We start from the raw sequence: 72,089 nt of genomic DNA on the forward strand, positions 1-72,089 counted from the left end.
TGGGTTCTCCAGCAGCCCCACCTAAGAGTAAGGTGGATTGATGTTCAGTCCATTTCCATTTTAAATAAACATCTGGGGGACCATGACAGTAAAGTTAAAATGAGTTGTCAGTCATTTTGTCTTGACTGGACAACCAGGAGAGCTAACTGGGAAAAATGACCCAGATGTGTCAAATATTGCAGTAAGGAATTAACTGCTGTCCTATTGGTTTGTTACACGTTTGATTATTTTATATTTTATTAGCGATTAACGGAATTCAATGTGTTTGAAATAAACTGATTCAGGTTCTGTTTGGAGGTTTTTGATGGAGAAGTTAAATGTTACAGCGATGAGAGCCGATGTTAATTTCTACACACAGAAAACATGCTTCTCTTCCATCGATGTGTGTTTAATTATATGGTATTAAAGCATTTTGTGATGATAATGCTTTGATGTATCCCCAATTTTGATTTGGGGGATAAATCAAAGTTTTTGTAAATGTCATTGACGAAGAACTAAGAAGAGAATGAAGAAGTGACAAAGGCAGACACTAATCTGTTGCTTTTATTACATGTTTTATGTCGGCCTTTGCAGTGCATTTGCAGTCTGTTAAACTGCAACACTACCTGGAGTGTTTTCACACACACTCGCACACTCCATATATCGTTTCCTGGGCTCTGTGCCATGCTCCTCATCATGTTTGTCTAGCCTAATCGTCCAGTTGCCGCCTCCTCCCTGCATTAACTTTGTTAGAACAGGGACACCTCGTTAATGACAGTGCTAATTGAATGAAATGGACATACTAACGAGCATAAAACCTCCCACTCACATTTTGCTAATTAACAGCACACTGGCTTAATTACAACAGTAGAAACACATGCAGCGCTGCCTCGTTACTGTTAATTGCAGCGGCTAACAGGGATTTATGGTAATTGGCTGAAGAAGCGTTGTTAACGAGAGGCTGAATTAGCCAGACACACGGAGACAAGAGGAGAGCAGAGATGTGCCGGAGCACAGAACTCGGAGCTGACTCTTCTTCTTGTAATATTGCTTCACCTCTATTGATTTGATTAAACAATATAAAATCATCGTTTCCTCTCCAAAGGCCAGGTTGAGATTACGACAGCCTCCTCCTGCTGACATGGTGCCACACTAAAACTCAGCTTAAAACTACCAAAACACAACTTTCATCATTAGAACAAGCAAGCAGTCTACTCTTTCTCTTCATTTCCTCTGCACCAGTATTCTCATTATTGGTCCTATTTACTAAGCTTAAAAAGGGAACATGTACCAAACCCACCCAGCTCTAGAAACACCTAGGAGAACACGACATAATTACTTCCTGAAAATACTTTTAAAGTATTTGCACCTTTACTGATATCTTCTGTTTTTCATTTTTGTCACAGTTACATGTTTTAGATCAAACAAAATTTAATATCACACAAAGATCACCTGAGTAAATGCAAAACGTTTTCAAATTAGAAACGTTGCCCATGCCAGTCAGCCCATAAAAAAGTTTTAGAAAATTCAGAAATTCAGAGCCAATTCAGACTACAATCTACAATCCTAACAGCAAGTTCTAATAAAACAAAACTTCTGGTGCCAGAATTCCAAAGTAACTCATAAAAACACTGTTTTTAGAAATGCTTCACACCAAACACACTTGGTGTGAAGCAGTATGGCAGAAGGTAGGCAGTAAGTACTGTGGCCCAACAGAACCCAATATAAATAACCATTTATCACACATGTCTTATGGAGGCTTAAGCAATGAAATACTGGGCCTTTGCTGGCGTTTTTCTTAAAGCAAAGATGACACATCCATCCAAACGGTTGAATTAACAATCTAAAGATTCAAACTCAGATTCTGACCCAGGAGACAACATGTCGTTACTGACTAATTGGAAGTTATCAGGTTGGCTTGGTTCGGCTCGAAGGTTGTGGAGATTTGAACTCTTATCTTTGGTCTCCTTCCACTGACAGAAACATGGATTTAATGTTCTAAGTTCTAAGTTCCCTGCTAGGTTCTTTTTATAAAGTTTCTATTTCAACACAACCATGAAAATCACGTTTATCTGATCTAATGATATTATTGTGAGAGGAGTATAAGGTAACTGGCTGATAACTTTTCTTCTCTTTGGGTTGGACATTTCAAGTGTGTTTTTGGACATTAAGCAACAAAATCCCACCTTTATCATGATATTCCTAGAATAATAAACCTTATTAATCTCCAACTTTGTTTATTTCTGTATTAAAACAGCAGCTCTCACTGCCATCTATTTCTCTTTCCTCCTCCCATCTTTATTCCTTAATTTGCTCCTCATCCTCCTCCAGCTTGGTCCCCTCCTCTTCTGCATATTCACTGACTTTTATTCTCCTCCCTCTGATGAACTGATTATGGTTATGTGTTCAGTTGAGGAGTGCTCAGCCAGACACGGCTTAGATTGGTATGCATGTATTATTATACGCTGTCAGTCTGTGCAAGAGGGCGCGTGTGGGTGTGTGTGTGTGTGTGTGTGTGTGTGTGTGTGTGTGTGTGTGTGCTAGCAAATTTCTTACAGCTCATTGGTTGTATATGTCGGAATGTCAGTTAGTCATTGGTTAAAAGATCTGGTTAGCATTCATAATGGCCTCTTATTATAGCCTACGCTCTATGAATACAGATAGAAGTGGTTAAGGTGACAGGGTTTCTAAGTGTTACACAGTGTGTGTGTGGGGGGGGGGGGGTGCGGGTGTGTGTGTGTGTGTGGTGGGGGTGAGGAGGTGCAGAGAGACAGACAGTAAAGGACTGCAGTAAAGTGATAAAAATTTTGCAAATTACAGGAAAAAATTAATGTGTATCCCACTTCAAATAGATGAACATAGAGAACAGCGCCACCTATTGGTGGTTCAGTGTTTGTGGACATGTCTGTGGAAAATTCACTTCAGAATATCTGAAGTATTCTAAAGAAAATGCAGCTTGTGAAGGTCGGACCTATTCGCCATGTTCCTTGAAAAACTATTGGCTGGTGTGTACAAAGCAGCCAATCCAGGATCACCTTTCATTTTCCTTAGCCCTGATTGGCTGTAAAAGTGGGCATAAGGAACACTGTAGACGCTAGGTTCTGTGGTAGTGCCAAAGCCGTTCCCACTGTGTTTCTTAATGCATATTAAGGTATAATTGGAGTTTGACCTAAAGTAGAAAGTGATAACCATAGAGAGCCTCAAGTATATGTGGATGTTAGGGTTTGCAGGTGGCTGTCATCCTAAACTCCAGCCAATACTGAGGGTCCTCTGTGGTTATTATAACGGGGTCCAGGATTTAACTGTCAGGATGAGTTAAATTTATCACCATGGAATCAGCTGTGGAATGTTTTGGTCTCAGTGGTCTTTGGAACAATCTAAACCTTAATCTTCACACACTGAGGGTGACTCCATTTTGGAAAAGTCCGAACCTCAGTGAAACCAAAGCACTATCAGGCTGAGTCAGGACGTCACATAGCAGACAGACAGGATGACAGACATATTAACAGCCTCTGTTCATATGAAATTTATTAGATTAGTTCCCCATATGAGCAAGTTCTGTACTGATGTGGGATTAACAGGGCCCTCCATCTGCATTTTGATCTTTTTTACTAGTAGTTACATTGTTACAACTTTTTGATTTGACCTTTTTGTCCCGATTTCCCGTTCCAGCAGTCTGAAGGATGCTTTGATTATCGGGATGACTCTAACGATGACCTAAAGAGACGTTCCTTCCTGTGTGTGGTGTGTTAAGAGTCATCAGGTTTGGTTCAGGTTTGGAAGGTCTTTGGACCTCAAAGCAGGGATATTCAAAATGTTTACATTTCTTGGCATGCAGCTTCTATGCACCACAAATCTGGAACAAACTTCCACAAAACTGTAAAACAGTTGAAGGATTGAGTTCCTTTAAATCCAGACTAAAACCCTTTGATTAGTAGAAAGTGGAACATTGATCAACATATTTGATGTGTATTGATGATTTTCATGGTGCCATTTGATCAAATGTAATGCTTCTTGCTTGTTTCACAACTGGTGACTTTATGATGTTTTATGCTGTAAGGAACTTTGAACTGCCTTGTTGCTGAAATGTTCCATTCAAATAAACTGGACTTGGTCCAATATCCCAGTGTGTGTGGTGTTCCCCAAAGACAAACGAGAACACACCCTGTTGACCTTTAGCCAATCAGAAAGTGAGATTACGGAACCCCAGGGTTCCGTAATCTCACTTTCCAATCTCACTATCCAACATGTGCAGAGGACAAACCAAAGGCCAAGGAGCACCAGACGGTCCAGTGGGCAAACTATCCATCGCTTCTTCCCAGTCGGCCATGTTTGTTTACTCTGAACTCACATTTGGCCTTGAGAGGTTTTGCGAGATTTTCCGTCTGGCATTTGTATGTTGGTGAGTGAAATCAGTTGTGTGTGTGGTGTGTGGCTCCTGCCATGTGGCTGAACACCACACACACTGAACGACCAAACCCGTTGTACCTCAACATGCTGCCATCATGTGTGAAGTAGCAATATGTCTCTCAGGTTTGAAAGTCTCTCGGTTGGCAACTTTAAAACCTTTCCATGTGAACCAGGCATTAGTCAGGAAATTCAAACAGTTTCTGTTTCATTTTGATCCTTTTCATTAGTTGTCAAACTGTTGGGACTTTTTAAAAGCTGTCGCTGCATCATTTCAGATCTGCATCTCTGGTGTAAAGTAGAAGCACTCAGTCTTCGCTGGGCCGACCAAGCCCTTAGAACCAGACTGCTGTAATTATGGACAATTGGATCATTCTAGAAAAACTGAGCTTTCTAATTACTGGCTTCAGGACCAAGTGATGGCGTACAGTGCGCCATCACTTGGAGATGTTGCTGTTCTTTTTTGTTGCTGTATGAAAGAGTGTGCGCTGTGTTCATATGCAAATGAGCATACGTGCGTGTGTGTGTGTGTGTTGCGTTGTGACAGGGACTAATGTCTAAATCAGCCAGACTCCATCGCCCTGTCGCCCTGCTCCCCTACAAATGTCACCTGTTCCCGGCCAGTGATTTGCATAATGCAAAGCTTCTCAGTTGTAACGGTCCGATTAGCGGCGGGGAGCGCAGGACCATTCCTGACGCACCAAGCCGTTAACGTCTGCTTTTTGCCTCGAACAACTGTGATTAACTTAAATGGGGGAGCGGCGCTGACAGAGGAGGAGAGGGGACGGGGAAGAAGAAAAGAAAGAGGGAGGAACTGACCTGAAAATGTTTGCACTCTGGTTGGATTAATTACAGAGAGACAGGTCGGCTGCAGGTGACGGAGCCAAGTGACGGCCCGGTGGGAGCGGAGAGGGAAGAAAGGAAGATGGAGAGGGCCAGGACGACATGTTGGAGGAATTCTAGGACAACCTTCTCCTCTCGCAGCCTGCGCTGTTAGTTTACTCTCCCTCTGGCCTTTTGTTGTGAGGACATTTCATTTCAGCTGTGATTTAAAGTCTGGATAAAACACACAGTACCTTGCAAAAGTATTCAGACCCTTTGGACCGATTCAAATGTTCTCACATCACAGCCAGAAACTTTATCAGAATTTTATTTGACGAACTGGGATGAAGTAGTTCATAATACTGAAGACGAAGGGATTGATGACTTTCAGTATTTATTTATTTATTTTTTATAAATTCATGTCTGAAAAGCTTTGCTTGCAATAATATTTGCCCCCTCCCTCTGAGTTAGTACTTTGTAGGACCACCTTCCACTGCAGATGGAGCTATGTCTTTTTGGGGCATGTCTCCACCTGCTTTGTACATCGAGGATTATTTCTTGTCAGACGCTGTGATTGGAAGCTGCACCTGGCCTGGCGTTCTGATTGGCTGTGAGAAGAACATCACCTGCCATCCTCTAATCATTCTTCCTCTTCTGCTATTAAATTGTACTTTTCATTAACATAGAAAAATAATCCTTCTGTTTCCGCTTGTGTCTCTGCTCCATCTTCTCTAACCTCCAGTCGGTCGTGGCAGAGGGCCGCTGGTACTGAGCCAGGTTCTGCTTCTGCTGGTGGTTTCTTCCTGTTAACGTGGAGTTTGCTGTAAAGTCAATAACTCAGTGCCAGCGATTGTCCAGGAGGAGTGAACGCTACAAGTCAATCTGCTGAGGGTATTTGTTGTGAACTTGCGCTATATAAATAAACCCAGTTAAATTGAATCTAATGACTGACGTTTTGCAGAAACAGAAGTCCAGTTGGACTAGGGGAAGCCGGAGCAGCTACCTTGAAGGGTTTTCTCAGGTTCTTATTTGGATTTAGGTCTGGACTTTGACTGGACCAGTCTAGAAACAATAAATATGCTTTAATTCAAACAGAATATGTTTTGTTTAGGATTATTAGCTGCTGCTATCATTTGTCAACTTGTCTGACATCCTGTATAGTTTCGTGCAAAACTAATTTTTAGAGAATGCCAATATGAGCCGGCCTGTCAACACAGATTCTACACCTACTGGAAAATATCTGACAGAAACTGACTGCACTGGATTTTATTTGAAAGTATGGAATTAAACCAACTGATGCCACACTTTTGAGCTTTATTAGTGAATAAAGCTAATCAAGCCTTTTCCATTAGCCTTATTGGAAAACCTTCATTTTCTTTCTGCTCCACAATTACAAAATCTCATTAATGTACATTGAAGTACATTATTTATTGAAGTGCAATAAACAGGGAGTGCTACGTACTGATATGAACTGTATCATCAACATTAGCTGCACAATATAAATAGTGAATTTAAGTATAAAAGAAAGATAACAAGAGTCATAAAAATAAGTGGAATTTCTCAACAAAAACATACAAATGCACAATTAGTCTTAAAGTACTCGTTTTGTCCGTGTCCCATATGCTCCTTATGTTTGCTTTCTTTATGCATAGTTGTTACTTGTGATTTTTTTCTCTCTTTTTTTTATCCCTTTGCCTCAGTGTGACAGATGAGGCAGAGATGAGACGATGTGTTGCACCTCACTTCTCTTTCTAATGTCTCTGGCTGATGGGAAACCATGTGGAAAACTAAGGACTATTAATGCCACAAACAAATCTCTCCCAAAACGGAAGCTCTTTTACATGTTTTAGTGCTTGGGCAGGCTGAGGACTTAATGACATGGAGAGAGGGTGGAGAGGGAGACGGAGGAAGACCGGCACGATGTAGATGGATGGGGACAATGGGAAGCTAAAAGAGGAGGAGGTGATCACTTTAAAGAATAGAAACAATGATCTGGAAGATTGCAAGGATGGAGGCTCTTAAAAGCAAGAGAGAAATAATGAGTTTAGCTTGACAGGAATAGGGTGATATTAGAAGCGTGCATATTGCTGAAGCATTCACACACTCTGGAACACATTTGGCCTTTCTTATGTTTTGCCTTCCGATCGATCAAAAGTCAGATGAAATGTTCTATCAGACCAATTCACACACTGTGTGTGTGTGTGAAAGTTCCTAAAGCAAAGTGTGCAGCTGCTGAGGGTTGCATGGACTGGTGCTAGAAACCACATGAACATGTTGGTGTTTTAGTGTAGACCTTTCTGTCCATGGCTGAAGAGACGACGGTGCATCAAACTGAACCAAGTGGAATGTTAAATCTGGGTGGGATTATAATTTATTGTCATTTTGAAATAAGTTTGTTGGTTAAAAAAGGAAACTTCCAGGGAAAAATTTAATTATTTTTTTTAGTGGTAGATCTTGAAAAGATTTTTAATTGAATTAATTGCAGGGTCTGTTATTAATTAATCAAAGCTGAATATATTTTATTTGAACTATATATCGACCAAATGAGCTAAAATTTGCAATTCAAAAACCCCTTTTGCTGCTAAATTATTGAATAAATACACACATGAGTTCAACAGCAAAGATATTTAAACTCTGTCTGCATCCTCTCATGCTGCAGACAATCTGCTGAAAATCCTGATTTCTTCTTCAGCAATGCTGAAACCTATGATGGAGGTACAGAATTCAAATCCAATATTTTTAGCTAAATTATTCTAAGCATATGGAAACATCCCAGAGTAAATGCAGGAGGGATGAACCCATTTGTCCAGAACTTCCTTAAAGGTTCCACCATGTTTAAGCATTAGTCTGGTGACGCTAAAAAACCCTGTAACATAAATTTGGAAAATCTGAAGATTTTATGTCAAGCAATGCTGGTAATGAGCTACATGATACAATGTCTTTTACTGATGTCATTATGACTGAAAAAAACCCAACAAAAAACGTTTGTATTAACCCCTTAACTGGGGGCGAAAAAGGCAGAGTATACAAACAAACTAGATTTGTCCCATGGATGGGATAGCGCCAGTTAAAGGGTTAAAATCTGGTGACAAACAATGGGTGAAGAAGTTGGGCAGACTTTGCTTTTTCCAAACAAGCAAGTTCAGTGAAGTAAGATGTTTCCAGTTTTAATTAGGATCCAATTTAGTATCGTTTCTGTTGATTCTCTGTGGACATAATGGCTCAATAATCCTTTTTAACCTTCACAGAACCACCGTCTATAATATGTAGATTCATTTGGACCCGGTTAGTGTGGCACGCGGGCCTTCAGAGGATGATTGACGACACGATTCCAGATATCTCTCAGCACACAGCAATGACTTCACACCACAGGAGCATTCCCCAGACCCATTCCAGTCTAATTCCTTTTCATCTGTTTCAGAAGTTAAAAGCTATTCCAGTTATTAACCTGCACCACCTCAGATAGCCCCAGTCAAACAGCCCAAGTCTTAACTAAGCCTCTGGTGATAGTATCACAGTGTCGGAGTGGGAAAGAAGCGCTCTCCCATTAGATGTCCAGTTAGATAAATAGGCCATAATGGGCTGCTGGGGGTGTGTTTGGTCGTTTGGCCTGACGCTCCCATCAGATGTGATCTCCGGGTCGCTTGCCATGAATCAAGCCGCGCTGCGACGTCATTGGTCATCCTGACAGCTGAACAAAGCCCAGTAACTGTGAAGGGACAGGCGCTGCTAATGGAGCCAGATTAGGATGGGTGTGCTTTGTAACTCATGCTGGCACTGCAGGAGTTGCTCAGTTAAATGTGTGGCCGGCCGGCGACTTCCTCATGAGGCCGCTGAGCAAGGCAGCGTGTGCCAGCGGCGCCGTGGCACCGCGCCTGCTCCAGCCGCCCAGCAGCACAGCTCTCTGAGGTTTTAGGGGGGTTTTATGGAGTGTGAATGTGTGAGACCAGAGCCTGGTGATGTTCTAGTGGTGGGACTGATAAGAGCCTGATAAAGCTTTAAGGCTAATGGTTTCCACTAATGAGAAAACTGGCTGTGATTATGACAAATAGGTGGAGAGCAGCAGGCTAAGCAGCGACACACAGCAGCTATTGTTAGGCAACCGAGCCGCACCATCTCATTACTCCGTCTCCTGATAGACGTTCTCCTTCCCCATCCTGTACTCTTCCTTCTCTCCGTCCATATAAGCTCCCTCTGCCTCAGAGATCTTCCTCTCCATCTAAAATCAGGCCTGCTGCTCCCACACTGGCCGGCATTGTTTACTTCTGGTTTCCCTTTTTCTCTCCCAATTTGTTTGTTAAAAGCCTCCAGATTATAAAATGCTCTTTGTGTGTGCTCATAGTGATACAGAAGCAGCTGCATGTCCATTACAAATGTGCATACAACTTTGTCAATGTTGCCCTGGTGTCAAAAAATATATAATTTCACAATTAAAATCGCAGTAAGTAAGTTTGTTCACAGAATGTCATTAAAAAGCATGATCCTCCAACTACTTCCTGTCGTCTTTCACCAGTTTTAACATCTGGTTGTTGATCATGTGACTCAAGTGATGTGAAAAAAGTGTTTTGATTGAGGTCATGTGAAACGAACCAATTTGATGCGGCCAAAAAATAAAACATTCATCCTAGTGGCAAACTTTATCGAAAACATGGGATTTTTCGAAATTGGCGTGTTTTCATTGTGCACATTTATTTCGAAATGTCAAATTGCTCAATTATTATGGAAATGCAGCAATTTTTTTCTGTGTGTGGAGGATAATGATCATCTCAACGCTAACCATTGTCAAGAAAATCCGAGCTCATCCCACTTCCCCATGCTGGAGATTTTAGTTTAACAGTAATAATAAATAAAGTTATCTTTAAAATGAATCACTCAAGTGATATCAAGGCCCAACAGTAGACTTAAGTGTCAATAAAATAAATCTAGTTGTGTGTGTTGTTTTTGTCTCATGCAAACTTTGCTTTAATTCTACTTTTTTCTATCTAATCATAAGAAATCATAGTCAGTCAGAGAGAGTCATTAAACAGGAAAAGCAGGTTTCCTGGAAAAAGAGGAAGTTTCCAGCCTGCAGATTTATAAAAATAGCTGAGACTATTCCTTAGTTTAAAGGTAAAGTTTTAAAAAATTAAATCTAAACATTTTGAGTAATTTGATAAGATTCAAAGTAAAATACTTATATTAATATTGGTTTACTTGTAATAATACTTACACTTATATTTGTGGGAACTACAAGAAAAACAAGTAACTGTAACTTTAGTAGTAAATAATTAGAATCATGTATTATTCTTGGTTTCTTTTCAGAAAAACATCTGTAATAACTCACATTAAGATCATAATAAGAGTAACTAATAAGTTATGGTTATAAAATCATAAATGAATGATAGATCAGAGAAGCTGAAGAAAATAAATGTGATATAAGTTATGGTTATAAAATTATAAATGAATGCTAAATCAGAGAAGCTAAAGAAAATAAATGTGATATAAATGTGATTTTGACATTGAACTTGAAATGGTGTAAAAGGTTGTAAAACTGCAATTAAACATCACTGATATGTTGGAGGTAGATGGTAGGTGAAAGGTGACAGGAAGGGAAAAAGGGGAACTAACAGGAGAGCAGAGATGATCAGCACCTTATATGGAAACAGGAGGTTGAGCAGCCCTGAGACATTGGCACAGACATCATGACATGATGTCTCTTAAGACAGTGACGGATATGAGATCATCTGTCTAAGCAGACAGATAAACCCTATATAAGGTGGGTGCAAAAGAGGAACCTTTCGTTGGATCCTCCGGGCAGCTTCGAGCCAAGATCGAGATGGACAAAGAACTCTGCAGCTGAAGAAGAGCCGGGGCCACGGAGCCGGAGACTGTCCTGCACATGGAGACCAACCCGTCTGGCCCACAATCTGTGGCTTCGAATCGCACTTCTCTCATCGGCTGGGTTCAGACCCCAAAGACAAAGATGAAGACAAAGACAAGGAAGAAGAACTGGTGCCTTTTTTCCTGCCAGCACCAAGTCCTGTGTGACCTCAGCATCCATGCGGAGAGGAGGCTCATCAGACCTGCGGAGATCCTGGCCTTCGCCGATCAACATCTTCCTCCTGCTGCCACACCTTCTTCATCATCAAGCCAGGTCTGGGGTTCGAAACGCCAAACTCCGTCCGTCTCTCTCAAAGGTCCCTTTTTTAGTACTCAGTATCAGCAGTAGGGAAAGATAGACTAGATGATTGATTTTACTTATTTGATTATTTCTGCTACTGAATTAAGCTGTACTGACCCTTGCAAAAATGCCTTACTAATAAAATATTTAGCATAAAGAAAATCTAAAAGATGTTGTGGACATTCAGTTAATGAGTCGCCTTAAAGTTCTTTGATGGTTGTAAAATAGCTGTGATGTTTGATTCTGGAGAGGAAAAAGTGGAAAATGTTTTTAGGTTGCTGGTAGCCCATATTTAAAACCTCATCCTTGGGACTTGCCCGAGTTACTAAAACCTACCTGGTTCAATAACAAATGCAAGTTGTAAAATAGAGAACGAGCGACCGTTAACAGGTGTGCTCTGTGAAACTAGTTGGCTGTAGGCTGCTCAGTCTGGCTAATTCACAGGGGGAAGAAGGGTGGGACACCTGGATGTAGGCCGTCAGATAACCAGGCGAATCGTTTCTCAAAACCAGCTTAAACAGAGTTTACTTCAGTTCTGGACAGGGTAAATCCCAGCAGATTTAGGAAACTCAACGGACCCGTTAGACGGAGAGCTGGTAGCACATCTCCCCTCTCAGAAGAGGAAGTACGAGAGTGAGAGAGTAGAGACAGAAAGGAGGGGGGGGGTGTTGCGCAACAACAAGTGGCGCCCAACGTGGGGCCCAGTCCAACGGAGTAGGAGGGCCCTATGGCCAAGTTAGTAAAAACAGATGTGAGGATCTGAATAGCTCACTTGGCTTGTTAACTCTTAAGGAATAGAGTTAATGGTGACTGATAAGGCCGTCAGTCACAACCCTTGCAGTAACTGTATGGCATACAGGTGAGGGAAGGCTTCTACTGAGGATAAATGACCGGATCCAGACAGTGAAGCTAGTAGCCAACATAGTCTAGACCCATCCCTGCTCGAAGGCTAAAGAGAGGCTTTGGGGGATAGACAACTCGAACCGACAGAGAGACGGAGTGATGGATGATCACTTCGAGGAGGAAAATCTGGGGAAGAAACCGGAGGAAGCCGGCCGTCCAGATCGTTTGGAAAATGAGGAGACCTCAACAGAACTGCATCAGCTTTCTGCACAGCTACTGTGACTCAGACCTGAAGCAAGTGGGGAAGTTGGTTCCAAGAATGAGGAACTGAAACATCAACCCGAGACAAAGGAAAGTTGGCTCAGTCTTGCTGGAGAGAAAAGTATCATCAACTGACGATGGATGAGGAAGCACACCGCGTCCTCCACTGCAGCCATCAAGAAGACATCCGGCAACAGAGGAACAAACACCAGCAGCTGACATCATCACACAGACGCAGACATGGTTAAAGACATCCTGCTGGACCTGGAGCTTGAAATTGGGCCAGCACAACCCACCAGTAAGAAACGACCGTAAGAGACATCTGAGAAGCCAGAACAACCGGAATGGACAATCTACACCGATGGATCCAGAAAGGGGTCCGACCAGTCGGCATACTGGGGATTTATTCTGAAGCAAGACGGCAAAGAGAGATGCCGTCAGAAAGGAAAAGCTCTCGGTAGTGCTCAAGCCGGAGAAGTAACGGCAGTACTGGAAGGATTGCTGGAGCTGGTGAAAAGGAAAATCAAGAGTGCCAGGTTAGTAACTGACAGTTACTACTGTGCTCAGGCCCTTAGAGAGGACTTGGCCATTTGGGAAGAAAATGGTTTCGAGACTGCAAAGGGCAAGCCCGTGGCACACAAAGATTTGTGGAAAAAGATTGCTGAGCTAAAAATGCAGTTGGAGATAGAAGTCGAGCATCAAAGAGCACACACGCATGAGGGAGCTCATTGGCGTGGGAATGATGAAGTGGACTGTTATGTCCAACAAAGGAAGATCGTCTTTGTCTGTACCGAGAAGTGGGACAGTACTCCCAGAGGACGGGAGGTCCCAGAAGAGTACGTGGTCGAGGTCGTGCGGAGCGTGCATGAGGCCCTTGGACATGCAGGCGTGCGACCTACCCGTAAGGAGCTGGAGGAGCAAGATCTTTGGATCCCAGTGAAACAAGTCCAACGCGTGCTGAGGGACTGTGAAGTGTGTGGTCAATACAACGCAGGTCGCCGAGGGCAGCGGATGGAAGGTTTGTTCATCAAGAGCACAGTCCCATGGGGTTCAGTCTGCATGGATGTAGCAGAGCCAATGGGGACAACAGGAAAGAGAGGTGAGACGTACCTCTTGGTGCTGATGGACACAGTGACAACTGCTAGAAGAGCAGGTCTTCCCCTGCAGAGGAACTCCGTTCACGTCACAGAAAGCAGGGAGGCGAAGACACTTCTCCTTTTTGCTTAGAGAAGGAAAAGGGAAGTTGCAGCTTGAAGTGTCACTGAAAGCAGGGCAGAGAGTTTGGATTAAAGCTCAAGATCGGCCTGCAACTACGGTGATCAAGCTGAGATTCAACGCCCGAAATTTTGTAAAGTAAGTACTGAACTTCAACACAGTACTACTGATGAAGAAAGGGGTCCATGAGGAAGCAGTGCTCAAGCCAGTTCTTAGCTACAGCAAACCAGAACATTACGAGAAGATGGCCAGAGAATCAAGCACCATGCCATCCTACAGTAGACTGGCCACTATTACAGGAAGGTTGCCGTTCAAAGAACAACTTCAAGGCTTTGGACTGGGAGGGCCGTGAAGAAATTGGATTATGCTAAAGAAGAACTCCTGTCACAACCTGATGGATTAAAATGGAAAAGGATCATGATTACGGATAAAGCGTCATGATGCTTATGCTTTTTGCTTTGCTCTGCTGAACAGCCAGAAAAGTTTTTTTTTTTTTTGAGGCCTTCTGTCTCAGCCCATCTTCCCTAAAGAACAATTCCACATCCTGAAGAACCGACAGTTCATCCAGCGAAGGTTCCTGTAGAAGAATCAGAGCGATCCAAGTTTTCTTCGACATTCATCACCTCATGGGGGAAATCAAAACTCCATGGAGGGGGTGTCAAGAGAAGTGGAGTTTTGATGACTACACCGAGCCCTCTGTGAAAACTGAGGATGAAGAATCTGCATCTTCACATCCCAGACGAACCTCTTCTCTTTCTAGTGGATGAGGACGGCGAACTGCAGGAGGGTGATGGACTCCCAGCATGTGAAAGGTCTGACCTCGTGGAGGGGGTGTCAAGAAAATCCGAGCTCATCCCACTTCCCCATGCTGGAGATTTTAGTTTAACAGTAATAATAAATAAAGTTATCTTTAAAATGAATCACTCAAGTGACATCAAGGCCCAACAGTAGACTTAAGTGTCAATAAAATAAATCTAGTTGTGTGTGTTGTTTTTGTCTCATGCAAACTTTGCTTTAATTCTACTTTTTTCTATCTAATCATAAGAAATCATAGTCAGTCAGAGAGATTCATGAAACAAGAAAAGCAGGTTTCCTGGAAAAAGAGGAAGTTTCCAGCCTGCAGATTTATAAAAATAGCTGAGACTATTCCTTAGTTTAAAGGTAAAGTTTTAAAAAATTAAATCTAAACATTTTGAGTAATTTGATAAGATTCAAAGTAAAATACTTATATTAATATTGGTTTACTTGTAATAATACTTACACTTATATTTGTGAGAACACCTACAAGAAAAACAAGTAACTGTAACTTTAGTAGTAAATAATTAGAATCATGTATTATTCTTGGTTTCTTTTCAGAAAAACATCTGTAATAACTCACATTAAGATTATAATAAGAGTAACTAATAAGTTATGGTTATAAAATCATAAATGAATGATAGATCAGAGAAGCTGAAGAAAATAAATGTGATATAAGTTATGGTTATAAAATTATAAATGAATGCTAAATCAGAGAAGCTAAAGAAAATAAATGTGATATAAATGTGATTTTGACATTGAACTTGAAATGGTGTAAAAGGTTGTAAAACTGCAATTAAACATCACTGATATGTTGGAGGTAGATGGTAGGTGAAAGGTGACAGGAAGGGAAAAAGGAGAACTAACAGGAGAGCAGAGATGATCAGCACCTTATATGGAAACAGGAGGTTGAGCAACCCTGAGACATTGGCACAGACATCATGACATGATGTCTCTTAAGACAGTGACGGATATGAGATCATCTGTCTAAGCAGACAGATAAACCCTATATAAGGTGGGTGCAAAAGAGGAACCTTTCGTTGGATCCTCCGGGCAGCTTCGAGCCAAGATCGAGATGGACAAAGAACTCTGCAGCTGAAGAAGAGCCGGGGCCACGGAGCCGGAGACTGTCCTGCACATGGAGACCAACCCGTCTGGCCCACAATCTGTGGCTTCGAATCGCACTTCTCTCATCGGCTGGGTTCTGACCCCAAAGACAAAGATGAAGACAAAGACAAGGAAGAAGAACTGGTGCCTTTTTTCCTGCCAGCACCAAGTCCTGTGTGACCTCAGCATCCATGCGGAGAGGAGGCTCATCAGACCTGCGGAGATCCTGGCCTTCATCGATCAACATCTTCCTCCTGCTGCCACACCTTCTTCATCATCAAGCCAGGTCTGGGGTTCGAAACGCCAAACTCCGTCCGTCTCTCTCAAAGGTCCCTTTTTTAGTACTCAGTATCAGCAGTAGGGAAAGATAGACTAGATGATTGATTTTACTTATTTGATTATTTCTGCTACTGAATTAAGCTGTACTGACCCTTGCAAAAATGCCTTACTAATAAAATATTTAGCATAAAGAAAATCTAAAAGATGTTGTGGACATTCAGTTAATGAGTCGCCTTAAAGTTCTTTGATGGTTGTAAAATAGCTGTGATGTTTGATTCTGGAGAGGAAAAAGTGGAAAATGTTTTTAGGTTGCTGGTAGCCCATATTTAAAACAACATCCTTGGGACTCGCCCGAGTTACTAAAACCTACCTGGTTCAATAACAAATGCAAGTTGTAAAATAGAGAACGAGCGACCGTTAACAGGTGTGCTCTGTGAAACTAGTTGGCTGTAGGCTGCTCAGTCTGGCTAATTCACAGGGGGAAGAAGGGTGGGACACCTGGATGTAGGCCGTCAGATAACCAGGCGAATCGTTTCTCGAAACCAGCTTAAACAGAGTTTACTTCAGTTCTGGACAGGGTAAATCCCAGCAGATTTAGGAAACTCAACGGACCCGTTAGACGGAGAGCTGGTAGCACATCTCCCCTCTCAGAAGAGGAAGTACGAGAGTGAGAGAGTAGAGACAGAAAGGAGGGGGGGGGTGTTGCGCAACAACACCATGCAGCTGCAGCACAGATGCTAATGCTAATGTCTAAAATAGCTCCATGAATGATCAGGAGTTCCTGAGTTGAAAGGTGGGTGGATAGAAAAAACACTTTTCTCTGATGGTTCAATAACCTAAATGGCAGATTAAATCAATAACTATCTTTGTTGTTGAACTCATATTTAGCAGCAGGAAGGGGTTTTGGGATTGAGAATGTTGCTTATTTTATATTTTTGATATATGTTCTTTTAATTAAAATGTGATTAATTTTGATTAATTAATAACATACGCTGCAATTAACTTTTTATCAAGTTAGACAACATATATTAAGGAAGAGAAAAAATGAGGTAAGGAAATATTTTAGATTTTTTTTGGATGAATTGATTCACAAAATTTGCTTTGATGATGATGATGTTTGATGAAAGCTTAATGCATTAACTAAACTTTATCTGCTCAAATAAAAATAGTCTATCTTGGTTTCTTTTTTGTTTGAAAAACATTGTTTAACAAATAAATGAAGTATTTTCATAACAGCAGTCTTAGAAAATGAATTAATTGAGATATAAAAACAGAGGTGAAAATGGCTGCCCTAGTAATAAAGCTTTAGTTTTGTAATTAGCAAATGAAAATGTTAGAGAAAAACAAAAGTATCTTCAGTCAGTGGCTTCTTCAAGCCCACTGTGATCCAGACTGCTATAGGAGATTCTTCCTGACCACACCCACCAGCCTTTACAATATTTATTTTCTTCTTCAGATCAATTAAGAATTTTTAAATTGAATCAGCTGGGGTTTTTTTGGGTTTTTGAACTCCTCCACTGCCCCAAGTGGAGGAGTTCAAGTATCTCGAGATCTTGTTCACGATTGAGGGAAGAAGGGAGCTGGAGATCGACAGGCGGATTGGCGCAGCGTCTGCTGTCAAGCGGGCGCTGTACCGGTCCGTCGTGGTGAAGAGAGAGCTGAGCCAAAAAGCGAAGCTTTTGATTTACCGGTCGATCTACGTTCCCACCCTCATCTATGGTCATGAGCTTTGGGTCATGACCGAAAGAACGAGATCGCGGATACAAGCGGCCGAAATGGGTTTTCTCCGTAGGGTGGCTGGGCTCTCCCTTAGAGATAGGGTGAGAAGTTCAGTCATCCGGGAGGGACTCAGAGTAGAGCCGCTGCTCCTTCACAGCGAGAGGCGCCAGTTGAGGTGGCTCGGGCATCTGGTCAAGATGCCTCCTGGACCCCTCCCTGCTGAGGTGTTCCGGGCACGTCCCACCGGGAGGAGGCCCCAGGGAAGACCCAGGACACGCTGGAGAGACTATGTCTCTCGGCTGGCCTGGAGACCAGGCCTGGCCTGGCCACTTGTTCCAGCTCCCCGGAGGAGCTGGAACAAGTGGCTGAGAAGAGGGAAGTCTGGGCCTCCCTTCTGAAGATGATACCCCCGCGACACAACCCTGGATAAAGAGGAAGAAAATGGATGGATGGATCATGTCAGGCCATGTTTTTGATTTTTCCCTATCTCTGAAATAATCATTTCAATAATCATAATTGAGTTTGCAGTGCATTAATACAGTTTAATTAATTGCGGTTGCACTCTATCAATATTTCTGAACTTCCTCTCCTCCCTTTAAATCTTTCCAACCTTCTCTCCCTCCATCATCCCTTTCTTTTACTCCTTTCTTCAGCCTCCGGTTTCACCCTTCCTTCTACCACCTCCTACCTCCTCCTTTAAGACCATCTCTCTCCTACAACCCCACACACACACACACGATTGTGTGTGTGGGGTTGAGCGGGTTGAGCCCTCCCCAACCCGCCCCTCTCCAAACTCATTTCAGCATGAGATTATAAATGGAGCCTTGGGAAAATGTGATAAATCAATTAATCATTTGTAGCTGTGTAGCTTAATGAGTGAACTGAGGTGTCATAATTAGTTCTTCGCGTATCAATCATTAAAGTGCAAGTTTGCTGATAAACAGGCAGCTGATGAGAACAGAGACATGGCTGAGCGTCTCCCCCGGTTACTGCAGGGAAATCAGACGATAAGAGCGCTAAATGTCCATTAATGAGCTGCAGCTTACTGCTTTCTTTTCTGCTAAACTGCGTCTATATGTGAAAGCTGTGGTTTTGATTGGTAAAACATGTAAGCCACAACCAGAGTTGGGTTTTGAACTCTCATCAATACCTGTGTTATTGTTTTTATTGCTGCTGTATTTGTTCAAGTTCATCTTAGGCTTTGAATCAGGTTTGATTTTCTTTTTCAAATGATGTAGTTAACCTACCTGGATCCTCTAGATATACACTTTATTGCATCATGGTATATACATATAAATAAGGTTTAAAAGAAAAATAATTTCCATTTTAGTATTCAACTATTGGAGCAATATTATGCATTGGTTCAATATTGTCTGTTTTACGAGCTTAAAATAGATAACCTCTAACTTTGAGAAGTAAAAAAAATTGCATGCGAGTTGCATGTCTGTAAACAGCAGGTGTCCATGAAATATTTTTTAGTTTTGAATTAAATATGTACCATAATACTTTTTGATTGCAGTGCCTGTAACACAGAGGCTTAAAAAATGTCCAGTAACCAACAAGGAGAAGTTGTTGATTGAAATCTTCATCTTCATCTTCCTCCTGTGAATTAAAACCCTGTAAGTTGTCTTCTTCAGTGTCGGAATAAAACAGCCTCACACACACAATTCCTTTGTTTCCCTTTTGCTGCTGCTCTCAATGTCACTTTTGTCTCTTTCGCCAATTCACTCGTGAGTTTCCTCTTCATCATGCGTCAGTCCAGCCTCTCTGTACCTGTTGAAGTCATACTAGCCACATCGCAGTGTTCAACGTGTGTGAAAAAAAGTGGCAACTTATAGCCTGGAAACTACTGTGTTCTCAATACGGAGCTGAAAATCATTCATCCTGCACCACCTCCACCACACCAGGATCCTGTCTGTGGTCTTCAGTTTGGCTTCAGCACCATCAACCCAGACATTCTCCACCAGAACCTCACCCAGCTCACAGCGCCGGCCTCCACCTGTCAGTGGGTCACCACCATCCTGACTGACCGGCAGCAGCAGGTGAGGCTGGGGAGCGTCTTGTCCCATCAGCACTGGAGCAGCTCAGGGTTGTGTTCTCGCCCCACTCCTCTTTTCCCTCTACAGAAATGACTGATCCTCAGCGGACCATCTGTGAAACTCCTGATGTTCAGAGGTGACGCCACTGCTACTGACCTGAGCCAGGACTATGGTGAGTCTTCATACAGACAGGAGGTGGATGTGATGTGGAAATGGACTTGCCGGGAACCCTCCGCCCCCTCCACACACACACGCCCACATACACACGCCGCCTCACCTCAGTGTCTGCTACTCTAAAGCCTCCCTAAATGACAGAACTCCTCCCGTTCCTGAAAGCAAAGCCTTGCTACAAACTGGTGAATACTAATTATCAAGGATCTCGTTCTTTCTGTCACTATGATGACAGGAGAGGAACAGAACATGTCTATAACTCATAAACAAGACTCAATATGTTTTCATTTTCTTTTTTTTTTCGCTCCTGACCCATAGGGAGAACTTTTCTCATCTGGGTCACTGCACACTCGCAGTAGAACTGACTGGTTGTTTGTATGAAGCAGAGGTTGTAGTTGGGGAAGTGAGAACAAGACGACTCAGCAAAATGTGGAAACAATCTATAAAAAAAACAAACCTTCTGGTGTTCTGTTGGTTTAATTTAATCCTGTGTAGCAGTGAGATGGGTCAGTTCAGAGTATGTGTCTATGCTGTAGCCTCCTTTATTGGTGCTTAAAGAAAGCGTCGCAGCAGAGGTAAAATGAATGAACTGCTTATTACAGGCCTCACTGCCAGGAGTTAAGCTAACTCATGCATATATAACACTTAAATTTGGAAGAGGGTGTGCCTGTGTGCACGTCAAATAATGGAAAGGTCAGGAAGGAGGTCGCAAGCTCATAATTCTGTGTGGCTGTGTGTGTGTGTGTGTGTAAGTGTGTGTTTCTGTCTATAAGAAGTACTAATGGTCTTTCTAGCATGGAAAATGCCCCAGTGAGCAGCCTAACTTATTGAAATCACAACCTCAGCGCTGGAAAACCATTACCACACTCATTTGCATAAAGACTCTTTCAAATAAGCTTCTGAAGGCTGGGACACGCCTCCACCTCCTGCCCCAAATGAGCCTGTGTGTGTGTGTGTGTGTCCAATACTCCTTTAAGGCTCCTGTTAGGTTGACAAAAAGTTAAGCCTAACACCGATGTCGCCTCCTATCAATATCCAGCAGCCTGGCCCCTCTCAGACCAATCACGGTGATGTATGTTCGGGGTGTGTCTTCGTCAGGACTAACGCAGGCAGACGGTGCCACACACAACCTATTTACACACACGTACGCACACGGGGATAGTAACAAGCCATTAACGAAGCCTTAATTGATGAGCTCGTTAAGATCTGTTATTAGAGAAATTGATTTCAAATAGCCACTTTAATCTGCTGGCCAGAGAGAAACAGACCACAATGCAAATTGAAGCTGCTAAAGTACATAATGGAGCAAGTAATTCATAGATTTCACTTTCACTAATTAATAATTGGAGATTGGAGGGTGTAGGAAGTGTGTGTGTGTGAGCCTGTGCATGTGCTGGCTGACAGTGTTAATGTGGCTCTATTGTATATCTTCTGTTATTAATTAATGAGCTTTATTCTCATTAAACCTATAACTTATTAATGATGTGAGTGTATTCACATCTGTAGGTTTGGTTATTCAATCAGTAACTATCAACACTTTGGCTTTAAAATGAAACAAGTAGAGTCTGTAAAATCAGACTACAGCTGTATGCCTACAGTTTCTGCATTTCTCTGAAGGTTGGTTTATAATTCTTACATGCATTATGTTACAGTTCTTGATTTGCTTTGATAACATGACAAAAGGGTGAGTCCAAATGAGACCACTGATTCCTAAATCAGGCCACTGTGGAATTTATCCCTCCTGTGAGTTTAACACACATTATTACACATACATATTTCATCTGTTCATTGTTCAGAAGGGAGACCCAGAAAGCTCTCCTCCCAGGTGGATCCTGTCAAAGTTTTAAAAAGTCTCCATGTTTGTTCTGGTCAAGAGACACAGGCTGTCTGATTCCTCTCCAGATGTCCATCAACACAGCTGATACAGGTCAAGCAAAATCCAGTCCATGTCTGGAAGCCCTGATCTACCATCCAGGCCTGAGTTTTGTACCATATTTGTCAAATAAAACAAATATGGTTCCTTAAATGGATACTCTATTATCTACGACTGAAAACAACTGATGTTGCTTTGATTTTTCACCTGTATTTGAGTAATTTATGTTAACCATTTGGGGGGTTTTCTAAAGCCAATGAGCAGTTAGCAGCAGTTAACATTTGTATAAGTAAACGCAGCTGAAATGGACATTAAAAATGATAACAGTTAAAAGTGTATAAAAAACATAGCAAAAATACTCATGAAATACTGTATATTATTACATTCCTCTAAAATACATGTTAAAACATACACAGTAAAACAAATTCTCTAAAAAAACAAAAAATGTCCTGGTAATTTTCTGCCAGTACATTTTCTGCTTTTTTAACAGAATTTCCGTCAGACTTTTCTCGTAATTAATTAAACAGTTTTTCATGTTAAAGTTAACATTCCTGTTAATCCAAAACTGAATTTTTCCATATTTTTACAGTACATCTCCTGTATATTTACAAACATTTCTATTTAAAAACTTGTACATTTCCAAATATTTTTGTCACCCACATGGTTGAAGTCTGTATTATATATTACATAGTAATTATACTGTAAACTATATTAAAGATAATGTATTTAATATATTCTTAACCTACTTTCGAAACAAATTAAATTGAAAAGAAATTTATTTATAGACCACAGAATATTTAGTGTAAAAATTGCTCATGCAAACGGATCTAAAAAATTAAACCATGCTACAAACAATTTATTTGCAGGTTTTATTTTGCAATTTTAGTCCTCACACGTTGAAATATCATCTCGTATTTATAAATTACATTTCCTATTATATATTTCAGAGCCAAACATATTCTTGTTTGGCTCAGAAGATAATGTATATCTAATTTGTTATGGCATTTTACTATACAAAATGTTTTCATCAAATAGATTTAAAGCAGTATTGAGTCTAGATTTAAAGTCAAATCAGTAATTTCATTAAGTCATTACTAAAATGTGAAACATACAACAATTTGCTTTGCAACATTATAATCACAGTTGTAGTCAAAGACCAACATACTTTGGAATAAATGCCCAACAGTCAACCACTATTTTATTTAAAAAAAAAAGGTATAAATACTTTGCTGAAAACTGAATGCTACATAAACATAGCTTAATGCCAACAACTTTGGAAGACACTGGATTTGTGAGTGTGTGTTCTCATTACCTTTAGTCGTAAACATGGAACAGTCTGCAGCACTGTTCTATAAGACGACTTGTCACATTTAAACTTTAAAAGGCTCAAATTTTCCATGGACTTTCAGTCATTCAGTTCATTAAAGAACTTGAGCCATCAGGATGGAATGGGAAGCTGTCTCCCCGCCATCTTAGCCGTTGATGCCTTGTTCGTAGTTTAAGCACAGAAAGACTCTGAAAAGGAATGGATTCTTGAGTTTAACACAGAGACAGTTCATGTTATGAACTTGCATTTTACAAAATGTAATTTTCCAAATTACATTACTGCAGCACATTACCTTTCTCATCAACTTCTCACCAGTTGCAAATAGCTCTAAGTTTGACAAGCCTTAACTTTGAGTAACTTGGAGGAATTCTGATGGATCTAACAAGATATACAGTAGAAGTGCAACAATTGCAGTTTTCTAGCCAATCTTTAAAAAGTCTAACTTGCCAATTCTGATTTTTTTGTCTGAAATGTTGTTAAATTTAGCAAGAAAGTCGCTGTGTTGGCAGTGGGTGACTATTGTTAATAACATACACAAATAGACACATATCTTCTTGAGAAAATAAAAAATCTTTAAGAAAGTTTTTATTTTTCCATATTCTGTGAATGATATCATGACTAGGCCTTATTTATATTATTCTATCGATATAAAACTTATACCAGCAGTTCATAGAACAAGTGTGATTATGTAGAAAATTTGCTATGCTGATTTGAGATGTCTGGTATGCTGATGATGCCATGGATAAGAGTCATTATAAACAGACGCTTGATCAGTGATTGGCTGTGACAGGGCATGGTCCAATGGCAGATGAACGCGATGTTGCGATTGGATGATGCAGGTGAGGATGGAGAGTCTTCCAGTTTGAATTTACGCCAAGGCTTCATCTGTTAGAGCAGCATAACAGAACTCAAAACACTAATAAATGTCTGAAGAAATCAATCAATCAATCAATCAAATTTTATTTGTATAGCACATTTCAGCAGCAAGACATTTCAAAGTGCTTTACATCATTACAAACACAGAAACACAATGCAATATAGAATCAATCATTAAGTCAAGTTACATCAATAAATTTGTAATTGATTACATTTCAAATGCAATTCTAAACAGGTGGGTTTTCAGTTGAGATTTAAAAGAAGTCAGTGTTTCAGCTGTTTTACAGTTTTCTGGAAGTTTGTTCCAAATTTGTGGTGCATAGATGCTGAAAGCTGCTTCTCCTCGTTTGGTTCTGGTTCTGGGGATGCAGAGCAGACCAGAACCAGAACCTGAGAGGTCTGGAAGGTTGATACAATAAATAAATAAGAAACAACCTGTTGACTAAAGAAAATCAATTCGAAGAATAAATAAATTTTGACAAACTTGACATCTGTAATGTTGTTAAAATAAAACACTTCTACATGTTTTATTTTATAAACACACACACACACATACACCTGTTTGTCTCACTATCTTTGCAGATAATTGCACTATCAATTATCTTTCCAATAATTGGAAATAATTGATTTCTAATTATTTCTACAGTGAAACCCTAACCCTAACCAAAACTCAATTCACACCAAGGTCCTAAATCTTTCCCCTAACCCCAAAAACAGCTTTTCTTCTTTGGTCCCCACAAGGAGCAGTGGGTCCCCACAATGTAAAATGTGCCAGGAAAATGGTCCCCACAATGCATCAAATACACTCACACACACAGATACAGTGTATAATTCCAGTATTAGTGGTGGTTTTAGCCAGAGTGGGGCAGGTACTTAACACTGAAAGGACTGAAATCACTTCCCAGGGGAGCTTTTACACAATGTGGGAGTATGAGTGTGTGTGTATGTGTGAGATAGGAGCTATTGTCAGCGGCCTAGCTTTCTGATTTCTGTGTGTGGTTTAAGCTGGAGGAAGTGCGTTAGCGGCTGTGTGGCGGCGGCGGCAGCTCGAACACCCCTGCGTTGATTTAATGTGGGGAATTGGCTGCGGGTGTATTGAATCAGACCGGGGCCCATATTGTTCGGCTGCAGGGTATTACACGTTTAGCAGCAAGTGATCTGGCTTCAGTTATAACGCTGCTCGCACAGAGAAGCAGCTCTTATCAGCCACTGGGAGCCCAGTCTCTGCCACATTCACAAACCTCCAATACACTTTAATTGAATTTCTTTTTAGAGACAGAGAGGCTCAGACGGCTCATGGCATTCAATTTACCACCTCCCCTGTCAACGTTTAGACCCCTCACCCCGTTTTCCTCCCCCTAGAAAAAGGAGGCGCCTCTGCGCTACAAAAGGAAACTTGCAAATGCCATATTTATCTGTTCTCTCTCTCTCTCTCTTCCTGCGCTCTCCAACCCATGTCAGTTATTATATCATTTCAATGAATACTCGCCAGGAAATGGGCTTATCTCAGTGGCAAAATATCTATTTCTTTCAGGCGTTGATTTAGTGTGTTTAAAGCCCTCGCTGAGGACAGACAGACTGTCAACTCGCTGCAGCAGTAAAGCAACGATGCTATCGGCCACAAGCTGAAGTACTGATGAATGGAAAGACAGCTAGGGAGGATGAAGGGAGGGAAAGGGGAATGTAAAAGAGAGGAACATAGAGGAAGGGGGGGAGGAAGGAGGAAATGAATAGGTACACGTTTTAAAAGGAGAATGAAGATTGAGAGGAGGAGATGTAGGATCTAGAAGTCAGGTTCTCACTTCCTGTTCTGTGTGGAGACAACAGAGGCCATGTAGTCTGTACTCAAATATTGATGTTGTGATAAAGCAGATCTATAAAAGTGTTCCTGAATCCAGGTAATCCTCCTAACAGTCAAAACTTTTTTCTGAAATGAAAAAAGTCATTCCAGACATCACCAGAATTTGACAAAAAGCTTTTCGGGTCAGTTGGGCCCGTGGCCGCACAGACAAAACTTTGACCCAGAGTAGAGTCTGTCTCTCAGAACCAGGGCTGGAAAACACCGAGGCACCGATCCTCTCACTCACATTCACTCAGTTCTCTGTTCTTGCTTTGCTGTCACCGTCTGCTGCATGTCAGCATCTGATCCACAAAGCAAGTGGAACCAATGACAGGCCAGTGCACACATGCCCTCAAGTGCAGGAGGTGTGATCAGTTTGCACTGAGGGGGCGTGGCTTGGACTGTTTTGGGGCTTGTATTGTTTAGCTTTGAACTAAAATAGTCAAAGTAGAATGTCAATATGTAAATGTTTGGGGGGGTTTTCTAGAGATTTAATTTAGTCCAGAGGGCATATAAAAAGTGTAAATTCTTTCTCTCACCCTTAATTAGCAGTGATCTGGGCTGTAATATTTAACGTGTTAACTAAATATTTAACTTCAAACTACATAGCTTTAGCTTTCCAACTTGCTAAGTAAATATTTATTGTGAAACTGTGACATTTAGAAAGTAATTAATAACTGAAAAAATGAACCCCCTTTTTTTTCTTCTAGCTGACTAAATAACACAAATTATCGCTATTAATTTTTGACTGTGTAATTTTACAAATGGCATATTAAAACAATGTGATGAAGAAATTCATCACATATAAGCTTTAGAGAATTATTATTATTATTATTATTATTATTATTATTATTATTATTATCGCAGCCTTATCAGAAGCAGAGATGAATGATTCAGTCTCTGTGTTTCCAGTTCTGTTCAGTTCTGAAACAGTTTGAATTGACAATAACTGTTTAGTGCCACAGTGGCGCAGTTGGTAGCACTGTTGCCTTGCAGCAAGAAGGTCCTGGGTTCGATTCCCGGCCGGGGTCTTTCTGCATGGAGTTTGCATGTTCTCCCTGTGCATGCGTGGGTTCTCTCCGGGTACTCCGGCTTCCTCCCACAGTCCAAAAACATGACTGTCAGGTCAATTGGTTTCTCTAAATTCTCCCTAGGTGTGAGTGTGTGTGTGCATGGTTGTTTGTCCTGTGTGTCTCTGTGTTGCCCTGCGACAGACTGGCGACCTGTCCAGGGTGTACCCCGCCTCTCGCCCGGAACGTAGCTGGAGATGGGCACCAGCACCTCCCGACCCCATTAGGGACAAGGGTGAACAGAAAATGGATGGATGGATGGATGTTTAGTGCCATAAAGATGCGGAGCGTTCGTCGACGGTGATTCAGAGGTTTTATCACCATGAAGATCTAAGCCAGGACCAAACATGGCTGTTCTACCTCACATGGACCGAGCTGCAGTCAGGTTTCAGTGGGCAGCCTGGATCTGGCAGTACATATACACAACACACACACGCTCATGCCCTCACGTGTGTATTGTGCTCACATGTGTGTGAGCCGGTGACATTCCTGGCCAGAGACCCTGAAGTCTAACATGGTTTAACAATGTCACGGTGTCGGACCCCGCACTGCACAGCGTATTCACGGTGACACACGCGCAGGCGCCCTCTGCTGATGTGTGCACACAGGGTTATGGAGTAGAGCAGCTATTTTTCTTCTGCACTGACTGGCCGAGTGGCCCTGAGACATATACCCACACAGCCACAGAAACACACTAATACACTGCCCACATATACACACATATATTCAGCCATCTCATCTGGGCAGTATAATTCCATTTGTCTGGTCCAGCAAGCAGTTGGCCAACTCCATGAATTATTACAATCCCATAAGGCATCTGGGGTGCCGCAGCACTGGGAGGCCTATCGGGGTGTGTGTGTGTGTGTGGCCTCCATCTACCATTTAAGCTACCATGGAAGATGAAATAGTAACACACTCCTGGACACAGCCATATACACACACTCTTCCTCTGTCCCTTATCAGAGTGTGTGTATCTTCTATCTTCAAATAATGTTTTGTCTCTTTCCTTTGTGCTATCATGCTGCTACAAATGGAAAAACGGCATCTCATTCCTCTCTCTGGGGTTTTTTTAGCAGCTCATTTTTTTAGCCAGGGTCATATGTAAGTGTGTGTGTGTGTAGTAGTAGTGTTGGGTGGCACAGACAGACAGATAGATGGCTATTTCTCTCCCTCTCTGACCATGTTGAACATTGCCTAGAAAGATCATCGGAGCAAAAAATGGATTTCATTTCAGCCTGTATTACAGGATTTAAAGTACAGCAGGTCTTCTGTAATCTGAAAGCCCTTTGTATTATTCTGCACTGATTGAAGCAGAGTTTTGAAGTGGAGGGAGAATTCTTTTCATAATACGGAGTGAAATGGAGCTAGTGCAGCAATACAAAGAGAGTTTTTCTAAGTGTGCAGCTGCTTTGCTGAAAGAAAGATGGCTTTTTAAAGTGATTTGCAGAGAGTTGTTCAACAGAGTGCAAAGCCACAGAGATATAGCAGTATGTTCAGTCCATTGGGCCAACACTCTGCTAGTGTCACACAGGATTAAAAGATCAATTGAAACATTTTCAGTCAGTGTGGGTGACTTTGTGTGGTCACCCTGGGGTCCTTCACACTCAGCAGGATCCTCATCCCCGCTGACGAAGTGGTTCATTCAGAATGCCTGTGTAGAAGTTTCAAAATCTGTGAAGGTTTTTTTAAGCAGTACGAGGCTCTACTGCTACTGGAACCTAAGTTTAGAAAGATTCCTCGTCAGATTGAACATGCATTTAAAACGTTGTTGTATGAACCAAGAATGATAGCTTGGTCAAGAGTAACAAAAAGTAATGAGAAAATTAGAAGGATATAAAATTAAAGTCTTATTGCCTGATCTTTTTTTTATTTTTAAATAAATTAGAACCAGGACTTTAACTCATTAATTTTAATAATGTGGAATTTAATATGCCAAAATTGTTTAACACAATTAATGACTTTTTTTTTTTTAACATACAAAAAGTTTGAGCCAGAACTTGTGTATTTGCACATTTCTGATACGGTACGGTAAATATGATGCACAAACAACATCCGCTAACAACAGCGAAGGACAACGAAGATGATTCTCTTGACCCACTGGGGATTCAATATTCTTTAAAAGATGATCCTAGAAAAGACTGCTAGCTATCATCAAAGCTTTTCAAGCCTAAAATAGAACATCAATGCTAAACATGTAGCAGCAGCACAGAAAACCCCAGCGCTAATGTTAGCATCCACATTTCCAATGAGGTTTCATGACTGATCAGGAGTTCCTGAAACTCTGGAAAGATAAATGGATAGAAAAACACTTTGCTCCATTCTGATGGTTGAATAAACTAAGCAACAGATTAAAAACAAAGAATTTCTTGTATATTACTTTTACACGTTTATGTATATTCATTCAATTATTTAGCAGCAAAAAGGGATTTTGAATTGAAAAATTTTCTTATTTTGTCCATATGTAGTATTCAGTTAAAATGCGATTAATAACAGACCCAGCAATTAAATTTACTCAAGTCCCACAACTAAAATATACACAAGAATTAGTTAAACATGTTTAGCTGCCTAACAGATGCTAAACTAAGCAGAAAGATATATAGAAAGATTTATGAATGATGGCCACTAGCAATATGGGTTGAATTATAATTGAACAAGTTTTCTGGTTTTATATATGAAGGAAATAATATTGTAGGGCTCTGAGGCTAATTTACAATCCGTTAGTACTTCAAACTCAGTAAAATAGAATAAAATAACACCAGATATGGCTACTGGGAAAGTCCTACCTCTACTGTGAATCTATAGTTCAATTCACGACAGAAGTTCTCTCGAGGGACTTTACAAAAAAAGTTATTTCAGTTCTGTCACACATATATTCCAGTTTATCCTACTTAGCAAATATTTATCAAACATTTATTTGTCTCTTCTAACACTGAAAGAATTAATAAGCTGCGATTTCTGTGTATTAGACTGATATGATGAAAAAAGATTTCAGGATTTTTACTTCCACTGAACACAAGTTGTGTAAAGACTCTTTCCAGGCAGAAGGAATGGTGGGAGAGGGATGCATGACTGGGGGGTGAAGAGAGGTTGGAGCCACCGAACACGTTCTTCTTCATGAACAATAACCTTACATGGGATCTGTTGGCTGCTTTCTTTAATTGTGCTGGATGAACTATAAGGAAGGAAAAAAAGAACTGTGATTTTTCTCATCTTTGGCTTATTGAGTTGATGTCATAGCGAGAGGATCAATGAATTACATCATAACTGGCAATCCAGATTTGCTGAATTCCTCTTTAGCTAATCTCTTGAGAATTAGTGTTTTAGCTTAGTTGCTATAACACCCTGAATCAGCAAATTAACACATTTAATCTAGACAAATATTCCACATATTGTTGGATTCACTGAAAATTGGATTACGCAAAAATTAGATGTGAAATCCAACTGAAAGCCTCTCTTCGCCTCTCTTTTTGGGTGTCACACCTTCACCTGGAGCAGCCTCCATCCCCCTGTGGTCAGCTGTGATCTCTGTCTTTTACTGTTTCTGGAAACTAACTGATGATCATGTTTCAGATGCTGATACTAAGTGATCATGTGCTGACAGTCCCCGGTTCTGCTTTTATTCAGGGGGAAATCAATTAGGTAGTAGTAATTATTGCTATTAAAAAATGCCTTCATCAGTAGTCATATGAAGATGTATTTCCTAATGATAGATTAAAGAGAAGCTGGATGTGTGGCTTTCCATGGCGCTGTGGTTGAAGCATCCTCGATGCGACTGACCCAAATTTGACTCCTGGTCTCGGTTCCTTTGTCACATGTCTATCCCCATTTTGTCAGATTACTGTGAAATACTGTATATGCCGCTAGTGCCTAAAAAGGTATTTTAAAAATAGCAGAAACATCAAGAAGCTTTGGACAAAAGTTGGACTTTTGTCCAAAGCTTCCTGGTGTCTTTGAGGTTTAAAGAAATGAACTTTGAATATCTGATTTTCCAAGGCTTGGTTAGTTGAAATTAAACAAAAGTTTAGGTTATGGTTTTTATCCGGCAATGCTTTTATCAATTTCATCTTACCTTTTCATATTGTCACCTTCCAAAAATAATGGCCAAAATCATTTTTTGCCAAAAGTGAAATTTTTTATTTTGCCTAAATCATCTTTTGGAAATGAAAAAAGAACAATTTTTATTTATTTTTTGCATGTCAAAAATTAATCCTGGCAAAAAGTGTGGAAAAGTGACAATAATGGCTCATCCATTTGTGTATTGCTTAATGCTCATCCTCCTCCAGCTGTCCCTCCTCTCCTGATTACTCCACCTGTGTATTTACTTCACTAACCTCCTTAGTTTCTAATGAATTCCAATTTACTTTTTAAAACAAATTATTGAATAGAACGCTCATATGACTGTGTCCTGTTAAAAGTTGAGAAATGAAATTTACTAAATAAGTCTAGTTTACACAGGGAACAGATAATTAGATAAATGAATCATGTCAGATTCTGAGGGACGCCAACCCATAATGTTGCCCTGGGGAACAAAATGGTTCTGACTCAGACAGGAAGCTGCTGCTTCAGTTTGTTGAATGTTCATGTGGTTCCTAACTTTTGGAAAACCAAAATGAAACCGTATAAAATGCATGTGGGGAGGCAATCTTAATTTCGGTTTGTCTACAGTAAAACTTTGATGTGAAAAAATAACGGGAAAAGCTTATAGCTGTGAGGTAGAGTCAGGGAACAAACACATATTGACTCATATTATGAATTAGAAAGACAGATTGTTCTTTAGAAAAATGTCCCTAAAATCCTGTTCTTCTATTTTAGCTGCTCTCTAAATGCAGTAAATTAAACAGTGAAATGATGTCTTTGCTTCCGAGCAACCCAGACCTATAAATGTTTGAATGGAGCATTAACTGTTAATTGAGCTTAATAAGTCCAGTTCAGGAATGAGTTAATGAGCAACTCTTTAACCAGTGGAGGAAATGGGAAGAGAGAGTTAGGTGAAGACTCTGAGAGATATAAAACAAATTAAGGACAGATTATTTTAAAAAAGGAGCAGTGAATGGAAAGAGCTTGATGATAACGATCATTAAGTTTTTATACCATTAGATGATGGTGGCTCATTTTCACCATATACACCCCCTTATTATAGCCAACTGATTAGCTGCTGTGGACAAAATTAAGGCCAAAGTTGAACAGAATATTAGACCAAAAGGACTGTTTCAGTTTGAGCTGAGAGAATTGAGCTAAGAGTTAATGTTGTGTTGGATACAGTTGTGACTTCATCTGCTGCAAAAAGCTGAGCTATTTGTTTTTGTAGATCCTCAGTCATGGATATGACAATTATAAGTTCGTAATGCTGCGACAGACTGGCGACCTGTCCACACACGCACACCCCACACACACACCCCAACACACATGCACACACATCCCACACACACACCCCACCCCCACACCCCGACACACACATGCCCCCCCCCCCCCCCCCCCCCTCCCCCCCCACACACACACACATCACTCACAGGTGTTTGGATCCAGGTGTTGACAGATGCTCTCTATATTAGACAGCGATTGCCACTAAATGCATCTTGTATTAATTAGTAGTAGTAAGAAGGTTGTCGCTATGGTTTCTTAGTTCTGTTCTGGCCCACTTCCAGAGTTTTTTCAAACTTTTTGACTCACCTCTCTCCCTTTCTATTTTTTTCCCTTAAAAAATAAAAAATTATTCACATCTTTAAAGTTCTGTGTGTCTTCTGAGGCCTCTGATGCAGATTCCACATATGCAGGGCACACTTTTAGAACATTTTTTTTCAAGCTTGTACGTTTTTGCCCCCATTTCACAGTTATGCATGACTTTGTGTTTCACTGCCAAATAAACTCCCAGTAAAACCCAAAGACGTTTTAAGGTTGCAATGTGACAAAACGGAAACAAGTAAAGGGCTGCCTTTAACTTAGATGTATTTCTATCTTTTCTGTTTTCTTCCCTCACTGTTTTCACTCACGTTTCTTTCTTTCCAACCTCTCCCCATCTCATCCCAAGGCCCCCCATTGACTTTTAGTCTCATCCTCTCGTTCCTTTCATCTTCACTCTTTCATTCGTCCTGTTTCCCATCCTGTTCCACCCCGCCGTCTCCCTCCTTCACTTCTATCTGACTCCATCTCCTCCCTTTCTCCTTCTCTGTCTCTTATCTCTTTTTACTCTCCCCCTTCCTCTCTCTCCCGTTTTCCCACTCCTCTGTCCTAATAGCGCAGTGACAGCGGCAGTGTTTCTAATCAGAGGTGAGGAGAGCGAATGAGCAGCCGTCCGATCCTCTCTGCTCTCTCATCAATCGGCTCTAACTGAATGGGAGCAAATCTCAGCCGGGACAAAATTAATATGTAGCAGATCTGCGGTGCGGTCGCCTACCCCAGAATTGGAAATGGCCTCTGCGCTGCCTGACCCGTATCCCTCCTCCGGTGTGTGTGCGAGCACGTGTGTGTCAGGAGGTTGTGGCGGCAGATTATTGGAGAGACAATTGGCTGTACGGCAGTAATCAGAGGAACACTGAGGTGTGTCTATCTTATGACTGCTCCCTGACAACCCTACACACACATGCACACGCACACACCCCAAGATACCTTCCCACCCACCACCACCACCATCCAATTCAATCAGACAGTCCATCCGCCCTGCAGAGCAATGTGGCACTGCCCCCGTGCATGACAGTATCAATTCAATTACCCAGGAAATGGATCCATATTCAGCCCATATAAACTCATACACAGAGCCAGGAGGGGCTGCTGCTGCCACCGAGACAAAGAAATGCGCATTTACCCTGTAATAACTTTCATTTGGGCCGGCTTTGAAAACCATTCTCAGCCAGGCATTTGTCGCTGTCACATCGCGTTATCCACAAATCAGGTTTACAAAATATCAATTCAATTTCTGGCGTAGCGCGAAATGCTACGAGAAGAGTAGGAAAAAAAGAGAGAGAGAGAAATCCTCACACACACACGCACACACACGCACACAGACATGGAGCAGGAGCTGCTGAGGGGCCCCTTGTGGTTCAGGCAGAATTCCAGTCAGAACTAATCAAAAACAGAGCAGACCATGCTAATCTCTTCAATTTCATCCTGCAGTCTGTTGTCTTTCTCCAGGTTACAGGTACACGCCAGCAGCCATGTTTGTGTGCGCACCCAAACTCAGTTGGTGTGAAAAAACCACACACACACACTCAGTCACAAACAATGCAGATTTAAAACTACTCATAACGCACACGTGTTGCTCATCTAACAGGGCTGAATGAGGGTTCTAGTTGCTCCATTTGTTTACGCCGCGTGTGGAAGAGGTGATGGTTTGGCAGGATTGTGAGCAAAGGGAGCATCTGTGTGTGTCTTGTGGAAGAGGAGTCGTTTTGTGGAGCTAATTGATCCTGAGGACGTTTCTTCAAAGAACCAGGGAGGAGTAGAAACAGTTTGGCTCCTTGCTGCGTTGAAATAAATCTAATTGCATAACGGACAGCAGTTTTACTGTGGCCCTTTCCTCTGATTTTCAATTATCAGAAGAATTACTGAAAGCAACAAACTGCACACTTGAGAGAACCATGCTGTATTTGTGTTTGTGTGTGTGTGTGTGTGTGTGTGTGTGTGTGTGTGTGTATGTGTGTTTCTTTTCTTATGCCATGTGATCAACTGGACAGAAGCTGACAGAAACGTAAGGGATATAAACTTTTTATATAAAGTATTTTCTGATGGATACCGGCAACCTTCTTTCAGAGAATTTGAGATTTCCTTCAATGACTGTCATGATTTTATGACAGTCATTCCATAAAAGGTTTTTTTTGCCTAAGAACTCCGGTTTGTTTGGGGAGGTGTGAATGTTCATCTGAGCTCTGATGTGGATCAAGAAAGTGAAAAAGTGAACTCAGGTCTGCCTACAAACCTCACTCTTGATTTGGTTGAAGGGGGTGCGGTTCAAACGCAGATAGTCTACAGTATAGTCCACTCCAAAGCAGGAAGCGGACTATAGCACAGGGCATTGTGGGTAAGCATAACCAAAACATGAGTCTAGTGCTGGCAGGAGAAATGGCTCCTGGTATTTTGCCAAAGACCAAAGAGAAATCTAACAACCACTATAATCTGATGCCACTTCCTCGTTGTTTATATTTTGTGATGAAGGAAGTTTTTCTCAGTGTCTTCTTATGTGATTCCTGGTGCAGCGCCACCACAGGCGAGGAGGGGAACAGGTTTGGTTGGTTTGACTCAGTGCAGTGAAAAGGCAAACAGCAGCAGCTGAAACTGGAAAGAATTTCTCTATTTAAGTCCCCAATCAAACCGAGTCTACTGGACTATCAGGTGTAAAAACATCCTTCAAATCCTTTGACAATATAGTTTACAGCAAACCACACTGACAAACCCAGTAAATGTTGAAGAAGTCTGTTTGCATATGAAGCATGTTGAATGCTGCGTTTTAATATTCAGCATCTTATAAATCAGTCCTGATTCAGCTTCCATTGGTAATGAGCTGGACCTGAGACTTCATTCACCAGACCTACAGCGGGGTACCTGTAGGACGTCTTCAGCAGCAGGACACAGTTAGACACTCTGTGCCTGCAGGGCAGTGGGGATAGATTGATATTATCATACCAGTCGAGTGAAATGGGAGGAGGAGCAGAGAGGAGATGTGTGTTATTGTGGAGTTAATTCCTAATGAAACGCTCTCTTCTTCAATAATCAGACACATGGAGTTTCCTTCATGTGGAAACTGTTGGAGGCACAAACACACCGGTCTTCATGAGATTATCCGCACACACACATGCCCAAACACCCCAGCCACAAGCCACACACAGATACAGCATCAGCCCTCATAGTAATTACACAGTTGCAGAGAGCGCTGGGGCTCAAAATGCTGTTTAACAAATCAATTTGAGAATGCTTACCTTGTAAAGCTGTTTGTGTTTATGTGTGTGTGCGTGCGTGCGTGGGGGGTGTGCTTGTGTGTGTGTGTGTGGACACTTCCTAGAGCTGATCCATTAAGGCGTTAACAAAGAGCTGTGCTCGACTGCGCTGCTGGAAATGTGTAATTGGAAGGATAGCTAAGGACTGACACACACAAATACACTTTATTGATCCCTGGCATCTCCCTGCTAATGCCTCCAGCTAGCGCTCACATTCAGCCTCAGCAAGGGCCCGCTCCGACTTTACACCCACGCTGTTGCCACCAGTGGCAGTTTATCAGGCAATCAATAGTGTTTTATTTTCTCATATCTTTAAATGGACGAATATCCTGAATATGATTTTTATAACAGCAGGGAGGGATGTGATGGAAAAGAAAGCCTCGCCTAACCCTAACCCAGGGGTAAGGCGAGGCGAAGAGATGGAACGGATAGAGAAGGAATAAAAGGAGGGCAAAACCTTTCAAGAAGTTCTGTAGAATCCCAGATGAACTTGCAGTGGGGAGCGGGGCGAGGAGAGAGGAAAGTAGCTGCTCACGTTGGGCCACCGCCAGCAGACTGGAAGCCGCTGGTTGACCCGAACACCATTTGCATGTTAAGTGATGTCAATCTGCATTGATTCCCGGCCAAATGAAATGCAGTGGGCTTCAATAGAGCCTGTGCTTTACAAGGGCCTCCTAGCTGCTACATCCAGCCTATTGGATTCAGATTAACAGGCTCAGTATGGGTGCAAACTGAGCAACTTATCTTTAATTAAAATCACTTCCTTCCCTGGGCCAGCTGGACTGGACTTCCCCGGAATGGGTGGGAATTTTCCCGAACGGGACTGGACAAGACAATAGCTACCGGAATGAAATGGGGCATTAATAAAAGTAAAAAGAGTTTGCAGGGGATTTATAGCTATGTAAGACACAAATACTGCTGAGGGGCCAGTATATGTTTTTCTGACCGGAAGTAGCATTAACCAGGTAGAAGCCAGCTCCATGTTAGGAGGGTCTGGACCCTCAGCTATTGAAAAACGATTGCTTGTTGGACTCTACTGAACGTTTTAATGACTGGATCTGATTTTGCTAAGTATTTAGTTTGGATCTAATCGTTAGCTTGTTCACTAAATATTTAACTTCCTAAAACAGTGACTTTCATAAATGAATGAATAACATTGAAAATTTAAGTTTGAAAAATGAACCCTGGTTTTTCCCTGATGGCAGCTTAGAAAGCCCAGATTATTGTTCTTAAGTTTTGACTTTACAAACGGCAAACCATTCACTGATAAATATGTGCTTTGGAGTCACAAAGCAACATTTTCTTCTCTGTTCCCTCAAATTGTCAGTTGCCAAAGTGAACCATCAACAGAACAGATGTGTCTTGACTCACAGTCAGTATGAAATGCCCTGTAGCTCCTTTTCTTACCTGAATTTAAGGATTGAAATTGTGAAGAAATGAAAAAGCAGCAGGATTCTGCCGTGCTTTTTTATGGAGATGACAACTTGCAGGTAGATGAGTTCTCCTGTGACCAGTGGCAGATAATTTAGGTGGAAATATCCAGTGTCACAATCTTTGTATTAAACTCTGTGTGTGTGAGAGAGAGTGTGTTGGTATGTCTGCATAAGACCGTAAAAATGTAAAAGAATTTTTTGGATGCTGGAACATCAAACTGTTAGCTTTACTGTTAGTAATATTCCAGCACACACACACACATTTAGACAATCTGAACATACATGACTCTAGTCATGTATGTTGACTCTAGTCATGTATGTTCAGATTCTAGTCATGTATGGGGTCTCTAGTCTCTAGTCATGTATGGGGGGATATAATGAGCAGCATCTGATTACTGCCACTAATTACAAAAATACACACACACGCCCCCACACACACGCCCCCACTCACACGCCCCCACGCACACGCACCCACACACACGCCCCCACACACACGCCCCCACACACACGCCCCCACACACACGCACCCACGCACACGCCCCCACGCACACGCCCCCACGCACACGCACCCACACACACGCCCCCACACACACGCCCCCACGCACACGCCCCCACACACACGCCCCCACACACACGCACCCACACACACGCCCCCACGCACACGCCCCCACGCACACGCACCCACACACACGCCCCCACACACACGCCCCCACGCACACGCACACACAGAACAATAACACTCTGATCATCCTTCTGCCTGCTGGTGTCCTCTGAACAATAAATACATGACTGTAAACAGACAGGAAAAATGCTAAAATGTGAAAATGGATGTCGCTGCCTGCACAGGTTTTAGAGTAAATTTTAAAAGTGTACACTTTCAAACTTGAGATATGATCGTATCTGTGTTGGTTCATGCTGAGAAAACACATCGACATGCTGAAATACAAGCCAGACTGAACATGCACTGGATTTCTCCAGACCACTCAGAGAACCTTTAAACCACAAATCACATTGACCCGTTTGGACTCACAACAGTGCTCACATTCCCCCCCTGATGGACAGATTGATATGTAATGTAGGGGATCAGTGTCCTACCACAGAACACAATGTATCATCTACCTGTTTTCCCTGTGGAGTTTTCCCTGATCAGACGTGATGCACATAGCGAGGACCATAATGATGACCAAGGACAACAATGTGATTTACCAACTGTTTCTGAACTGTTACTCAGCAAACTTTCAAGATTGACTAACTTCACTCCAGAGATATGATCTCTGTCCTGAAGGAGAGATTTCTATAAATTCTACTTGATACACTTGAAACCAGATATTTACATACAGAAAAAGACACACGCACATTTTCTTCTCACTGTTGAAGTTAAATCAGACCAAACTTCTCTTGACCTCTCTTAGGTCCCTTAGAATTCCCAACATTACATTTGGTAAATGCCAGGAAACTTACAGAATTATTTTGGGCCTTCATTTGACAGAAATCTGTCACGAGGGGGGGCCGAGGGGGGAAGACATGGCACCGGATCAGAGGATGGGAGTGGAACCCAGGACGGGGCGCCTGCTGTGACCACAGTGCCACGCAACGACTTTCAAGAACATTTTCTAGAGATTTCTTTGTAACTTTCTTTGAATTAAAAAGTTTCATACAGAATGATTACTTGGTCTTTAAAGGGGCAGTAGAGCATCAGTTGTGAGGAGATCTGAAATGTGTGTGAGCGAGGCAGCCTACAGACCTGACTCAGTTCCACCGGTTCTGTCAAGATGAACATGGAACTATTATGAGAAACTTGTGGAAGAAAAATAAAAAGGTTTGACTAAAGTTATACACAGAAATACAGTTATCTCTGCAAACATCTGGATTCAAAGAAAGTAGCAAAACATTTTCTCATTACCTTTTCTAAATAGAAATCATTTTAGTAATTCTAACTGACCTAAAACAAGAGAAGTTTGGTTCCATTTAACTTCAGACGTGACAAAATGTGACAAAATGTGCATTTGATCATGTTAGATATATTTATTTTAAACAAAAATAACAACAATCATGGTCTAAGATCAAACTTTATATCATGTTAAGAATATTATTGACATCAGTGCACGTTTTTATGTTTATTTCTATATTACATTTTTTATTTTTTTTTTATTTTTCAGTTTACTTTCATCTTTAGCATGATTTATCTATATATGTACATAAATATATGTATGTAAATCTCTGGAAAAACTGAATATCCACTGCAGTGAAGCCCAATAAAAACCTCCTGGTTATTCCATAAAATACTGATTTCTGAACTCTTCCTGAGTTCAAATTGTTGTTTCTAAATGAATATAAACTTGTTTTCTTTGCATTATTTGAGGTCTGAAAGCACTGCATCTTTTTCATTATTTTGACCATTTCTCACTTTCTGCAAATTAATAATACATTTTTGCTTGGAATTTCAGAGACATGTTGTCAGTAGTTCATAGAATAAAAGAACAACGTTCATTTTACTTAAACATATATTTATTCAAAGTAAAATCAGAGAAACTGGTCATTTTAGGCGGTCACTTAATTGTTTCCAGAGCTGTGTATGCTTATGTGGGAAGGGAGAAAAATTTTGCTCAGGTTCTCGCAATAATAACTTGATGTTTGATTTCCTATCTACAACTAATAAATATATTGAAAAGATAAACAATAACAATCATGTCCTGCAAAGCAAAAAGTTTCCCTTTTTCTCTTGAGGGCTTCCGTTGTTGTTGTTTCAGTCGGGTTTCTGAGGCAGTTTGGACATTTAGCTGAACATTCAAAACTCACGCAGCAGATCGACTGTTAGTGTGAAACAAACAGGCTTTTGTTTCACACACCAAACAAAAATGTGTTTATGGATTGAACAATCCATAAACTCACATCAAAATGTGAGTGTTTATGATCTGGAATGTATTTACATGCCTCTGTGTCCACCAGTGTGTAGATGTGGTAATGTGTGTGTGTGTGTGTGTCCTCTCTATAATAGCCATGCTGATATCAGCCATAGCCTCTCACAGCTACTGTGGGACAACCAATTCCCTTTATCAGGCTACTGATAACAGGCTTTAGCTCTGCTCTGCCCCACATACACACCGTCACACACACAGGCCGCTAAATAACTAATTAGCTTCTCTCCAGGGTTGGAGGGGCGGTGGGGGTAGAGGGGGCGACGCTGCTGCTGTGACCCACCGTTCTGACAAAGGCATGCAGGGTTTTAATGTAAAAAAATGAAATCAATAAAGGCGTTGGGCGTTGGGCAACTAGCAAGCGGCCCCCTCTTAATATTAACAATTATAGTGATTAACAGTGATACCCAGAGCTCATTATTCACCGGCAGCAGCCAGAGAGAGAGAGGAGAGATAAGCTTGTTTATTGGAGAAGGCCCTTTTCACAAGGTGCAGTCGTTCATCATTTGGGCTGCGGGGGGCTGGTGGCGTTGGGGGCTGCGAGGACAGAGGGGCACCACAATTAAAAACACACTGTGACCTTGTGGCTGGAAGGACCTACGGAGGAGGAAGATTCAAACGGGAAGAAGGAACGTCGGGATGGGGAGGCAGCCAACGCCAGCAGGCCTGGACATCATCACAATGTCACAAGTTGTGACCCGACCGTCCTTCTGACTGTATGTCACTTTATGTTTTACACTAACATCTGAAATAATGAAAAACAAGGAACAACACTCAGGTTTTAGGAAGTGAATGTAACATCACATCACTGAATCAGTTGAAAATCCAACTCAAAGTCCAGAAATGTAAGGATTTAATGGAGAATCAAGCCAAAGAGTTTCTACAGTAAGGAAGATTTAAATGAAACTATCAAGCATGTTGTCTGGACCACATTTATCAAACTCAAGGTTTTTATGTGGCCCTCTAGACTCAAAGAACACATAATTAGAACCATCAAGATAACAGTATGCTTAAATATTATTTTATCAATCAATTCAGTTCAGCACAGTTTTTATCTCTTTATTCCCAAATTGCATCAATTAGTTCCTCCAGTTTTTTGAGAATTATTGTAAAACTTGAGAATTGAGAATTATTTCTTGGAAATTCACTCAAAACCAACAAATCCCTGTACTTTTTCACACTAATGCATAATTTTGGCTTAGCCATTGATGCTACTTGCTTCTCATCTTCCTTTAAATTTCCATCTGGGATTTCTCCCATTAAGCTCAATTTCTTGGGATGCATTTCACCCTGGTCAGTCAGTGAACAGAAGTATAAATTGTGAAAGATGTTATTGATTTTCTGCACTGTTTTAGACTTGAAGTTTGTCTGCAGTTTTAGCAATGGCAGCAAAGGAAGTGAAGGAAACCGTTTGGTCTGTGTTGGTCACTCTTCCAGATACTGAAGACTTAAAGTCGGAGCAACAGGAATGTTTAGGACATTTTATTACTTTTATGTTATGGCTGTATTCACCATGGGGATGTGTGCAGCTCAGGAAATTTCCTGTAAACTTCATTGTACTGAAATTGTGTGTATATTCTTCTGAAACATCCAGCATAGACCAGATACAATTAGCTACTATTAATGTATTTTTTACTAATCACTAGTAATTATGTCTACTATGTTTCTAAAACAGAAAACGTTTTACAAGTATAAAATAAGAAAAGGACATGTCAGGAGATCACAGGTTAAATAGTTGGTGCATAAAAACCTCCGTATATGAATTCAATATTGCTTTGAAAAAACCTTTGTCTAAAGTCCTTTCAGCATATTATAAACCAAAACAAAAAATAACTCCTAACACCAATATCTTGTTATTGCTTATCAACCAAACCAGTTTTCTTAGAGTTCAGTATAGCTGTCAATAAGAAATCAAAGATCTTTTCTTTTCTCCACTATTATTGAACAATACATAAAATTCTGCACACAGCTAGAAACGAACAACGGATGAGTGACCTGTTCTTGTAACCCAATGGGCTCATCAACACCCCACTGTCACTCTCTAGCCAATGGTTCTGGATGTGTGTATCTGTAATGATCTGTGATGATCCACTAAGATCTAATGGATCAGTAGTGGGTTCTTTTCTCCAAAGATGGCAGGATGCCCACCCGAAACAGGGAAACTAAAGTAAGTAAGTAACACAATGCACTGCATTAATATGAAGTGGATAGAAAAAGATACTTTGTTTTCAAACTTATTTTAAAATCAAAAAAATAATAATATGACTCCAAAATTCTGGCGTGTACTTGAACTAGACACCTGAGTTGATACTTTGAAGCATCTCTTGGTGCAGATACAGCTCCAAGGCGTTTTGGGTATGTACGCATATCTAGAAACTCTACATGTGAATTTTATTGAGTCTCTTCTCAGTAAAACAGCTCTAGTTCAGACAGGCTGAATTGAAGCCATTTGTGAAGTTTTGCAACAAATTGTGAGCTCATTACAAATCAAGACTTTTTATCTATAGGTGTCAGTAAACATCACGCATATGATGTTTGATATGTTCTATTCTCTAATAAAAATCTAATTTGCTAAGCTTTTGGTAAAAATTCCCCTCATGTCAAGGTGAAATGAACATCTTATTAGCTGCTCCAGGCTGGCTGGTTTACTTGAAATGACGTATTAAATGAAAGAATCAAATCTCTGTGAAGAGTTCTTCTTGTTTAAGACTATATTAGACATATTAAATATACATTAAGCACATGTCAGCCCCTGCCAAGTGCCGTATGTGTGGACATAATTGGTGCTAATTAAACACATCTTTTCATTAGTGTAAATACTTTCTGTTTTCAGCGGGAGCTTTTCACCTCCGTGAATGCTCTCCGTAATTCTCTGCTCTTTTCATCAATCGTCCTCATCCCCGTCTCCCTCTGCGCCGCTGCTCCTGCGCTATAGATGCTTAATGAGCCGTAAAATATAATTCAGAAACGATAGTTGCCCGAAAGAGATGGAAGTCGAGAGAGAGAGGGATAGAGAGATGGAGATAAGGGAGAACAATGACAGTTTATTGTCGGCGGTGTTTCCAGATCAGCCAAATCACTCAGCCCTCAGAAATGGATCAACATCCTTTAAAAACACACACAAAGGAAATAACGATCCCATAACCTGAGCTCTGCAGTGGAATCTATACCTTTTATCTGCCGAGGATCCATATAAGGTTTAGCTTTTGTTTGTTTTTTTGACAGCCAACATAAAAACAAGTGGAAAATATTCACTAAGGTTTATTTTGCTTAGGGAGATATTGAGGAGTGACTCTCATAGAACAAATGTCTGACATACTGTCAGACCGGGATGTCAAACTCTTTTTCTTTTTGCGCCAAATCAATATCATGAATGCTCTTCAAGGGCCAGTTGTGCCAGAATGTATTGAGAAAACCTGTTCAGAAACTAATAAAATATCAATAAATTCTTAAAATTAAATGGTATTATTGAACATATTTTCAGTCCCTTCAGCATTTTCTGATTTTTTTTGTGAGTTTTCCAATAAAAATCAAAGTGTTACTTGTGGTACTCATTTGGAAATATTTGCGCTTATTCATGACAGTAAATGCAACTCTTTATTACTCGCTGTACAGATCATGGATTATAATCTGACATTAAGTAAGGTTGAAGGAGCTGATTAGCACAAGAAAGAAAGTTTTTGACATTTTTTGAGAAAAATCTGCAAAAAACTCCCAATAATGTATTTGTGCAAAAAAGTGCAAGAATTTGGTGATTCTGCGTGAATTTCCACGACAATTCTCAAGAGACTGTAGTGACTGAGTGATATAATTTCACAGTAAACAGATAAAAACTGCATTGATTTGATGGATAGCATAATATTTAAGCACACTTAGTGTTTAGTCAAGAATTGAGGCCACGTAAAAAGATACGGCGGGCCAGATTTGGCCCACGGGCCTTGAGTTTGACACATGTGCTGTAAGATATGGATATGTTTTTGGATGTATTCGTTTTAGATAGAGATTTGCTCTGTCATCCATCAGTCACACCCTCTCCCCCTGATTCCTGCTCACACGCTAATGAAATGTAAAGAAATGTATTCTATCTTACATTCCTCCTTTCATGTTGGCTTAATTAGTCCATTCTTTGCTGCTGTGAGGATAAAAGAGACAGTGCTGGAAGATGACAGACTCTTGTATGAACATTTGGTTGTGTTCAGTGGGTTTCAATGCGCCACCTCATGCGACTTCATCCAGCCATGCCTTCTGCAGGCTGACCTGCTGCACTGGGACAATTGAACACCTTCTCTCTTCAGTTCTCTATAGACAGATCACAGTCAGGACTGGCATTCATGGTGCAGTCAGTGATGGGTGAAACCGATCTGATTGGATCAAATGGGAATGCAGAGGTTCTGAATGAACCGCCTGTCAGCTGGGTTTCCATGCCTCCTGTAATATGCTGTGTATTAGAGCAAATGAAATGCTGCTCTGTGTTTTATGTTTTTTATGTTTAATTAAAATTGAAAATCAAACATATTTAACAGCGATATTTAAAGTTTTTTTTTACACATCAGCATGTAGGTCACAACACTTTTATGGACAAATTTCAATTCCAGACTTAACAGTGTATGAATGTCTCAATTTAAAAGGACAGCAGGTTACAGTCAGGTTGTTGTAACCAGAATCTTCTCAGCGTCTTTAAAACAGTTGAAGTGTGTTCATATCAATACTCTGAAAGACTGAAATATTGTCTCAGAAAAGATTTTTGCACCAGTGAAATGTGCATATGTGAAACTACAGTATATTTTTATACAAGTTACCTACAGGAGCTTTAAACAGTATGCTAGTGATGAAAGCTAATGAACCTGAGGATCAAGGCAGTAGAAGGAGAAAGTCCAGCTGAGTGTGTGTACACTGGTGTAACATTTAGCCTGAAGGTTTAGCTCTTTGACCTGTGCTTGACCTAATTAACCCCCATCTCCTCTCTCTCTCCCTGATCTTCCTCTCTAACGGTTTGTTCCTCGCCATCAGAGGAAAGCAGCAGCTAACCTGAACAGGCAATAGGGCATGTGGAAGTCAGGTAAATACTGCTTAAGGTTCTGCTCATTTGAGCCCACATTGTGTAATATTTTACAATAATAAAACATCTGGAACACTTAGCAGATAATAATAAATCTGGATACCCTGTTAGAGTTTAGATTTATGACTCAAGCCTCAGCTGAACCCAATCCTATAGGCCTTTAATAAGCCTGCAATACATACAGCAGAGAAAACCAAACGCGAATGAACCATCCATCCATTTTCTAACACCCTTGTCCCTAGTCGGGTCGGGAGGAGCTGGTGTCTATGTCCAGCTAACGTTACGGGCGAGAGGCGGGGTCACCCTGAACAGGTCGCCAGGGCCGGGCAACACACACACACACACACACACACACACACCTAGTGAGAATTTAGAGAGACCAATTAACCTAACAGTCATGTTTTTGGACTGTGGGAGGAAGCCGGAGAACCCGGAAAGAACCCACCATGCCAACACATTCACAGGGAGAAAATGCAAACTCAGTGCATTAAGTCCCAGCCTGGGTTTGATTCCCCAGGCTGGGAATCAAACCCAGGACCTTCTTGCTGCAAGGCAACAGCTCTACCAACTGTGCCACTGTGCAGCCCATACGAATGAACCATATAGAGTTTTATTCTACAATTGTAGCGTAAATAGAGGAGAAGATAGATTAACTTGATTAAATAAAGTAAGTAGTCAGACTGTAACAAGTGCCCTGCTCCGTTTGAGCAGCAGTAGAGAGAGGATCCCTTCAGTCAAACAACCCAGAAGACTTGGACCTGACTCAGCCTGAGGTTACCTCAAGCATCAAGACGGAGCTGGAGGATGTCCGAAGCTAAAAACTGGCAAAGTTACACTGCTTACTTAAATGGGTTTGGACACAATCCCTATGGACCCAGGCCAGCTCAGATTGGATTTTTTTAGGCCTGATTTAGTCTCCATTCCCTCAACGATAACATTCAACAGACTGAAAACTTCAGGCCAAGCTGTGCAACTATTTAGAAACAGAAAACAGACTCTGGTCTGGTGACAGAAAGCCCAAAGGTTTATGCATGTCTAGGTCTGCAAGATCAAAATTTCACATGCACCAGTTTCTTCCATCGCTTCACTGGTGGAGGACAAGTGATTGTCGCATCACCAAGTTCAGCAGGAAATGAATTTAGAGAGAGCGACATCACCTCTCATGTTGATCCCGTTAGACAACTTTGCTTCTCATGGAGCTGTAGGATGGTGTTGAGGTGTAGACCGGATTCTTTTCTGACACACTGCAGTGCCATCACTCACTGCTTCCATGGTGATACCTGCATAAACGTCAGAACGCTGTCACTAAATGTAATTTACAGACAGCAAAAATCTTAAGAAAGATTTCATAAGCAACTAGAACACAGAAGTATTCTTAGGAAAGGACCTTGAAGACTCATTATCAAGGCTTTTATGCACAAAATAACAAAAATTGGAATTGAGAAAACATATGAAAAGAATAAAAACTGTAATTAATAAAAACTACAACTAAATGAAACCACATTGTGCATTTATAAAACTAACTAAAACATAGAAATAGAATACCCTTCATTTTATTGTTTATGAATCTGTTATCCTTTTGAACTGATGTGAATTTTTTTTTGTATCTCACACAAGCAGTTAAGGTTAGCTGTGGGCAAATCACAACGCTCCATAACCCTCCTGGATTTTTTGATGGGCTCTTAAAAGTTGAGATAAAACGAATAAGTTATTGTTCAGCAATAACTGAAGCCATTTTTTAAAATGGTTTCTTCTGTTGAGTACCCATAATCAAAATACTATACTTTAACCTGTTTGAATTTTGCACCTAAAAATTATCCAAAGTATGAAAAAACCAAAATTATTGCTATAGCACTAAACTGAAACTAATCAATATTTAGCAAGTAGCAACTAATAAAAACTAGCAAACCTACTCTAAAAAATAATTTAAAGTAACTAAAACAGACAAAAAAATCTAAATGAAATCAAATGAAAAATCTCAAACTATCATAACCCTGCTGGGTGTATGTTTAACACTAAAGCTGCCGAACTCATCTGGTGTGATCAAGCTCTGCTCTGTTGGTGTTCAGTGATCTATACAGGAAGGACAGATATGCACTACCAAAGCTCTGCGAAAAATCAAGTACAGAAGGAATAAGAAGTTCAACAAAGACGAAGCATCATCATTCACATCATCCCAGATCACTTCTTCTTTTCTCCGTCTGCAGCCAGCTGAAAGCCATGTTCCTCCTGTACCCTCCCGGCCGCTCTCCTCCACCGCTATCGCTCCGTCTTGGTGAAAGGCCAGTGTGAACACAAAGGCCAGCGGTGGTAGGTAGTTATAGAGCTCCATTGTCACACAGCCTTTCTCTATCTGCTCCATCTTAATAAGAGCAGTCATCATTTAGAGTCTAAGTCGCTCTCAGCCTCCTCACTTTAATTATGACATATCGATTGTCTCGTTAAGTCTAGTTTGACTTAATGAAATCTATTGTAACCTCTAATTCTGTCTTCCATTGTCCGGCCCTGCAGCACTGAGTGTGTGATGTGGACCCTGGCTCTCTTTGTGTTGTCTAATCTGACGCTGTGTGTGAGTCATTCTCGCGTCTGTTTGTGTCCCACTTTATCTCGGCGCGTGCTTTCTCGGTTTGTGTTTGCGTGGATATCCTTGCTCCTAACCCCTCCGTGTGTGTTTCTGCATCTCAGGTTGTGTGTGTCTCTGCATCGACGGGTCCCCCGCTCTAAAAGGCACTGCTGTCACCGTTTATCTGCTGCTTCCTGATTCCCTTCCATCGACTCTCAGCCAATCAATTCACTAAATGATGCAATTATACGCCCTCCCTCTCCTCACCCCCACATTTAAAGTTGAGAGGTTTATTTTGGATCAATCCCGACCACTTTGTGTGCAAATTACACAATTGCATTGCCTTCAGATTCTTTAGGCAGCCCAATTGGAGGGAGCCCTGGGTGTGAATGCCTAATGAGAGACCCTGTCCTTCAAAAAGGCTCTGTCGAACACAGACGGAGACAATTAGAGAGGAGAGGAAAAAACGATTAAAAAAAGTCATTCTTGTTTCTTTACTACTTTAAAAAAGCTACCATTCACTATTTTAGGCCGTTTCATACTGTAAGGCCCAGACCTGGCCCGGCATGATTTGCATTATGGCCCAGTTCCGCCTCACTCTCTGGATCCATTTGGGCTGCAGTGATCTGTTGACCGGTTCATTGGCTGTAGGGTCAGGTACAGAGATGAGAGATGCTCATCCTCTCCACCAGTCTGTTGGTGGTCGTTGCTAAGTGAAGGCTTATATTTTTAATTCTTCGATCGATTAACTTTCCTCAGCTTCCTCACTGACCAGCGGGTATAGAACAGCTCTGCCATGATCGCTGTGTTTACTGTACTGTTGTAGATCACACGCAAAACAAAACGCCATGTGGGAGGGGCTTCTGAGGGCTGGGCGCTGTGTGTCTTGTGGATCTTGAGCAAAAACAAACAAACGTCCCACAACCACGTGATCGCACATCGACAGTTCGACTTCGCTCGAACAATGCTGGGCCCCGGACACAAAGATATAAACACACACATTGTTATACCACTACTAAAAAACTCATTTTTATATCTAAAAATATGATCAAAAACACGGTTACATGGAAACAATCATTGCTTCTCTACCTCCTTCAGCCAGTCTGCCAGCCTCTATGCTTCATGTATCTTGTAGGGATGCAGATGTCCACCCCGTCCTCTCAGCTCCATTTCTGAGGTAGTGCTATCGCCATGGTTACTGACAGAGACTGACAGCTAAGCTGCAGTCCTGGGCCTTTAAAGAAGTCATTCACCTAAATCCTCCTCTGACCCCGGGCCCTCTCCTCCGTTTCCTGCTGTGCTTAGTTTGTGTTCTAACATCAGCTAAAAAGCGCTCTGATCCCTGACTCAGACTCGTCCCCTGGTTTGTGTGCATGTGTGGGAGAGAGCCGGACAAATCTACTAATCTATTCCCGGCAGTCGCTCTGACCAGTCAAACATGGCTGCCAGGGCTGGTTGACTGGGAGGATGATGGATGGAGGCTTGGCTAGCTCTGCAGCACATTCAGAACATAAAGAGCTCAAACAGTGAGCTGCTAGAGGCCCTCGGTGGGTTAGAACGGCAAAAGCACCAAGTGAACCTGAAGGTGACAAAGTGCAGTGACCCGTTCAGCCCCTTTCCTTTGGAAACATGAGCTTACAAACTGAGCAAGGACAAATGTATTGGTGTGTTCCCAGTGGGTAGTCTGGAGTTGTTCTGTTGTAAGCTGGGCCGCTCCCAGCAGACGGTGAGAGACTGAAGCTGGAAGGGACAGTTCCCTGGAGGCTGACCAACACTCTGCTGCTCACAGCTCCATTACGACGGCGCTGCCCTATTTATAAAGGTTAAACTGAGATGAAACATTAAAGAGATGGTCTGGACAAAAATGTGAGCTAGTAAATGCTGACTGATTCAGAAGAAAAGAAGGTTCTTTCTATGAAAGCGATATATTGTCCTTTAAGAATGAATCCTAGCAGCCAAACGGAAAAAACTTTGATCAAATCTTTACGTGATCTTCCAAACAAAAAGCATCCAGGAACTGTTTCCATAGTTACGATTGGTCAGTGTTTCTCTATGCGTAATCCAGGAAGAAAAACAAACTGAAGCTTTTTTAAGCCTATATTTATGTGCAAATGTAACCTAAACAAAATGTCAGGTTTAGTTAGTCCACTTTTCAGTTACATATGTTTATTTAATTTTTTGAGTTGATAAAGGTCCAATATGAGTAAAGACCTGAGACACCGACACCAGCAATCAGGTGAAAGGTCAGTAATGTCTCCATTTGTTGGATCACAGTTTAATTAATAAAGACAAAACTCCGTCTTTTTAGCTGTGTTCCTATTTCAAATGTGCGCTGATCTTTATTTATATTCTGCTAATGCAGAAAAACTCAAGTTTGCAATTGCGGTATTTTAATTAAATAAAAAATAAAATTTTAATCGGCTGTCAATAAGCTTGTTCACGTGATAAATTCTTAAAAATCATGGCTGCAGCAGATGTAAACAGTCACATGAGATATACAGTATCCATAATTCAGCCATGGCTCTAACGCTCATCATTTATCAGCCAATCAGAGGAGACGCTGGCGTAAACAAGCCCTGTTTAGTTGGAGCTGCTAGGTACGCAGCGTTTTGGAGACGTTGTAGTCGGCCATTTTACACAGAGGAGTTATGGATTCAACATGTTCCGTCCATCCATGATTTTACACATTTATCTCCAGTGGGGTTGCTGGTGGAGGTGTTGGTTCTTATCTCCAGTGGTCAACGGGCGAGATTCCATTGCAGGTTCAATGTGTTCTAATGACACAACTTTTTCTGAACTGTGATGCTGTGAGACCTCTGGTGGAGCCAGCTGAACATTGTCCAATAAAACAAAAACAAATCGTCATCCTACTATTACTTCCTGTTGTCTTCTTTGACGTTTCCATCAGTAGTAACATCCTGTTGTTGATCACATGACGTATGTGATACAAAAAAGTGTTTCCATTGCAGCTTTGCAAAATACATCTGTCTCAATACGGCTGAAAAGCCACCTCGTTCTAGTGTAAAAACCTTTTATTGAAAAATGATGTGGCATTTCTCCATTGAACAAACTTTTGTAATTTTAAGTTGCACAACTTTTTGGTTAATGGGAAATCAGCTTTTTACTGCTTCCCTTTGCTGTACCTGCTCTCATCTTTAAGCTTTCTTGTTGTCCTCAGAGTTGGATCCATCTGCAGCCTGAATGTCCTTGGTCAGACAACATGAAGCCGTGGAGGTGGACAACGCAGCTGGCTCTAAAGTAAAGTTGTATACAGGGAAGAAAGAAGACGCTGAGTTGAGTCTTCCAATAGAAAAGCATGAGAGATAAGAGATGGATGAGGAGGAAAAGGAGGAAGAGAGCAGGGGCATGCAGAGCCTAAAGCCAGCTCTGTGTTGGAAGAGGAGGAGCAGGAGGAGGAGGAGGCCCAGTAAATCAGCCAGCCTCTTGTCAACACCTCCCACCAGCTCCCCCCCCCCAGGGGCTTCTGAAGCCACTGAGCTGAGAATAACAAATGGCCGTCATTGGCCAGGCAAAAAGCTGTGATTATAATTATCACATCCCACACTGACCTTGCATAAACCTTAATCCTTCTCCAATGGAGCATTTAAATAGGCTGCCAACAGCGACAGAGATGAGGAGCGAGGGAGAGAGAGAGAGAGAAAGAGGAGGGAGGTGATGTGAGAAAGTGGGATGCAGGAGAGAGTGGAAAGAGAGCCAAGACAAATGTAAAGAGGAGGGAGAGGAACGAAAGGATGGAGGAAGGAGGTGCAGAACGGGAGAGGTGGAGCAGAGTGAGCGGTTCAGCAGCTCAACATGAGCAGTAATCAGGAGGTGACTGTAGGAGGAAAGTCCCAAACATCACACACACGGGTGTGTGTGTGATTTTACAAGGAGACGTAAAGACGGATCAAGAAATGTAGAAATGTTTCAGACACAAAATGACATCATGGTATTTATTATTATTATTATTATTATTATTATTATTATTATTATTATTATTATTATTATTATTATTATTATCCCTGTCAGAATAGTTTAAATATCACTAAAGAATGTAAGAAACCTTATACACTACAGAATATGTTCTTTTACTGATATTTAACAAACAATACTGAAATAATTTTTGACAATAATTATCACATAAATAATAATTACACAACTACAACATTGCTACCATAACAATGTATTTTTTTATCTCAATTTCTGTTTAGATTATGAATAGCAGGATTGCTCATGTAGGTTCACAGTTACAGTTTAAAAGCTGATAGCTGAAAAGCTGAGAGAGCCGGTCAATAAATTAGAATATTAAAAGTTCATCTACACCATAAACTTTATCACCAAGTCAAACACGCTATACAGATTAAATACACAGATTGATGTTTGAAAGCCTCTATTTCTGTTAATGATGATTATATGACTCTGTGTCCCTCAGTTTATATTAAACATTTTTATGTAAAATATGTTCCCACAAAGATTCAACAAACAACTTCTGATAAATGACGTAGAATTAACCTTCAGTTAACTTGTAACAACGGTTTTATTCCTCCAAAATGTGACCTTTCACCCCAGGGCCACGGCTCTGCCTGTACTCAGACATCTGACATCAGCATCACTATTAAACGTGTCATCAGTAGTTTTTACAGCAACCACAGGCTGCTCCTCATCCACACCGAGGGCCGAGCCACCAGAGGCCAGGAGAGACCCGGCGAGGTCAGAGGTCAAGTGGTCTGACCCTGAGATCAATTGACTAGCGCTGGCCTCACTTCTACAACATCGAATGCACGCACAAACACACAGACACACACACGGCCACACACACACCAACTATTAAGAAATAAAGAGCTGAAAATGTGTTGATAATGCTGCTGGAGTTGTTTTGTTCTGCTGCTGCTTTCAAGGATTCAAGGATTTTTTTTATTGTCATTGATAGTTTGTGGTGCAACATTAGTACTCAAGTCCCAGATCAAGAAATCCACTGCACTAAAAATATAAGTAGATAAATAATTAAATTAAATAAATAAATAAACAGATGAACAATAAAGAAATGTAAGAGATATGTGTAGTTTTGTGTATGTGTATAAATACACTCTGAGGTGAAGCTGCATTTGGTGCAGCTGGAGTTCAGCAGTCTGACGGCTGAAGGAAAGAAACTGTTCCTCAGCCTGCTGGTTTTGCTCTGGATGCTCCTTCTATTGTTTCACCACCAATGAACCAGAGCCAACATTTCCCACAACACTAACAAATGTTCTCAATTCTCTGTAAATACCACAGTTAGGCTTCCTGCTTCTAAGTTGTATTAAATTACTATGAAAAATGATTATGTCATAAATTAATTTCCATGGTTTTTCTTGGATGAGGTTTTAGGAAGAAGCTCTGAGATAATCCCACTGATTCTCTACTTATCAATTTTGAGAGAAATCCATCAACCAGAATTGTTACTATTACTATTTTTTTAAGCATTATTATTAGAATACTACTACGTCAGTTAAAAGCAGATTAATCATGTGTTTTTCTACTCAATAAAGCTTTCTGTATTATTATGATCCAGTGGGAATAAAGTCCATTCATGGTCAGATAGTGGAAAGCAGTGCTGGGTAAAATGAACTCCCTTATTTTACACTCACCCAAACAATGGATACTATTACATTCCATTGCACACATGCTCACAATATGTGCACATTCGTCTATGCTTACACACATATACACACACGCAGATAGGAGCACTCGTGAACACAGTGCAGGCCACCGGTGCTGTGCTCCCAATCCATAAATCATAATGTTTCTGCAAAAGCAGAATTTCATTTCCCTGCTGGTGTCTTATCAGGCTAAGGAGGGATATACAGCCCATCACCATGCTCGTTTATTATCTCTGTGAATAGGCTGTGGCAGGGATGGGGCTATAACCTGGCAAGATCAGGCAAGAGACTGGATTAGACGATTAACTGAAATAGCATATCAGGGCTAAGTCTATTACCTAAAGCACCGGTATCGCACTCCCATCCAGATATTCCCTAACCAGATGCAGCCGTGGAAACTTCCTTTCATTTCTTCCTTTATTATCTTCTCTCTGGCTGTTCATTTGAACACTTGAGTGAACTGGGCTTCCTGCAAAACCACTCTGGACTCGTCATGCTTGCCATGCTGGTGTTCTGCATTCAGCTTCACAGCGTTTGACTTTATGGTAAATGTTGAACAGCAGCGGTTTGTTCTTTTAGGAAAACAAATGTAGTCGTCAGCTCCATGTGTTTTCATTGTCAGTATAGTTTCAATTAAGCAAGATTTTTCAATTAATATTTTCTAGTATCTTCAAAAAAAACTTCACAACGTCTTTAGCTCAACAATTATTCTGACGACAATATTTCAACTGAAAAGAATATTTGAGTATTTTTGTTAGTACTGCAAACCAGAGAAAAGGCCTTTACTTCTTCATTTTTACAAATTTTACAGAACAAAACAAAGGTTCACACATTCTTCATCTGAAGTGCCAGAATCAGTTCTCGTTGACACAGACATGTGACGAAAACTGCATCATTTTGTTCACAGAGAGCCATGCAGCTGAACTCCATCAGGTCCAGGCCAGACTACTTGAATGGAGCTCAGTGTGAAGTGTTGTGTGATTGGTCAGAAGTTTGTTTCTGTGTTTCGTGCAGAGATGCATTCAGACAGCAGGGTTGATATTTCTCTTCAACTAGTCCGCTACTACTATCAGTTGGAGGAACATTTATCTAACTAACAGATAAAAACTCTGGATGGAAACTGTAACATGGTTGTCTATGGAGGAGGCCGTCTGCAGAACAGTGTGGCTCTCTGTCAACATTTTGTAAAAGTAAAATATAGGAAGCAGGGAAGGAGTCAGGGGTGACGTATACTGAAGTGGAAGGGGTCTCACCCAGGTGATCCTTCATTAACTGTTTGGATTCAGATGATGTGGGAGCCTTTAATCTGCTTCTTACATTTTTGTTAGTTTGTGTAGAAAAATAAATGAGATTCCATCCGTCCATCTTAGGGGTTGTGGAGGGAACAGGTCACTGGTGACACTTTCCAGTTACCTCTGGAGGATCTCCAGAGGTTCACAGGTGACAGAGTTCTTCTCCAGGGTCTCCTCCCAGACGGATGGACCCAGAAAACGTCTCCAGGGAAGTGTCCATCCTGATCAAATGTCTCCAGCACCCAGAGGGAACCTTTCTACAAAGAGGAACAGCAGCTTCACTGCGAGCCCCCCTCATCCTGTTTCTGTGGCTGAGCATGGAAACCACAGAAACAGGTGGTTTCTAGATTCAAAACGATGCCAATCACGTAGAGCATATTATATAAATAAGAACGGTTGTCCAATATAAAATGTTTCTTTTTTCTATGGGAACTTATGGCCCATCCTGTAGATATATGATGTAGATATGTAGAAATAGATATTCAAATCTACATAAGGAGCAGTGCAACTTGTATATACAACATATAGAATAAATAATTCAAAAACTCCTCCCCCATCCTGCCAACATCGTACCTTATGCTTCCTGCGTAAGGTTTTTTTTAAAAGACTAGGTCTTTAAAAAAAGTATTTTTTTAAAAAAAAGTAATTTTATAAAAGTATTTCTTTTTAATCTTTTTAAAAAGTACTTTTTTAAAGACCTAGTCTTTAAAAAAATACTTTTGATTATTTGATATTACTAATTGATTTCCTGCGTAAGTTGTTTGCTTTTTTTTAAAGACTTCGTCTTTTTTTAAAAATACTTTTTTTAAAGACTAAGTCTTTAAAAAAAGCCCCGGCACCAATACTTTTCTTTTCCGTCTCACGTGGCAACACTTGTGAACTAGTGATGTGTCGGTCGCGAACGATCCGGCTCTAAGAGCCGGCTCTTTGAAGTGAACGATTTTAGGATCCTATTTGGGAGCCGGGTTTTTTTCTACAGTATATCGCTGTCTCTCCGCCTCCCTGTCGTTGTGCTTGTGCTCTGCAAGTGCCAGAGCCGATAGTTTTTCCCCACATCGTTTTTTTTGTCCTGCGGTGCCTCGCTGTCTCTCCCCTCCTTCTCCCTCTCCTTGCGCGTTTTGCTCTTCTGCCAGCGCTAGAGCTGAGAGGTTTTTCCCTCGGTCGGTCCACTGCCCTCATGTCAAGCGTGTGCTCCACATATCTGACCAATCACACATAGTTTCAATTAATAATGTGGCGGGAAAACACTGAAAAAAAAAGTTTATCTCCACTTTTTTTGTGGAAACAGCAGGCAATTGGCCAAACTGTATAGCGTTCGTCAGCAGGTGTTTATGTACAGACACTCAGTCAGCGGTCAAGAAGCACAGAAAGAAGGGGAGTCAGTGTGAGAACTGAATAGGTGAAAATAAATGAGTGACAGAAAACGGAGCAAGATTTGGACTCATTTTAATGCTACATCAAGCTCCAGGGCAGAGTGCAGACTGTGCAAAGTCAGCATTTCCTATCTGCAGGCTGACAAACAACCTGCACATGAGGACATCACACGCATCGGTATTGCTATAGCATTGTTATACGGCATTTTTACTCATCATAAGTGCTTAACAATGTCAATAATGAAACAAAATATTATAAAATTAGGTTTAAGCTATTAATTAATTAATAATGTCAAAAATATATAAGGGGAGCCGTTTGGGAGCCGAAAGAGCCGGCTCTCCACAGTAAGAAGAGCCATTAGAGCCGCATCTCGAAAAGGAGCCGAAAATCCCATCACTATTGTGAACGAACTCTCCTTTTCAGTCTGTGCTAAAACCTAAATGGAAAAACATTTAGGGACAGACAGAGAGAGTAGAAGACAGAAATGATCATCTATCCTACCAAACTGGTTCGTTCTTACAAACGTCAGCCTGCAAGACAAAAATAAAAAGATTAGTGACCAAATGATCGCAGAGGGCCTACATTCAAAGACTCCGCTTCAGCCGGTCTATGACGTCAATCTGTGACGTGTGATTCGGAGTTTGAATTTGCCATCCGAGGATCACGTGACCAGCTGAGCCAATCAGGTGCAGGTGACCGCTCCACACGGTCCTATGTACGTACAGTATTTAAATGTAAGACCTTTTACTTTCTCGTCTGTAGGGTAAGATTTTTATCAACAAGTGATGAACTCTGTTTCATGCAGAGAGAGAAAGTTTATATTTGATGGGCTTTTTAGAAACTTTCATTTCTAATGAACATTTCACACTGCAACTGCAAGACATTTTAAATATCCAAAACAAATAAATACATTTTGAAGTCTTGGTAAACAAAATTGTCCTTCAAAAAAAGTTTGAGACCAAAGCACCAAATGAAAACTTTTATAATCCACGTTTGGGAAAAAGAGAGAAAAACAGCTAAAATATAAATCATGCTTATTGAACTTATTGAATTTGTTTAAAATTATCAAGCGAGATAATTTCACAGTATAACTAACACCTCACACCTGGAGCCCTGAAGCTCCAGCCACCTCTCCATCGTTCTGCTCTGCCCCTTGCTCTGCTGTCTGAGCATCCTATGTGAAAAAGTATTACATAATTAACAGACCTATTCTACCTCGCATTCAGTGCTGACCTTACTAAACACCGGACTTTACAACAAATGCGTTGTGTGATAGATATCTAACTTATGGGTCCCCTCACTGTACTTACAGCCGAGGTAGCGAAATAACTTCTAATGTCTGTCGTCCTTTTCTTTTTTGGTGGCGACATGGAGACTCATAATAAATGTGAAACTCAGAAGGAGACGCGTTCACTGTCAGCACCGTGGACCAAGCTTCCGGTCCGCCTGTTGCAGCCAATCAAAGAACGTAGATCCACGTCCTGTGAGCCAATAGCGGGTCGTCATAGTTCATAACAGCTAATTTTAAAATGAATGCTACTACTGCGTAGTATATTGAAATATTAAACTAATCAGTGTAGATTTTCGTTTATTTATTTTGTTTTTGTTAAAAAATACAATTTTATTTTTTTTTTAATTAATATGGCAAAAATTGGTCGGGACTATTTTATATCCCTTGAATATTGGTCGTGACATGTCACGACCGTCCATACCCAAACCTACGCCCATGCCTACAACAATTTCAATGTACCTACGTTCCTACTACTAACATTGGTCACGTGACCGTCCTGTGGCGAACTCAAACCCAGACTCACAGATTCGGGGTTTGAATCACAGATTGACGTCAGATTGACGTCAGATTGACGTCAATGACCGGCCGAAGCAGAGTCTTTGAATGAAGGCTTGCTGCGATCATTTCACTACTTGGTCACTAATCATTTTTTTGTCTTGCAAGAAACGCTTGCAAACACAAAGAACATTAAAGATCAGTTATCCTTTCTTAAATGGACAAGCGTTGCTACTGCAGAGTACAAGGAAAGGTTTTGGTGCCGGGGCACCAAAACCTTTCTTTAAAAGAGAAAGTCTTTTAAAAAAAGCCTAAGGTACGTTGCTGGGGGAGGAGTTTTTGCCCTGAATTATTTATTCTATATGTTGTATATAGATGTTGTACTGCTCCTCAGGGGCGATTCTAGGATCTGACTTTTAGGGGTGTTTAGCCCCCAGCCGGGCCAAGACCCATGAGAAGATATTGGCTGGTGGGGGTTTCTAAATTTAACTTCTTATTTACATATGTTCACAAACAAAATTAAGAGACATGTTGTCAGTAATTCACAGAACAAAAGAACAATGTTCATTTTACTCAAACATAGAGTAAAATCAGAGAAACTTTCAATTTTTCCCAGAGGTGTATAAACTCAGTTTGAAACAGAATCTCAAGATTACATCATACCTGCCAACATTAATGAGACACAAGCAGCTGTGGAGTGACACAGTCCTAGTGTGGAAATTAAAATAAAATCTACTCAAAACTATGAATTTAAAGTCATTTGAAGAACATTTGACTAAATTCATAGGATTAATAAAACCAGTTTATTATCAAGCTAGAAGTTCAGTTTAATGACTAGTGAAAACTAGTCATTGCTCACCGCGGCTGCGAAGTGTCCGTCTCTAGGCAAAGGTGACGTTCAGCGTCGGTCCGTAGCGTTCTGGGGTCCTTTAGCGCACATTTAACGGCCAAATATGAGACGACTCCGTATTTTACGGGAAGGGTGGCAACCTGATTCAGGGCTGCAGTGTTAGGCCTAGACACGCCACTGGGTTTTAGCATAGACTGAAAATGAGGGTTCGTTGACAAGTGTTGCCACGCGACAAAAAAGAAAAGTATTGGTTCCAGGGCTTTTTTTATAAAGACTTTGTGTTTAAAGCCCCATACCTTACATGAAGGTATGGGTCTCCTTTCACAAGCAGATTTCACAAGCTCAACTGTCAATAAAGACAGTGGAAAGCTGTTTGTGGAAACAATTTGTTTATGTTTTTTCAGCATTAGTGTCCAATCAGATCTATTTCTGATCAGAAATGAATCCTCAGCGGCAAGAGAAGCAGCTTCATCATCTCCATCGTTTGCAGATGCTGCTTGTGCGTCAGATTTACGGATGTACCAGAAACGTGGGAATACAAAAGTTCCTTATGTGAAAAAAGAGAAAAGAAAACTGTGATTAACTGTGTTAAAAATTTTTAACACATTAAAACCAATGCAATTAACCAATTGAAGTTAACACTTTAAAGTCCCGTCCTAGTTTTAAATAATTTTCATTTAAAGAAATATATATTCATTTTCTCTACATGACAAGATTTAACCTGAGTCATAAACTTTAAAGGAAATTCTGTGATAGTAATCACCACAACATAATTAGTATTTTTTCAATTAGTATAATTCCAGTTTTAGTGTATAAAAACTTCTGACTTGAAAGAAAGTATTAAAAATCCACCCTCTCACTGTTCAAATAAAAAATATCATTGTGTTAAAGCAGGAAAAGTTCACTCCATTTTACTGTCAGACATTAACAGGAAAATAATAATTCCAGTATTAATACACTGCGTTTACAGATCGACTTTTAACTGGATATATAACTTCATCGTGTTGTGCTGAGAATGAATGAACCTGAAGGTGTAGAAATGAAGGATCAGTCTGTCCTGACATTCTATTTGATGATTTTTGATCACATTTGTGATGTTCCCCTCCCCCCCACACCCCGATCACCAAAATGAAATGTTCCACAGACATGCGAAATCCACAAATCGGTTCTCTAAACGGCTCGGATATGTGTGGCACGCCAGCCTCAAACAATATTACACGCTGAGGATGAGATACCTTCACAACAATTTGTTAATCTTTTCCAGATTTCAGCTCCTGCTGAGTTTGACATTAGTCAGACATCAGTATGCTGAGATGAAAGTCAGCAGGCAGCTAATGGGACATTTTCACAGGCAGGACACACAGTTCTCCTCAGAATGCAGCTGATTTCACCATTTTATGAATTCAATTAAACAACAAAAGGGAATTAAGCATTTCATAGCCTGCCTTTGTTTTTCTCTGCTGCATGTGTGGTCTGTAAACTGTGTTTCTGTTAATGCTTAACTTCATCTCATTCTGTCTGCCTTATGACCATGTTTTGATGTAAAATCCATATTTTGCTTTGGGAGATCCAGCAGTAGAAATATACTGCTTTTGGTTCATACTAAGTTTTCTGAACTTTGGATTTAACAGCATGAAAACAGGTTGTGCATTTTACCAGAAAGCCTGATTCACAATGTTTAAAAGCTCTTTGAAGGAATCCTCTTACACAGGAAAATGAAATGCCTTGACCTGGAATGCTTATCCTTTTCTATCCTCCTGAATGTTATTTTTCTCTTATTTTTGTTTGTTTTGACTTTCCTCTGCTGCGTTGGGTCTGACTAAAGAACACCATGAGAGCCACAGGATACTGACATCAGGAAGAGTAAAAGGGAAACAGACAGAGTTCAAACTGCAGTCGGATGTTTATAGCTGGAATGTAAAAAACACAAGATTTGATTCATTGGTAAGGCATGTGGGAGCTCTACTGTTTAGTGTAGAATTAGCCTCGGTTATAAGCCGATAATTTAATAAGTTAGTCCAAAATTTCATGATGGTTTTTTGTGATTTTTTTTTTTAATCAAATTAATTGATTTTGTGATGCTGCCTTTAAGATGAATTATGCAATATTGTTTTGCTCGTTAATCCCATTCCAATTCTACATTTAGAAGAAATAAAGTGAAGAATAAAAAATAGCAAGCAGACAGATTGAACCTCAGTAGCTCAAGTTTTAGTTTTTGCCATATAGATCACAGACTAGTGACCCTTTGCTCGTGATGCCACACTATTCAGAAAGCGGCACATTCAGCCCTGACTGACGTCAAAACAAGCCATGCCTGCATTAACTCCTGTAATAATTGTCCAAAAACAGACAGTTGACTAATATTAATTTTATTTAGAAATGGTCACAGGGTGCTCAACAGAGGCACAAACAGAAGAGGATGCAAACCAAGCTTGTCATTTTATCATAAACCTTCTGATGAGGAAAGAAGACTGTGATGGATAACAGCTGCCAATCATAAGAACTGGCAGATTTGAGGCAAACACTTTTTACAAAGTAAAAAGATTAACATTCATATGCTTCATAATTAAGTACGATTAGCAAGATGCAACCAAATATTGCATTTATGGAGAGGATATCTAATCATTAGTTACATGGAGAAAATGTCCCGCTCATGTATCCATAGAATTTACTAAAAGAATTAGTTAGCATCTAGGCTTATGCTATTAAGTCTTCTTTGCTCTAAACGGAAACATAACATAGTGTTATGTTTGTAACATAGTGTTATGTTTATAACATAGTGTTATGTTTGTAACATAGTGTTATGTTTATAACATAGTGTTATGTTTATAACATAGTGTTATGTTTGTAACATAGTGTTATGTTTATAACATAGTGTTATGTTTGTAACATAGTGTTATGTTTATAACATAGTGTTATGTTTGTAACATAGTGTTATGTTTATAACATAGTGTTATGTTTATAACATAGTGTTATGTTTGTAACATAGTGTTATGTTTATAACATAGTGTTATGTTTGTAACATAGTGTTATGTTTATAACATAGTGTTATGTTTATAACATAGTGTTATGTTTATAACATAGTGTTATGTTTATAACATAGTGTTATGTTTGTAACATAGTGTTATGTTTATAACATAGTGTTATGTTTATAACATAGTGTTATGTTTATAACATAGTGTTATGTTTATAACATAGTGTTATGTTTATAACATAGTGTTATGTTTATAACATAGTGTTATGTTTGTAACATAGTGTTATGTTTGTAACATAGTGTTATGTTTATAACATAGTGTTATGTTTGTAACATAGTGTTATGTTTGTAACATAGTGTTATGTTTATAACATAGTGTTATGTTTATAACATAGTGTTATGTTTGTAACATAGTGTTATGTTGTAACATAGTGTTATGTTTGTAACATAGTGTTATGTTTGTAACATAGTGTTATGTTTATAACATAGTGTTGTTTATAACATAGTGTTATTTTGTAACATAGTGTTATGTTTATAACATAGTGTTATGTTTATAACATAGTGTTATGTTTATAACATAGTGTATGTTTGTAACATAGTGTTATGTTTGTAACATAGTGTTATGTTTATAACATAGTGTTATGTTTGTAACATAGTGTTTGTGTAACATAGTGTTATGTTTGTAACATAGTGTTATGTTTATAACATAGTGTTATGTTTGTAACATAGTGTTATGTTTGTAACATAGTGTTATGTTTGTAACATAGTGTTATGTTTATAACATAGTGTTATGTTTGTAACATAGTGTTATGTTTGTAACATAGTGTTATGTTTGTAACATAGTGTTATGTTTGTAACATAGTGTTATGTTTGTAACATAGTGTATGTTTGTAACATGTTTATGTTTTAACATAGTTATGTTTGTAACATAGTGTTATGTTTTAAACATAGTGTTATGTTTGTAACATAGTGATGTTTGTAACATAGTGTTATGTTTTAACATAGTGTTATGTTTATAACATAGTGTTATGTTTATAACATAGGTTATGTTTGTAACATAGTGTTATGTTTTATAACATAGTGTTATGTTTGTAACATAGTGTTAGTTTATAACATAGTGTTATGTTTGTAACATAGTGTTATGTTTGTAACGTGTTATGTTTTATAACATAGTGTTAGTTTATCTAGTGTTATGTTGTAACATAGTGTTATGTTTGTAACATAGTGTTATGTTTATAACATAGTGTTATGTTTGTAACATAGTGTTATGTTTATAACATAGTGTTATGTTTGTAACATAGTGTTATGTTTGTAACATAGTGTTATGTTTATAACATAGTGTTATGTTTGTAACATAGTGTTATGTTTATAACATAGTGTTATGTTTGTAACATAGTGTTATGTTTGTAACATAGTGTTATGTTTGTAACATAGTGTTATGTTTATAACATAGTGTTATGTTTATAACATAGTGTTATGTTTGTAACATAGTGTTATGTTTGTAACATAGTGTTATGTTTATACCATAGTGTTTTGTTTGTAACTAGGTGTTATGTTTGTAACATAGTGTATGTATGTAACATATCGTGTTTGTTTAAACATAGTGTTATTTTATAAATAGTGTTATGTTTGTACATAGTGTTATGTTTGTAACATAGTGTTATGTTTATAACATGTGTTATGTTTGTAAAACATGTGTTATGTTGTACATTGTTATGTTTGTAACATAGTTTATGTTTGTACATAGAGTTATGTTTGTAACCTAGTGTTGATGTTTATAACTAGTGTGATGTTTATAACATGTGTTATGTTTGTAAACATAGTGTTATGTTTATAACATAAGTGTTTGTTTGTAACTAGTGTTATGTTTATACATAGGTTATGTTGATTAACATAGTGTTATGTTTGTAACATAGTGTTATGTTTTAGAAACATAGTGTTATGTTTTTTAAATAGTGTTATGTTTGTAACATAGTGTTATGTTTATAAATAGTGTTATGTTTTAACATAGTGTTATGTTTGTTGTAACATAGTGTTATGTTTGTAACATATTGTTATGTTTTGATACATAGTGTATGTTTATAACATGTGTTATGTTTATAACATAGTGTTTATGTTGTAACATAGTGTTATGTTATAACATAAGTTTATGTTGATAACATAGTGTTATGTTTGTAACATAGTGTTATGTTTGTAACATAGTGTTATGTTTGTAACATAGTGTTATGTTTATAACATAGTGTTATGTTTGTAACATAGTGTTATGTTTGTAACATAGTGTTATGTTTATAACATAGTGTTATGTGTCGTGAATTCAGGCAAAGTTTGATCAAATCAACTAACGCCTCAGAGAGAAGGTATGGGTCGGTTTCCATGGAAACCTTTGGTAAAAATTTGTCTACAGACCCAAGGTGTGCTACATGCACAGACCTGAACAAGTAGAAGCGATGGCTACTCTGGCAAAAACAGCAATTGCATTCTGTCTGATACTCTCAAAAACGTACAAGTAAGGAGTAAGATCGTTTTTTTATTTCAAGTGAACTAAGATAGAAACTAGACAAAAATACTAAGATTTCGTTCATTCAGTGTCTCTACCAGCATTGTGCACGTAGATATAATTTTTTTGCTAATCTTTACTGAATAGAAATGTTTGCCACACAAAGTCCCTGTAGAAGAAACTGATATTTGTAGTTCTAATTTCACACACTCAAAAAAATATATATAAAAAATTCAAGCTGAAGGGATGTGAAAACTTTTGAAGTTGCTGCAGCTCTGAGTACAGATCCAACCTGACTGACTGGCTGCTGATCAACCTAAGAGAAGGAGACATCTGTAGTTCTGACAACTGATTGGCTGTCGGAGTCTCCTCCAGATGCAATCATGCGTTGGATTGGTTGCACGCCTCTCAGCCAAAGTGACATGTTAATATCATTGAAGTAGACAGTGATAATGTCATTGCAGGTAGATAATGTGTTTTGACTAGGCCGGGATAGGGGGAGTATTGCCATGATAATGAACCAGGACGATCAAAGTGGAGTTAAAGGGGATGATCAACTCTGACAACTCAGCACTGAATATCTTTATTATTTTCTATTTTCATTAAACATTTTCCTCTAATTTGTCTCCTTTAATTGAACCTTTATTTAAGCAGGCAGCCACTTAATGATGAACTCTGATTCAAAATGACAGCCAGGCCGGTACATTACAGCAGCTGGAGTGGCAGCTGGATGGTTATGAAGGGGATGGAAACGTACGGCATCAGCTCTGACTATAATTATCTGCCTGTATGTTTTCCAATTAGGTCTGTTTAAAGAAGAGATTCACCAAAGATGCCCGTTTCCATCCAAAGTTCTCCTAGCAAAATAACAATGGATTAGCAAACTTTCTCTGATGCTGATTGTTTAGAGTGCATGACTGTATTGCTGAATGTTGCCGTGGTTACAAACATGGCATTTTGAAAGTAGTTGGGTTGATGTGTGATTCAAGCGCTGCTGGATTTCTGACCTCCAGTTGTGGAGCTCTGGAAAAAGGTAGGAAAAGCGTCAGTGATGGTAACATGATCAGTGTCTGCTGATATAATCAGGAAAAATACCGAGGTGATGTCATAATAACTCAGAGCAAAGACATCGGGGTCCGTTCTTTTTCGGTCTGTTGAAATAAATGAGAAAAGGATTTTGAAGTTGCCAAAAGTATTTGCTTGTCTGCCTTCATAGACACATGAACTCTAGTCACATCCTGTTGTTAATCCACAGGGTTTACTGAGATGTTGGTTTGTGCTTTGTAGCTTCTTTAAAGGCTTTCTTGAAGGAATTTTTGAGCCTCCCTCCAAAAGCACATTTGTGAGGTCGGACACTGATGTAGGTCTGACTCATTGAAGTATGAACAGTTGACTGTGGAACATTTAGTATAGAGGAAATCCACGAGTAGACTCATAGGTAGCATTCTCTCACGTATGAAAAATTTAATGCTTCAATTATTAATTTTTGTGTTTTCATAATATGAAGCACTTTGAAATGTTGTTGAAATGTGCTTCACAAATGACATTTGATTTGGTTTGGTTTATGTTGGTAGAAATAATTTGCTCTTATGTATGTAAATATATGGTTTCTGTACATCTTAAGGGTGAGGCAGAGGAAGATGAGCAAACGACCACTGGACCAGAACATGATGTCTCCACAGATGTATAAAACGGTGAATAAAAAGTTATTTCCACAGAATCAGAGCTTCCCTCTGTAATAGCTCGCTCTATTATCGATGTGTACAGGAGGATCCGTACAGCCTTTATTCTACCAGAGTGCTGATTCAGTTCAGCAGCTCTGTGGCTGTGGCTGTGTGGCGCTGCGTGTTTGTGACGGGCCGCGGCCGCCAGATACCGGCCTTTCAGATGCAGATCTGCGCTAATTAATTCTCGTGTTTGAGGGAATTAAACATCATTGTGGAGAAAAGAGCGGCGCTGGTGGGAGCCGCTTTAATATGCAGGCCAGATAAAAGGAGGAGTGTGTTTCTCTGTGACGGACATACATTTATTCACATTTCCCCCCGTAGCCAATTTCATTTCAATGTAAACTAAGGCGACGGGGTTAGAGGCCGCCGGCGCAGAGTTGGCTAATAGAAAACAATGAGCGCCGCTTTATTCTCTGGAGGCCGTTCTGCTGCTGTCAGCGCTCTGCCTCACCAGCCGCACAACGCTCAAGACAAAGACGGAGAGCGGCGAGGCCAAGTGCCTCTTCTAAAACACACAGCAGCTTATTAACCCCAACATGCACACACACACGCGCGCGCACCCCAACACACACACTCGCACACACACACACCCACACCCACACACGGAGCGCTGCGGAGGGCTGCAAAGCGATATGGGCCGGTAATATATTGAGGTTATATTCAGGTTGTAATGGTGTTATTAAAGCAACAAGCTCAGGCTGAATAGAAAGAAAATCCTATTAAAATAATTATAGAGGCCTGAACTGCAGTATGTGTGTAAGTGTGTGTGTGTTAAGAAAGTAAGATAGAGACACACAGCGAGGCTGGGTATGGCCAAACACTGGTGTTTGTGTGTGTGTGTGTGTGTGTGTGTGTGTGTGTGTGTGTGTGTGTGTGTGTGTGTGTGTGTGTGTGTGTGTGTGTGGGTGTGTGTGTGTGGGTGTGTGCGTGTGTGTCCTTGACTTACTAATGTGTAGTAATTGACTCTACTAATAGTGATTGCCAGCTAATCTTACTGCTGCTTTTCGTCAGCTCTGGCCTTAATTAGAATGTATTGCTGCTACATTCACTCCTACCAGACCTCTTAAGAAATAATTATTCCCACATGTAATTAAACAGTTACATTGTTGCAAAATGATTGTCTTACTGAAGAGCACCACAGGTGGATCTGCTCCAAATCCGTCTCTACTGCTGTCAGCATGTTTGTGAGGCTCTGGCTAAATCCTGACCATGAATCAGTCAATAATGCAGCAAATCCCTGAAATATGAAAATGTATTGTAGCACTATTTGACTATTTGAACTATCATATCTGACTTGCAGACAGCCGTATTGCAGGTTACATCAAAAATGTCAGAGCTAAACAACTACCTTGCTTATAAAATAGAGGGAGTTCAATGCATGTAGAAATGTACACGTCTCTTTAACTGCTTATGTAGAGACAGAAAAGCAATAATTGAATTTAAGAATGTATCAAATCATTTTTGTTTTTAAGTCAAAAGGCTTAAAGGGGGAGGATTATATAAAGTTATAATGTTATTCCATTTAAAACACACCTGGAGTGTTGCTTTGATTCTTTGACGCATGTTTGAGAAATCTTTGAATCTCCTGTGGTGATGGAAGACATCTTTGGTGGAGAATTAAGGCTCTGAAGAGTTCGAATTGGTTTCCATTGACTAGTGATGTGACAACCGGGCAATGATTTGCCACGACTCTGTGCAGTGTGTTGTGTGATTGGTCAGACGTTTGTGGGCATGGTTTATAAGGAAATGCACTCAGACAGGAATGTCAATATTTCCCCTTCAACTCGCCCACTTCCACTATCCGGTTTTTGGGTCTGCAAACATGAATAAGTTTATCAGGGAGGCACACTCAGCCAACAATATCTTCTCCTTCAGAGTCACAGAAGAACATGGCAATGGAGACAAAATATCCTTCAGTGGGCCAAGCCTGTTCCCTGAGGAACCGAGGAACTCTGAGAAGTTCTGAACCAATGTCAACTTCCTGGGCACTCTGGTGGCAGAAGGGCTGTCAGGCATGAAGAACCGCCTTTCAGAAAAGTTCAAAAGAAAGAAAGAAAATGGACATCTGAAATGGTGGTGAGACGAAGATCATCCCGATCTTCCTGTCCTCAAGTGGCTGGACAACAAGCCAGTGATGACTCCTCCACATGACCTCATGCAACAGAGTCGCTAATGTTTGCTGTTTACCGTAGAAGTGGCTGTAAAAGTGTGAAACTATCTGTCCTTCCCTCCCGCCAGGTTGCTACTGTGAACAAGAATTTGTTTTTAATTGCTAACCAGGTTAAATAAATAAATAAATACATAAATAAATAAAACACAATCAACAGTGGAAACCTGATCTGAATGTAGCACTATGGACTCCAGGGGATTCATTAGTGATTGAAAGAAGAATTGCTTTTTGAAGTATCCCACGTCAAAACTTTAGCATAAAAGGTTGAATTGTTGGTCATTTCTTCTCTGAGATAATGATCAAAATCAAATTTCAGTGACTTAAAAACAAAAACTCCATTTCTATTTTTTTGAAGTATTTTCAGGATTCTCACTGCATTGCAAACAACTGGGAAAGTAAAAAAAAAAAAAAAAGGTAACTAAGCAATATTTTTCTTCCTGATTGTGCAGTGTTTTAAAAACTCGCATCATAACCCAGTTAAAGTCATAACCAGTCCCATATGAACTGATTATTACAACTGAAGTTTATAGTTACAAATCAGTGGGTTCCCAACTATCCAGAGGTTTTGCAGTGCGTCAGCGTTAAAGCCTAGTCCTTGATTTAATCATACTGTAATCGTACAGCTTCTCAGTATGAGAACATGAGGATTCAAACACAGGCTGTCAGAAACACAATTTGGTCTGAAACGAGACAGAGCGTGTTCTGCTGTTCTGAGTGAAAAACACTGAACTGCTGCCATGTCTGCCTGCACTACAGTGATGATATGTGTCAGTAAACAGGAGGCCCAGCTTTATACAGCAGTCCTTCTTAAGAGTTTCTGATGAGTGAAGCAGCTGCAGAGACTTGCTAAAATAAAATTAGAAACAACAATTTTAAGAATTTTATCAGCTGCTATTATGGCGACAGCTTAAATACTTACAAGTTATTTCACCCGTTTAATGAAAAAAGACCAGTCCACTGATAGGCTGGAAGAGGAAAAGGGAGGACAAAATGTGAAGCTAAATGTCCAAAGACAATCCGTATTAAGGATTATGGTGCAACATGTTCTGGCTGGTTTACATTTTTATGGCGCTTTTAACTTTCTGATGATCTTACGGATGTTCTGATTATCATGATGGCTCTAAAGATGATCATAGGAGATATTTCTTCTGTGTGTTGAGTGTGTGTTCATGCCATGTGGCTGCACACCGGTCCACACAATGTCAGACCAAACCTCTTACGTCAGTGAGATTGTTGGATGTGGTATGTAGCCAATCAGAAGGGCAGGGTACATAATCCAAAATACATATCAAACAATAATAATTCCCGCGACAAAAGAAGAAGAAGGAAAACACACCTCACCTCCATGTCAGTGTAGTAAAGCCTCCACTCGCGCTGTCTCCACTCTTTCATCCAACACCTTTTCTTTTCCGATCGCCTTTTCAGTTAAACAGTCCACAGACTATCGCCCAGCTTCTTCCTCATCAACCATGTTTATTGACTCATGTAATCTTGAGAGATTTTGCGAGATTTCCTGTCTGACATCTGAATGTTTGTGAATTTTTAATAGAAATGACTTTTTTTTGTAAAGTGTCTCAAGACATTTTCCACCAGAAAACACAACGTTCAGCTCTGAACTTTTGAATGTAAAAAAAAAGAAGTGTGATTAATTGAATTAAAATGTTTTACTTCTTATAGTCAATGCTATTAATTAATCAAAGTTCACTTCTTAAAGTCCCAGCTCTAATCTAAATTGATTTACCCTTCATTGTGCCATTTATTCTATACACCCTGGAAAAAAGAACAAATAAATATAATTATATTTTATTATTTGTTTTATTTGTGAAATAGAGACATATTGTTTCCACACATCAGTACAATAATAGTAAAATATTAGTAAGCTCTCATTACAGTCAGTCCCATTTCTGCCTTTCCTTTGACGGGCTGAGGACTATTTAGCTGCACCTTTAAACTTTTACTACACAAAAACAGCAGGTAGTGCAGTTACTTTTGTTTCAAGGCCTATGAAATAACAACAATATGAAATAAAAAAGGAATTTAAATTAAGTCGGTGACTCTCAGTCATTTTAATTTGTCCTAAGTCAAGCATACATTTCCTGTTACTGTCTCTGCACAGCATCAGCAGTAAAGTGGGACATTATTGGGCAGCCAGTAAAAGTAGCGAAACACTTCTGGTGAGTGGACGTGTTTACATGGTTAGAGCAGCAAAGAGGAGACCAATCACATGACAGAAGACTGGCTTCCATGGAGACAACAGATTTCAGACTTCTCTACTTTCTTACAAATGATACAGATCTACCAGTGTGTAGAGTAACACTGTTTCACCTGCTGGGTCTGCCATACAAAAATACTCTGACAAATAATGTCTGCCTTAGTCAGTAAACAGTTGGGTTTGCATTATTATTTGAACTATTTGCTGTGAGGATTCCTCCTATAAAGCCCAGTGATAAGGACAGTGAAACATTGTTCTCTTAATGTAGTAGAATAGCAAATCAGACAATGAAATCAGCCTGTAATCACTTTTAAAAAGCCTTAATGATCTCCACTGGGGAAATTAGGAGCTCACATAGTTAGTGTTATCTTTACAAAAAATGGTTCAAAAGTGATTGAGAAAAAAATCTGCATCTGTATTTGTCTCCTTTTCTGCACTCGGCTTCCTTTTACCTGGAGTTTTTCCATAAAATGGGTTGATAACAGCTGCAAAGTTTGGCCCCTGAATGAGAGGCCCTGGTGGGGCCTCAGGAGGGACAGCCGAGATTATAAAGGTGAGATGTTAGTTCAAAAGTTTTGTGTTTGATGTGTTGACTTATACTGAGACTTTTGTTTAATGCATTTGCTGCAAAATGGAAAAATAAAAACAAAACGGTAAACCAAATCATAAAATGTAAATACAATTTCCTGGCAAAAGTTTGACAATTAGTACGGAATGACTGGAGTGTCAAAATCTGTTGAAGAGTGACGAAACATAAAATAAGCCAGGATAAATACATTAGCTGCATTGCATTAGTCATTTATTTGTTTAGCAAATATATTTATAGTTTTTGTTTTTTGCTATTAAACACAATAAATAATTTTATTCTCTAACTGTTCCTTCTTCTTTTGATCTAGTGAAATTTGAGCGAGAATTTCGTGTTTCCTTTTCGGACATCAGGTCCATCCATCTGTGATGATTTCATCTGCTGAACAGGATGGATTGATTTACCAACCTGCCTTTCCTTTATGATCACAGCTGTCATTCACAGATGTGTTCATTTTGTTGAACTATTGTTATTATAATTGTCTTTTATAGACATTTCAGATTCATTCAGATGACATGCAAAGATATTTTCTTTCGACAAAGTTTGCTTAAAATCCTTCCCAAAATATTTAAATTCAAACGTCACTTTTTGACAGTAAAATGTAAAACATGGCGACAGGATAAACAGACGTAAGGTAACACCTAGCTAGGCTTCTCATCAGAGTTTGTGCTGGTCTGTTAAAAGTGGCCTATTTAAAGGTGACACGCTGAATGTCCCTCTGGTCTCATTTGATCTTCTCTGCTCGGCTCGGCTTTATTGGCTTCAAGCAGCTCGCTCGTAATGAAAAGAATTCAGGGTGAGTTGTTTTCTTTAAGCCTCAGCAGAGATTGGCAACGCTTTCTAATTTACAGGAAATTTGAGGAAATTGTTCCATTCCATTTTCCAGGCCTGTTTTTGTGGCCGTGTGTTCAGTGGAGATGGCGAAGCGCACGGGAAACAAATGTGTGTATTTAAGCTGCTCAAATTCTGTGTGAGCGCACGATGCTTCAAGTGTGTGTGTGTGTGTGTGGGTGTGCGTGTGCGCACAGATAGACATCGGGGAGCAGGATAGCTGAAGGCTGAAAACATTAAGAGAGGAGAGGAGGACATTAATCTAAAGAAAATTAAAATCTGGAGCGGTGCGTTTAGGATGGAGAGCGACCGCCACTTCTGATAAGAAGTGGTTAAGGAGAGCGCAGATTTAGATAAATGGGTAGGAGAGAGAGGAGGAGGAGGAGAGTCGAAGGGAAGGATCAGAGGAGGCAGAGAACAGAGGAAAATATTATATGAGGAGATTTCAGAAGGAGATGACATGAATGGAGG

Source organism: Xiphophorus couchianus, chromosome 11, assembly GCF_001444195.1.
Source record: "Xiphophorus couchianus chromosome 11, X_couchianus-1.0, whole genome shotgun sequence".
NCBI lineage: Eukaryota > Metazoa > Chordata > Actinopteri > Cyprinodontiformes > Poeciliidae > Xiphophorus > Xiphophorus couchianus.